This window comes from Lathyrus oleraceus, chromosome 2, assembly GCF_024323335.1.
Source record: "Lathyrus oleraceus cultivar Zhongwan6 chromosome 2, CAAS_Psat_ZW6_1.0, whole genome shotgun sequence".
NCBI lineage: Eukaryota > Viridiplantae > Streptophyta > Magnoliopsida > Fabales > Fabaceae > Lathyrus > Lathyrus oleraceus.
The window spans coordinates 312,822,244-312,894,332 of record NC_066580.1 but is presented as its reverse complement, the minus strand read 5'-3'; the positions used below and the strand labels follow the sequence as shown (position 1 = coordinate 312,894,332).

The 72,089-nt window shown below is 38.5% G+C and overlaps 4 protein-coding genes across 4 annotated transcripts; 2 read left to right on the top strand and 2 right to left on the bottom strand.

Moving 5' to 3' along the window:
• The first annotated feature begins 20,388 nt into the window (after nucleotides 1–20,388).
• Nucleotides 20,389–22,139, top strand: LOC127119275 (L-tryptophan--pyruvate aminotransferase 1). Its single transcript, XM_051049477.1, has 5 exons — nucleotides 20,389–20,541; nucleotides 20,654–20,960; nucleotides 21,042–21,325; nucleotides 21,425–21,726; nucleotides 21,838–22,139. Exons 1-5 carry the CDS (start codon nucleotides 20,459–20,461, stop codon nucleotides 22,020–22,022), a joined length of 1,161 nt encoding a protein of 386 aa, XP_050905434.1. The 5' UTR covers nucleotides 20,389–20,458; the 3' UTR covers nucleotides 22,023–22,139.
• A 497-nt stretch (nucleotides 22,140–22,636) lies between these two features.
• On the bottom strand, nucleotides 22,637–27,135 carry LOC127119274 (AP-1 complex subunit mu-2). Its single transcript, XM_051049476.1, has 11 exons — nucleotides 26,805–27,135; nucleotides 26,571–26,717; nucleotides 26,426–26,488; nucleotides 26,157–26,333; nucleotides 25,956–26,059; nucleotides 24,976–25,083; nucleotides 24,751–24,847; nucleotides 24,538–24,635; nucleotides 24,234–24,375; nucleotides 24,004–24,126; nucleotides 22,637–23,043 (listed from the first exon to the last, which is right to left on the bottom strand). Exons 1-11 carry the CDS (start codon nucleotides 26,931–26,933, stop codon nucleotides 22,945–22,947), a joined length of 1,287 nt encoding a protein of 428 aa, XP_050905433.1. The 5' UTR covers nucleotides 26,934–27,135; the 3' UTR covers nucleotides 22,637–22,944.
• An 11,932-nt stretch (nucleotides 27,136–39,067) lies between these two features.
• Nucleotides 39,068–40,552, bottom strand: LOC127123017 (uncharacterized). The gene has a single exon (XM_051053284.1). It carries the CDS (start codon nucleotides 40,550–40,552, stop codon nucleotides 39,068–39,070), a length of 1,485 nt encoding a protein of 494 aa, XP_050909241.1.
• A 2,236-nt stretch (nucleotides 40,553–42,788) lies between these two features.
• On the top strand, nucleotides 42,789–44,392 carry LOC127119273 (uncharacterized). The gene is made up of 2 exons (XM_051049475.1): nucleotides 42,789–43,555; nucleotides 43,885–44,392. The coding sequence occupies exons 1-2, from the start codon at nucleotides 43,511–43,513 to the stop codon at nucleotides 44,251–44,253; spliced, it is 414 nt and encodes a 137-aa protein (XP_050905432.1). The 5' UTR covers nucleotides 42,789–43,510; the 3' UTR covers nucleotides 44,254–44,392.
• The last annotated feature ends 27,697 nt before the right edge of the window (nucleotides 44,393–72,089 follow it).

The following is a 72,089-nucleotide window of genomic DNA, read 5'->3' as shown; positions in this document are numbered from 1 at the left end:
GTAGTGATGTTCCAGAAGAGCATCAACATCTGAGGTTTGTCTCTCGCATAAATCACCTTTCCATAGCGGCGACGAACACCAAACATGATTGCCAAATGGTGAAATGAGATGTGGAAAAATGATTCACACAACACCTCTATTTATAACAAAAAAATTACATAATACACTGAGGTGTGTCATACCCAAAAATTCGCCCTACCCTTCACATTGATCGTATAGGTCACCAACCCTAGCATTTGCATATCATCTTCACCCATTCATTTCATTGAATAAGCATGGTTCGACATATACAGTCATTATTTTATCGTCATGTCAATAATTGTTCTGATTAATTCTAACGTCATATTGATTTCAACTTCAAATTAACTTTTGAAGTTTAAGTTGATTTCGTGGTTAGAGGTGATCTTTGAAAATAAATTTGGTTTTAGAAATCATTTCGTTCTTTTTCGAATTAATTTTGGAAATTTAAGTTGAGTTGGACGATTCAAATTGGTTTTTGAAAAGTCGAATTAATTTTGGAAATTTAATCATTTTTGCATTAAGCCCATTCATTTCATAACTATTAACCATTTATTTCTTTTTAATCCACTTTCTAATTTTTTTCCAATAACCCATTTTCTAAATTCAGTTTTTTTATATATCCAATTTAATCCATTAACCAATCCATATCCATTGGCATTTTAATTCAACCCAATTCCCATTTTATCTTTTAGCTAATCCAAATCCAATTTTTAAATACATTTCAATACATTTTATTCCATAATAAATAATCAAATTAACTAAAACTAGTTAATCCACTATCCAAATAAGACAAAAAAAGTATCGCTACGAAACGAAAAGCACCAAGAGCCAAAATCAGTTGCAACTCATACAAACGCAATGAAACACGTAACAAAAATAAGCTGCATCAAAACGCCAAGACTCAACCCTCATAATCCAAAGCCGCTGCAATAAGTCATATTGCAATCAACAAGTTGTTGCAACCAAAAACGCAGTACGTGAACATGAAACGCAAGCCAACTTCTAAACGCTAGCAGCCAATAAACCAAACACTGCAAAATTAAACCGCGGCAGGCACAAAACATCCAAGCCAACTTCTAAAGGCTGCAACCACAAGCCAATTAAAGACGTAAAGCCGCATCCATTCACACACTATCAAATAGCTAAAAGCAAAACACGGCAACACAGCTCAATACAAATCAAAACTCCAAACACAACAAGTAGAATTCAGCGTCCAAACGACCGCGTTCAAAGCCAAAACGATGAACCAAAAACAAAGCGAAACGCAGCCAACACGACGCAAACCCAATGTACGACACAAGCAAAATCAAAACGCAGATGTAATTCATGCTTCAAAATCTATATAAACACGTGGTTACCGTAATTTTTTGGGGGTTCCCCCGATCTGGATTCCGAAAAATCCTATTTTCTTCTTCTCGCGCCACAATCACTGTCGTCTGCACAATCCTCTCGGTTGTATCAAATCGCCGTCACACTTCCTGCAACTCTCGTTGCACCGCAACAATATCGACGAATTGAACTGTGAATCTTTGACCATCACCACCTGACAAAAGAGAGGATAGAAGAGATTCCGAAGGAGCTGCACGTGTGAGTCTGCGTTCATCCTTCTCGTTAGTTCCACACAGCCACCTTCACGATTAGGTAATCTGTCGATTCACTGTGTTTCATCGTTGTCGAGTCGGTTTTAGATCTTAGATTCCTCTATAAGAGGATCGGATTCTGAGTTTTCATTGAAGTTTGTGAGAGATCGCGATTCATTTCGTTTGGTTAGTTAGGGATTAAGAGAGGTTAGTTGAGGATTCAAGATCGAGAGTTTGGGATGGTGAGAGCTACGTGAGTTTGAGACTTAGAGGCTCCGCTGCCGGTGATGAGTTCTGGCGTGGCGAAGGCGTTTAGGTGCACTGCGTGTTTTCTGATTGGAATTTGGTCATAAGAAGATGAAGGTAGGGGATGTACATCCCGTTGCTGTAGTAGTGTTTTGACTGGGCCCTAGGCCCAATCCTTCATTCAATTTTCACACTCCCTACTTGTCCATACACCCTCCCTGTGTGGGCCTGACAGTTCTAGGCCCATACTAAATTGGATTAATTGAATCTTGTTTTAGAATTTAATTAGAGAATTGTTTTAGAAATATTTGTAGATTAATTAGAATTTTAATGTGATTTAGAATGATTTTAGAATTGTTTGTTAATATTTTTAGAATGTTAATTTTGTTAATTTTTGAATTTTTAGAATGTTAACTGTTTGAATTTTTTATTTCCATTTATTAGTATTAATAATTGTGTTGATTAGAATTTCATTCGATGTTAATATTAGAATTGTTTTGATTTTAGAATTTGATTTTTATTTTGATATTTGTTTGATAATATTAGAATTGTTTTGATTTTAGAATTTGATTTTAATATTGACATTGAATATTCTTCTACTTTAATCCTAACATCTAACAATTAACATCTAATTCTTTAATTTTCGCATCTAACTTTACAACTTCGCATCTAACTTCTAACTTTTACAATTCCACTTCTAACATTTATTTTTGTCATTTACTTACTTTGCTTTATTTTGCTTTATGCTATATCATTGTACATTCTTCATCTCATTCTAAAATGACTAAAAATGGTTAAGACTAAAAAACAAACAAAAAGATAATTCCCAAGCATGTAATGGACTTTGGACATTGGACTTAGAGATTGTTGTTAGTACCCTTGCAAAAGGCCATGGACAAATATCCAACCCGAACATGGAAGGAGCACACAAGGCTCAAGACAAATTATAATCTTTTATGCGCTTTCTAGTTTAGGACACTATACACACACGACTTTCTCTTGGGCTACTTGACAATGAGACCTTTTATTTCCTGCACTCCCTTGTACTTTACATGTACCACCCTCCTCTTTCATATGTATGTCTTTACTTGCTTTGTCTTTTATTGCTTTATAACTACTCCTTAGGCATTATGAGCAATCACTCTTTCACAACCAATAATCAAACCCTTGATCCAACGTCAAGCGGTCTTTTGTCAAATCAAAAACAATAAGTAAACCCTTGATCCAACGTCAAGCGTTCTTTTTCAAATCAAACTCAATAAGCAAACCCCTGATCCAACGTCAAGCGGTCATTTTCCAAATCAAATTCAAAAACACAATAAATACGATTAGGATTGTACGTCACGAGCCTTAAGCGATAAAGAAGGGATGAGACTGGAGATTTCCTACACTCGTTCTGAATGCTTCGAACACAAGACGTTTGGCTTGGTAGTCTGAGGTATTCACCTTTATCCATAGTCTTTAGTGCAATCCGAAATCCATAACACTTTCTCAAAACCTAAAAACAATCCAACGCATTCAAACCCTTTTGTTTGAGCCTTAGGGCGACACAATCAAAAACCCTTCTTCAAGGTAATAAAATCACAAAACAAACATTTTAAACCTACGAACTACGGGGCTCTGATTTCTCTTTTCAACAAGTGGGCATACGTAGGCACAAGGACCCAATCCTTGACGAGCACACTAATTTAAAATCTACCTCCACTCTACAAACCTTTGGTAAGCAAACATTCGATAAACAACATCCACTTAAGCGCAAACAACCTAGATAGTTCCCATGGAATACCATGGATGTGAGGGGTGCTAATACCTTCCCCTTGCATAACCGACTTCCGAACTTGTTCGTGGTTGCGACGACCATTCTTTGGGGTTTTCTCGATATTTTCCCTTTCCTTTGGAATAAATAAAAACCGATGGCGACTCTGTATTTTTCGTGTAGCGACATCTGGCGACTCTGCTGGGGACACATCCCTAAGCAAGTCAAGCCTAATCTAGGTTGCTTCCTCGCATGTGTGGATGTTTATCCTTTTGATTGTTTGCCTTATTTATTGCATTTCCCTTTAAATTTTGTAATTTGTTACATAGTCTCGTGGTTCTATACTATTGGTGGATACTATTTTGATTGCAAGAAGCCTTGTGGGAAAGACTCTCTACCCGAGTCTAGAGTGGAAACTTGAGATAAGAGAGGTTGAGTAGTATGGGCCACCGAGAAGCTTTTCTCGTAAGGGTTGATACGAGAACCTCGCTTAGAGTAGATTCTTTTGGAGACGTTGATGACCGTCAAGCTTTTGGCGTAAGCGATCAATGTTTTCATTGGGATCCATGACTCTAAGGACCTTTATAGAACATTGAACCTTTGACCAATTAAGATTGATGGTCGTATAGTACGGGTCCCCGAGAAGCTTTTCTCGCGTGGGTCGATACGAAGATCTCACTCAAAGTAGATTTTCTTGATGGAGTTGTCGACCGACAAGCTTTTGCCGTAAGCGGCAAACAGTCAAGGAGGTACGTGACTTTGAGACCCTTGTCTAGAACCCGATGTCGATGGTCACGTAGTACAGGTCCCCGAGAAGCTTTTCTCGTGTGGGTCGGTACAAAGATCTCACCCAGAAAAGGCTCATTTGAGGAAGTTGACGACCGATAAGCTTTTGTCAAAAGTGTCAAACAGCCAAATGAGTCAATGACTCTGGGGTTCCTATCTAACCCTAGACTACGACCAGTGAGATCCCTGTTATGGAGAGCAATCAGTGTTATCCTCCATCTGTATCTTGAACCTGTAATACTACTCTTGCTTGTGTATGCAACTTGTGAAGCCATGCTTATGAATCGTACATCCATGCATTCATGCATCATAAAAAATATTCAAATATAATACTCATGCATCATTCACATAGCATCTTGCATTTCATTAGACCAATCTCACCATCATTTTGCCTTATGTCAGACAAACCACTACCACCCAAGCTGGTTGCCCGACATCTGTATTGAACTAGAGGCATGTCACAGATTACCATGGAAGAACTACAAAGAATACAAGAGGCAATGAAAGTTGAAATCAACCATCTGAAGACTCAGATGAGCCTGATCATGGAGATCCTGCAGTTGATGTTGAGGGAGGAAGGCCATCCCGTGCCAACTGTAGTACCAGAAGTGGTCACTCCGGTGAACATGCCTGACTCCCTTCCACCTAGGAAGCAGCCTCGTGGATTTCATCCACATCCTATACCTCCAAGGGCTCCGTATCAGCGGCCATTTCCTGTCCCTCGACCAAGGCAAAGGAACCCTGTGCCGAACCAGTATCCAAATCAGCAGCGGAACTTCACTCAACAAAGAAGACATAGACCAAGAAGGCCTGCAAAGCAGTTTGATCCAGTGCCCATGTCGTATGGTCGAATCCTACCCATGTTGCTTAATAGCTCATTGGTGCAGCTGAGGGAAGCTAACGCCCCTCCAACACCTCTTCCTCCAGATTATGATGTGAATGCTAGGTGCGAGTACCATTCTGGGACACCTGGAAACTCAATCGAAGACTGTAAGAGCCTTAAGTACAAGTATAAGACTTGATTGATTCAAGGGCTATTATGCTCACGCCGCAAGGCCTGAACATAGTGAACACTCTCATGCCTCCACAAGAGGGCACATCTGCAATGCCATGATCAGTACAAATGGAAGCTAAGGTAGGTTTGAAGAGTCTGCGCCTATGAGAAGAGTTTGAGAAGGGTCTCCTTGAAGATGGTCATGTTATATGCTGCCAACCTATTAATTCCAGTATGAGGATCTAAATAAGGTCAATTATGCCCGTAGTCATTAGTTTGGTTCAATCATGTTCATATGTGATTTTCTTGATTGTCATTTGTAACATTCATTTGTAATAAACTCGTTTGTTTTTTAATAATAATGACATTGAAATGAATATGCATGTTTTGAATAAATTCATTTGTGTCCACTCATACTTTATCTTGTCAATATTCAAATGTTGGTTTTAAGAGGAGGAGGATGAAATAAAAAATGTGAAATCACTGCTCGTATGCTTTTGGATAAAACCTTGTTGATGATGTAAGGTATTGCTTCAAATCCCAAACACTGGAGATATAAGGAAGATAATCCCTAGTCAACCCCTTCGAGCCAAGGAGTAGGAGTTTCTTTCTAAATATAAAACCCTCAATCGTAAACCGGGGAAGGGTAGTCATCGGTCAGTTTGGCCAAGCGTTCGAACTTCAAAAGAGGAGTGTCCTATCTGGGGATCAACCATATCTTATCCCTCACAAGAGGTAGGAAACCACCAAATTCCAAACGGTTGCCCCTCACCCACAGAGGCACGAGGCAGTCACAACTTCCAAATCAAACAGTCAGATGTCACACGATTTGTTTCAATAAAAAGAAACAAAGAAAGAACAAGAGAACAAAAACAAAAAGAAAGAAAGCCTGCTAAGTCGAAAACTCGAAAACGAGTGACTTAGGTAAAAATTAGGGTATCATTGTGGATTGTAAATCTGAACCAATCCAGCAAAAATAGGGAGATGAAAAAAAACAAATCTGCAAAAGAGGAATCAAAAGAAAACCCTCGGCTAGAATAAATTGTGTGGCTACAAACCAAACAAAAGAAGAATGGCTGCCACACCGAAAACCTCGTGTGTTCATTAACCTTTTCATTCCCAAATCCCTTTTGGAAGAAGAGCGCTTGTCGAACTAGCTGAACGTGGGACTGGAGAACATCACGAAGAGCGGGTGGGTTAGGATAGGCTCGAGCCTTATATCATTTATTTCTAAAACCGTGAATTAGGCCACGTTACAACCATCAAAAGACCTAATTGAAGCAAGGTTCATTTCAAAAGCGTATTATAGTCAGAACGATGGTGTTAAAACTGACTCCTCATTAATTTGCTCATATGTGTTGATATTGATATGACATTCGTTATCAGTGATGTATTCATTATATGTCATAATTTCAGTGAGCATGCTTGGATTTCAAAACTGCATAAAAATGACATTGCATTATAATTTCCAAAATGAACTTGTCTTACTCGTGAGTAAGCATCTGACATCAAGGGATCTGTCACAATGAACGTGAATTAAGGAACTTGATGATTCAAAGGTGTAAAACGCCTGAGACCTTCGTTGAGCAGGGGCAAGCCACTTCTTTTGATCACATCCGTCAGAATGTTTGAAGGTCCTATTGAGCAAAAGGGAAAACCGCTTTGAGATCCCGTCGATCAGAGGCAGTCACATCGAGAAATCTCTACAAGATTCAGTCAATCTGAAGTAGTCAAGTCGAGATTCAATAAATCTCTCTGAAGATCAGTTACTCAGGGTCATTCCCTCAAAGATCAGCCAACCAGAGGCAAAGTTACTTCAAGGCTCGTACTGGGGCAGGCCACCCCAAGAGCACGAGAAGTCAATCTCCCTGAAATGGTTAATTAGAGGAATGCAGTTCCAAGACACTGGGGCAGATCCAGTTGATATAATCCACTACGAAGTTGCTTCGTAACTAGTGATTGTGGCAATCCGTGGAGATACCCAACAGACTGGGGCAAGACGGTCCAAATAGTGGAAGGTTCTCTCCTTGCTTGCGAAAGCTTTTCAGATCCAACATGGGGCATCCGAAGGTCTACGTCAGATCTATCCTCCAGCAACATCAAGAAGTCAAATGTTGGGAAGTCATGCAAGATGCAATCCACTCTCCATAAATCATAAGCCTCTCAACCCGAGAAAATTTTCCCTCAGCGTTCATTGCACCGTACCCAATATTGGGGCATCTGTAGATCCTCATATCATTGCATTAACCTGTCATGCATAATTCATATCATTTCATTCCTACATATCATTCAGCATAGCACGAATCTCTCTAACAAGGGAGAATCAAGCCCACAACTCTCTTGGCACTATTCAACTGCCCATTTTCGTTGGCATCTTTCCATAATCCACCCCGTTGGCATTATAAAATAGAAAATAAATGACCTTTTGACCCTTGTAAAGATCCTAGTTGGCAACCCCGACAGGATTTTTCAAAGTCATTCCTTTTTCGCTTACCTGTCGTAAGCTTGTTGCCTCCTTCATGGAGATGATTTCATTGAGATAACTCTCCTTTCGTGAGTTTATTCCGTTGCTAGGTGCGCGAAATCACATCTCCCCCTCGTTGCCTTTCGCACGAGAAGGGTTGTCTCTGTCAAGACTTTGCCTTTTGATTTGTTTTGAAATACCCAATGTAGATTTGGTGAGTCCCGGGAAGGGTAGCCATATTTCAAAAACTTCATCCCCTGAGGTTTTCGTGCCTACAGCAAAGTGCACAATTGACATAGCCTGCCAAAGCCCAGAACTTGTTTGGCAAACATCTTACATAGCCCAATTCTCGTTGACAAAACCCTATCTCTCAAATTTGAAAGACCAATCAAGCAATCGTCAATGTCTATCACTTTTTTCAATACTCGTTGGTATTGATATCCCTTTTCTCCAACCGCAGAGTTGTAAATGATCACCCTTTACTCAATATCAGACTTAATAATGTCATTACCTCTAACCCCAAAGTTGAGAGACCATTCTATACCCGACCTCAGAGTTGACGTCAATTTCTATTTCCGACTTCAGAGTTGTTGTCACTTTTCTTATTAACCAACCTCAGAGTTGTATGTTCACCTTTCCTTATCCCGACCTCAGAGTTGTTGTCTATTCCTTTCATATCCGACCTCAGAGTTATTGTCCCTTTTCCAACCTCAGTATTGTCTCCCTTTTTGCAGCCTCAGTGTTGTCGCCCGTTTCCAACCTCAGAGTTGTTGTTCCTTTTCTAGCCTCAGAGTTGTTGTCGCTTTTCTTATTCACCAGCCTCAAAGTTATTGTCTGTCGTTTTACTTCCAACCTCAGAGTTGACGTCCATTACCTTTTTCCAACCCTAACGTTGATGCTTGTCATTCTTACCCCGACCTCAGAGTTGTCGTTCCTTTTCCAGCCTCAGAGTTGTTGTCAGAATTTTTGTTTACCGTTTATCTTCCCACCTCAGTATCGAGTATCTGCTTGTTTCTAACCGCGAAGTTGGCGTTTACCATTTTTGTTCCCAGCCTCAGAGTTAAGCAACTACATTTTCCAACTTCAGGGTCAATGTATCTCTTTCTAGCCTCAAAGCTTAGACCTTACTTTTTCCAACCTTAGAGTTGACGATTACCCTCCTTTTCCAGCCTCAGAGTTGAGCATCTACCTTTTTCAACTTTATAGTGGATGTACCGTGTTACCCCTAGCCTCAGAGTTGAATGACTATCTTTCCCCAGCCTCAGAGTTGAATAGCTATCTTTTTCAGCCTCAGAGCGTAGTATCTGCCTTTTTTCAACCCTAGGGTTGATGATCTATCTTCAGCCTCAGAGTTGAACAACCACCTTTTTCCAACTTTGGAGTTGATGAACCTTTTTGCCCCAGCCTCAGAGCGGAATGGCTACCTTTTCCCCAACTTGCGAGTTGTGGTATCATTTACCTATCCTCCAACCTTAGAGTTGATATCTGCAAACCCAACCTCCGGGTTGACACATACTACCTTTATCCCCGGCCTTAGAGTCGATGTCCATCATTATACCCAACCTCAGAGTTGATGCCTACCCTTTATCCAGTCTTAGAACTAATGTTGATCGCAATTTATTTCCAACCGCAGAGTTGAGAATGTTCAGTTTTACCCCAGTCGCAGTATTGAGGTCGGGATGTTTTAATCCCCAACAATCAGTGTTGCTTTTGCTTCTATTCCCAACCTCGGAGTTGTTGACCTACTATTTACCTCCCAATTCGCCTATCGTCGTCCTCAGTAAGGTCATCTGCCATCCCAAATCCCAGGATTCGCCTGGCGAACCATTTTATAATTCCAAAAAAGTAATCACCATATATCCCCCAGCGGAAAATTCTTTCTCGGTGCCTTCAAAAAACTTGTTAGTAGAGATAAAATGAAAAAATAATCAATCATTTTGCATTAGCATACTGCATACGTCATGCATATCTAACCGCTCATATATCCGTTTACCAAATACCATTCCAATTCCCAGCAGTTACCCTGCATAAAGACTAGCTTGTTCATCCCACATATCCCAGTGAAGAAGTTCCTTGTGACCTATCTTCCCATTACATTCCATTTGTTCCGCGAGGGCAAATTTTCCAGTATTTGAGTATTTAATCCTCTCCTACCTTGATTGTCTAGAAGCCGTTGCTATCCATACATTTAGGTTTGAGAAGATTAAATAGGGGCAGCTATCATGCCCCAAAATTCGCCCTACCCTTCATATTGATCGTATAGGTCACTAACCCTGGCATTTGCATATCATCTTCACCCATTCATTTCATTGAATAAGCATGGTTCGACATATACAGTCATTATTTCATCATCATGTCAATAATTGTTCTGATTAATTCTAACGTCATATTGATTTCAACTTCAAATTAACTTTTGAAGTTTAAGTTGATTTCGTGGTTAGAGATGATCTTTGAAAATAAATTTGGTTTTAGAAATCATTTCGTTCTTTTACGAATTAATTTTGGAAATTCAAGTTGAGTTGGACAATTCAAATTGATTCTTGAAAAGTCGAATTGGTTTTGGAAATTTAATCATTTTTGCATTGAGCCCATTCATTTCATAACAATTAACCATTTACTTATTTTTAATCCACTTTCTGATTTTTTTTCGATAACCCATTTTCTAAATCCAGTTTTTTTATATATCCAATTTAATCCATTAACCAATCCATATCCATTGGCATTTTAATTCAACCCAATTCCCATTTTATCTTTTAGCTAATCCAAATCCAATTTTTAAATACATTTCAATACATTCTATTCCATAATAAACAACCAAATTAACTAAAACTAGTTAATCCACTATCCAAATAAGACAAAAAAAGTACTGCTAGGAAACGAAAAGCGCCAAAACGCCAAGACTCGGCCCTCACAATCCAAAGCCGCTGCAATAAGTCGTACTGCAATCAACAAGCTGCTGCAACCAAAAACGTAGTACGTGAACATGAAACGCAAGCCAACTTCTAAACGCTAGCAGCCAATAAACCAAACACTGCAAAATTAAACCGCAGCAGGCACAAAATATCCAAGCCAACTTCTAAAGGCTTCAGCCACAAGCCAAATTAAAAACGCAAATCCGCATCCATTCACGCACTATCAAATAGCTGAAAGCAACACCCGGCAACACAACTCAATACAAATCAAAACTCCAAACGCAACAAGCAGAATTCGGCGTCCAAACGACCGCGTTCAAAGCCAAAACGAAGAACCAAAAACAAAGAGAAACGTAGCCAACGTGACGCAAACCCAATGAACGACGCAAGCAAAATCGAAACGCTGATGTAAATCATGCTTCAAAGTCTATATAAACACGTGGTTACCGTAATTTTTTGGGGTTCCCCCGATCTAGATTCCAAAAAATCCTATTTTCTTCTTCTCCCGCCACAATCCCCACCGTCTGCATAATCCTTTCGGTTTTATCGAATCGCTGTCACACTTCCTGTAACTCTCGCCGCACCACAACAATACCGGCGAATTGAACTGTGAATCTTCGACCATCACCGCCGGACAGAAGAGAGGATAGAAGAGATTCCAAAGGAGCTGCACACGTGAGTTCGCGCTCATCCTTCTCGTCAGTTCCACACGGTCACCTTCGCGATTAGGTAATCCGTCGATTCACTGTGTTTCATCGTTATCGAGTCAGTTTTAGATCTTAGATTCCTCTGTGAGAGGATCGGATTCTGAGTTTTTATTGAAGCTCGTGAGAGATCGCGATTCATTTCGTTTGGTTAGGTAGGGATTAAGAGAGGTTAGTTTGATTCAGGATCGAAATTTTGGGGACGGTGAGAGCGACGTGAGTTTGAGACTTAGGAGCTCCGCTGCCGCCGACGATGAGTTTCGGCGCGGCGGAGGCGTTTAGGTGCACTGCGTGTTTTCTGATTGGAATTTGGTCATAGGAAGATGAAGGTAAGGGATGTACATCCTGTTGCTGCAGTAGTGTTTTGACTGGGCCCTAGGCCCAATCTTTCATTCAATTTCCACACTCCATACTTGTCCATACCCCCTCCTTGTGTGGGCCTGACAGTTCTAGGCCCATACTGAATTGGATTAATTGAATCTTGTTTTAGAATTTAATTAGAAAAATGTTTTAGAAATAATTGTAGATTAATTAGAATTTTAATGTGATTTAGAATGATTTTAGAATTGTTTGTTAATATTTTTAGAATGTTAATTTTGTTAATTGTTGAATTTTTAGAATGTTAATTGTTTGAATTTTTTATTTCCATTTTATTAGTATTTATAATTGTGTTAATTAGAATTTCATTTCATGTTAATATTAGAATTGTTTTGATTTTAGAATTTGATTTTTATTTTGATATTTGTTTGATAATATTAGAATTGTTTTGATATTAGAATTTGATTTTAATATTGACATTGAATATTCTTCTACTTTAATCCTAACATCTAACAATTAGCATCTAATTCTTTAATTTTCGCATCTAACTTTACAATTTCTCATCTAACTTATAAATTTTACAATTCCACTTCTAACATTTATTTTTGTCATTTACTTACTTTGCTTTATTTTGCTTTATGCTATATCATTGTACATTCTTCATATCATTCTAAAATGACTAAAAATGGTTAAGACTTGAAAAAATACAAAAAGATAATTCCCAAGCATGTAATGGACTTTGGACATTGGACTTAGAGATTATTGTTAGTACCCTTGCAAAAGGCCATGGACAAATATTCAACCCGAACATGGAAGGAGCACACAAGGCTCAAGACAAATTATAATCTTTTATGCGCTTTCTAGTTTAGGACACTATACACGCACACGACTTTCTCTTGGGCTACTTGACAATGAGACCTTTTATTTCCTGCACTCCCTTGTACTTTACATGTACCACCCTCCTCTTTCATATGTATGTCTTTACTTGCTTTGTCTTTTATTGCTTTATAGCTACTCCTTAGGTATTATGAGCAATCACTCTTTCACAACCAATAATCAAACCTTTGATCCAACGTCAAGCGGTCTTTTGTCAAATCAAAAACAATAAGTAAACCCTTGATCCAACGTCAAGCATTCTTTTTCAAATCAAACTCAATAAGCAAACCCCTGATCCAACGTCAAGCGGTCTTTTTCCAAATCAAATTCAAAAACACAATAAATACGATTAGGATTGTACGTCACGAGCCTTAAGCGATAAAGAAGGGATGAGACTGGAGATTTCCTACACTCGTTCTGAATGCTTCGAACACAAGACGTTTGGCTTGGTAGTCTGAGGTATTCACCTTTATCCATAGTCTTTAGTGCAATCCGAAATCAATAACACTTTCTCAAAACCTAAAAACAATCTAACGCATTCAAAACTTTTTGTTTGAGCCTTAGGGCAACACAATCAAAAACCCTTCTTCAAGGTAATAAAATTAACAAAACAAACATTTTAAACTCACGAACTACGGGGCTTTGATTTCTCACTTCAACAAGTGTGCATACGTAGGCACAAGGACCCAATCCTTGGCAAGCACACTAATTTAAAATCTACCTCCACTCCGCAAAACTTTGGCAAGGAAACATTCGATAAACAACATCCACTTAAGCGCAAACATCCTAGATACTTTCCATGGAGTATCATCAATGTGAGGGGTGCTAATACATTCCTCTTGCATAACCGACTTCTGAACCTGTTCGTGGTTGCGACGACCATTCTTTGGGGTTTTCCGATATTTTCCCTTTCCTTTGGAATAAATAAAAACTGATGGCGACTCTGTATTTTTGGCGTAGCGACAAGGTGCCAATCCAATTGGCGCAGCATCAACATCTGAGGTTTGTCTCTCGCATAAATCAACTTTCCATAGCGGCGACGAACACCAAACATGATTGTCAAATGATGAAATGAGATATGGAAAAATGATTCACACAACACCTCTATTTATACTAAAAAAAATTGCATAATACACTGAGATGCTAATCCAATTGGCGTCTCCTTTGAATAAATACTCATGGACATCAATTGGATTGGTTGCACCATGTGTCCTAGCCAATCCAATTGGCGCCTGCACTCTATTTTTAAGAGGAGTCACCAATTATATTGGCGTCTCCTCCTAAAAGTGGGGTACTTTAGATTTTTTTTTTTAAAACAGGGTTATTTTGGGAATTTTCTTTAAAAATTGGGTTATTTTGATAAAAAATTCCATACAAAATTATCAGATTAAAGTGTTTTCTAGAAATTTACCCACATATCTAAATTTAATTTTTTTATAAAATTATTTATCTAAAAGCCTGTACAAATGATTTCGGCAAACTCTTTTTGCGGTTTATTAGTAAAATTATACACTGAAATAAATTTAAAAAGAATTCTAAAAAAAAAACATAGTTTTACTCACGAGCGGATATATTTTCCAATTTTTTTTAGAAGTTATCCTATAAACAATTTGAAAAACTTAATAATTTTATAACCAAGTTAACCATAGAAAACTTAGATTTATCCACTAATAAACCGCAGGTAAGTTTTTGAAATCTTTTTTAATGTTTTCTAGTATATAATTTTACCTGCCAAAAAATTAATTTACTCACTAATAAGTCACGGGTAAATTTTTTAAAATCTTTTTTACAAATTTTTGTGTAATCAATTTGGGAAAGTTAGTTATCCGGTAACCAATTTCATCTAAAAAAAGTTAAATTTATCCATAAATAAGCATGCGGATAAATTTGATAAGTCTTTAGTTAAATAAGAGTCCTAGTTTTTAGGATAGTTTGTTGAATTGATTTAGTCAAGTTTGTTTCCTTATTTATAGCTAGAAATGGGTTGTAGTTTGTTATTGCACGTTCATTTTGTTCCCTATTTATTTTACTGTATTTCACAAGGAATACACAAGTCATTCTCAGTACTATTAGTTGTTTTCTATTGAATTCTTGTTGCATCTAATAATCTGGCATCAGAGTGTGACTTGAGAGAGATGGGTTCAGAATCAAACTTTGTTTCAGCGTCCATTCCAAAGTTCGACGGTGACTACGATTATTGGAGCATGGTCATGGAGAATCTTCTTTGATCTAAGGAGTACTGGGTTGTTATCGAATCGGGCTACAACCAGTCTACGAGTATGGATGGGATGACGTCAACGCAAAAACAAAACCTAGAGGAGATGAAACTGAAGGATTTGAAAGCTAAGAATTACTTGTTTCAGTCACTTGACAAGTCAATTCTGAAGACGATTACGCAGAAGGAGACATCCAAACAGCTATGGGATTCCATGAAGATGAAGTGTCAAGGTAATGTTCGAGTGTAGAGAGCCCAACTTAATCGTCTACACCGGGAATTTGAGGTTCTGGCAATGAAGCAGGGCGAATCGATAAATGATTACTTTGGTCGAGTAATGACGGTTGCAAATGGCATGAGGAATTATGGGGAAGATGTGAGTGATGTCAAGATCGTTGAGAAGATTTTGAGAACACTTACTAATAAATGGAACTACATTGTTTGTTCTATTGAGGAAGCCAAGGACATAAATCAACTCTCTATGGATGCCTTACAAAGTTCTCTGCTCGTTCATGAGCAAAAATTCAAAGGAGACGGAGGAGAAGAACATGCTTTGAAAGTGACTCATGAAGAGGGCTATGGTGGAAGAAGACGATGAAAAGTTGCTTTTAGAGGAGGTCGAGAACAAGGTAGAGGCAGGGGTCGCCTAAATTGGAGAAAAGATACAGTTGAGTGTTATAAGTGTCATAAGCTTGGACACTTTAAGTATGAGTGTCAAGCAAATTATGCAAATTTGGATGAATCAGAAGAGATGGTGCTAATGGCGTACACCGATACGCTTGGAGGTGATCGAGATGACGTATGGTTTATTGACTCTGGATGTAGCAATCACATGTGTGGTGATTCATCTAGAGTCAATAAACTATATGTCGTCTCTATCACCTCCAAGCGTATTGGTATACGCCATTAGCACTATCTCTTCCGATTCATCCAAATTTGCATAATTTGCTTGGCACTCATACTGAAAGTGTCCAAGCTTATGACACTTATAACACTCAACCATATATTTGCTCCAGTTTAGGCGACCCCTGCCTCTACCTTGTCCTCGGCCTCCTCTGAAAGCAGATTTTCCTCGTCCTCTTCCACCATAGCCCTCTTCATGAGTCACTTTCAAAGCATGTTCTTCTGTGATCCATCGCTCTTCTGTGATTTAGAAAAGGGGTTCAACAAGGTGGTAAGATTGGGGAGTTGTGCAAGCATGAATATTGTTGGAAAGAGAAGTGTTCGATTGACTGTAAAAGGAGTGAATCACCTTGTATGGGATGTGTATTATATACTGGGATTGAAGAATAATATTCTCAATGTTGGGCAGCTGTAAGAAAGGGGTTTGGCTGTACTGGTGCAGTCAAATATGTGTTGAATTTATCACCACACAAAGGGATTGATTTTCAAAACCACCATGGCTGCCAATCGAATGTTTGTGTTGCTATCGAACACTCAATTAGTCAAAAAGGAAAGAGATGAAGAGTGTCTCCAAGTAATCACTCAAGACGTGGCTCATTTATGGCATCGAAGATTCGGTCATCTCAGCTACAAAGGATTGAAGACTTTGCAAATAAAGAGCATGGTGAGAGGCTTGCCAAGTTTTCCCGAGGGTGAGATTACGTGCAGCGATTGTTTGAAAGGGAAACAACATAGAGATGTAATCCCAAAGAAAAGTACATGGAGAGCATCATCAAAGTTGAAGCTCGTTCACACTGATATTTGCGGCCCAATATCTCCAGTTTCAGAGGGTAGCAAGAGGTATTTTATTTGCTTCATTGATGACTATAGTAGGAAGGCATGGGTGTATTTTATTGCTCTTAAGTTAGATGCATTCACTTACTTTAAGTTATTTAAAGCTCTTGTCGAAAAAGAAACTGGTTTGCCCATTAAATGTCTTAAAACAGGTCGTGGGGGGTGAATTCACATCAAATGAGTTCAAAGAATATTGTGAAATGAATGGGATCAATAGGCAATTAACTGCTGCATATACACCGCAGCAGAATAGAGTTACTGAGCGTAAAAATAGAACCGTTATGAATATGGTGAGGAGCTTATTGGTTAAGAAGAATGTTCCAAGAAAACTTTGGGCAGAAGTAGTGAATTGGGCATTTTATGTTCTTAATAGATGCCCGATATCATCGGTGAAAGAAATGACGCCAAAAGAAGCTTGGTGTGGGGTGAAACCTTCAGTCGAGCACTTGAGAGTCTTTGGTTGTATATCACATGCTCATGTACCGGATGCTCAGAGAACAAAGCTTGAGGATAAGAGCCATTGTTGTGTTCTTTTAGGGGTAAGCGAAGAATCAAAGGCATATCGACTATATAATCCTATCTCTAAGAGGATTATAATTAGTCTGGATGTCATCTTCGAAGAAGAAGAACTGGGAAAGGAGCTTTGAAGATGACAAAAGGTTTGATCTGGAATGGGAAGATGGAAACAGTGAAGAGGTGGAGGATTCCGACAATGGTAGTGAAGAAGAAAACGTAGCTTCTCCAGTGAGGGACGAATCCAGTGATGGCAATGAACAAGATGAAGCGGCTCCTCCGATGACACCCCGAGTTAGAAGAGCACCAGCATATTTGAATGATTTTGTCTCTGGTGATGGTTTTTCAGATGAAGGGGAAGAGGTACAAACTCACTTAGCCTTGTTTACTAGTGTCGTTCATTCTGATCCAATTTCGTTTGACGAAGCAGTAAAGGAGGGGAAATGGAGAAAAACCATGGATGCCGAAATAAGATCAATTGGAAAGAATGAAACATGGGATCTTATTGAGCTGCCTAAAGGAGCTAAAAGAATAGGAGTCAAATGGGTGTACAAAACAAAATTGAATGAGCTCGGAGAAGTGGACAAACACAAGGCTCGCTTGGTCGCAAAAGGGTATGCTCAGGAATACGGAGTTGATTATGAAGAAGTATATGCTCCCGTAGCTTGCATGGACACGATTCGAATGATTTTAGCACTTGCAGCACAAAAAAGATGGTGTGTGTTTCAGCTGGACGTGAAATCGACTTTCCTTCATGGGAAATTAACTGAGAATGTGTACGTGGACCAACCAAGAGGTTATGAAATAAAGAATGAGGAACATAAGTTATACAATCTCAACAAAGCTTTGTACGGACTCAATCAGGCACCACGAGCATGGTTCAGCCGGATTGAATCATATTTCAGAAAGGAAGGTTTTGGGAAGGAGGACAGCGAGCAAACTTTATTTACCAAAGTCAACAAATAAGGTACACATTTAATCATTAGCTTGTATGTTGATGATTTAATTTATACCGGAGATGATGAGAATATGATGGTTGGATTCAAAGAGTCCATGATGAAGGAATTTGATATGACAGACTTGGGTAAGATGAAGTATTTTCTTGGTATTGAGGTAGTTCAGATTGATGGTGGTATATTCATCAGTCAGGCAAAGTACGTGATGAAAGTGTTGAGGCGTTTTGGAATGGAGCATAGCAATTCCGTTGAAAATCCAATGGTTCCAGGATTCAAAATCTCCAAAGATGAAAATGGTATGGAGATAGATGGTTCATTCTTCAAGCATCTGATTGGGAGCATGATGTACTTGACCGCTACGAGACCAGATATAATGTATGCAGTAAGCTTATTAAGCAGGTATATGTCAAGGCCTACAGAACCTCATCATTCGGCAGCCAAGAGAATTCTACGATATTTGCAAGGTACAACAACGTTTGGCATTCTTTACAGAAGGGGAGGAAGTCATGAGTTGATTGGTTTTACTGACAGCGATTATGCCAGATCAGTGGAAGATAGAATAAGCACCTCAGGCTATGTTTTTATGCTAAGTGGAGCAGTTGTGACTTGGTCTTCTCGAAAGCAACCTATCGTAACACTAAGCACAACTGAAGCTGAATTCATTACAGCTGCAAGAAGTAGTTGTCAAGCAATATGGATGCAAAGGGTGCTAAAGAAGATTGGCTACATGGGTAGTGAGAGTACTGTCATCTTTTGTGACAATAGCTCAACAATTAAGTTGGTGAGGAATCCGGTGATGCACGGCAGGAGCAAGCACTTTAGTGTGCACTACCATTTTTTACGAGAGCTAGTGAATGATGGAGTTGTGTAACTTCAGTTTTGTGGTACAAGACAGCAAATAGCCGACATTTTCACCGAACCGCTCAAATTGGAGCTATTTCGGGAGCTAAGAAGGAGGCTTGGAATGTGTGAACTACCACATGTTAACTAGCTGCAAATGCAGTCTAGTTCAACTGAGGGAATGATAAGTCTTTAGTTAAATAAGAGTCCTAGTTTTTAGGATAGTTTGTTTCCTTATTTCTAACTAAAAGTGGGTTGTAGTTTGTTACGTTCATTTTGTTCCATATTTATTTTACTGCATTTCACAGAGAATAAACAAGTCATTCACAGTATTATTAGTTATTTTTTATTGAATTCTTGTTGCATCTAACAAAATTTCTAAAAAAAATTTGAAGTAATCTGAAAATTTTGGTATAAGTATTATAGGACTAAAAATATTTTGTAGGGGTAAAATTATAGATGAGATATGAGATAAAATCTTCAATTTTTCGTAATAAATACATATCATAGTAAATGAGAAATATAAGAGAAAGACAAACATATATGCCTAAAACAAATTTACAAATTAAAAAAATAGGAGAGAAAGAAAGACAACAAATATTAACTTAATTGATATACATTTGACGCACATCAAACACAATTGTATATTGAAATTTCGTAATGATCACCTCATTAGTATATAATATGCAATTACTCATATAAGTATTCATTAAACACTATTAGAGTAGAGAATACACTCTACGAAAATGTGAGTTATACAAGTTGCATGGCAAATTTCGGACATATTATACTATTTCACTATTGTAAGTGTCTGTTTGTGTTTGTATTTGTATTGTAGTCACATTTGTCACGTCCCAACTTATTTTAAACGTAACTTCTTGAAGCTATGAATGCAAGCTTCATAATTAATACAAAACTCTCTTTTTTAATTATAAATGACTTTGAACAAATATTTTGTATCACAATATAAATATAAGTCGTTTTATAATACCAATAAATGATTAATATTATGTTTCCTATTATATCCTTAAATATTTATTATTCTCTCTCCTTTTAATTATATCAATTTGTCTTTTTAATACCATTAATAAAGGACAATTTTGTAAAATCTTTCATAATTTCTCATTTTTATATCATAATTATTACATTTCTTAATACGTGTGAAAAGTAAAAAAACTGACTTATAATAAAAAACGGAGGAAGTATATGTTCCTTGGTGCCAAGGAATCCATATGCCGGCATATTGTTCTAATTATTCATACATTTTCTATCATTTCCTTATTATACATTACTTCATCCATTTTCTTATAAGTTTTTCATTTAACTTGGACATGCCACTTAAAAACAAAGTAAATAGACAATATTGTAAATAAGACATAACCTTATTTATTAAACAATTTCCAATGCATCACGATGATCCTTATCTGTTATAGGTAGCTTACATAATCATAATTGAGCAGTTAGTATTATATAACTCAAGAACATTGAGGTTAGGGGAAACACCAAGAGTGAAGCTTCCATTTTCAATCAATAACTAAGCATGGTGGTGGCTAAGGCTTCTTCTTCTCCTTCTCATCCTCTCACAAATAATGTCTTCCCTTGTTCCATCATTGATGCTCAGAAGTAATTATCTATATAATCTCATTATTATTTTATATATTTGAATTCACTTTAGTTTTTAGATTTCTTATCTGATAGATGAATGATTTTATATATAAGATTGTTCAATTAACAGGGGTGATCCATTGGCATTTGAGTCATACTGGAAGCAGATGAATGACGAGTGTACGGTAGTGATTAAAGGATGGGAGTTGATGAGTTACTATAGCGATTTGAGTAACATGTGTTGGTTCATGTTGCCAGAACTCAAAGATGTCATTGAAAGAATTCACCATTTGGTTGGAAATGCTGTGACCAAAGATAGATACATAGTCGTTGGAAATGGTTCATCTCAGCTCTTTCAAGCTTCTTTGTTTGCTCTGTCTCCTTTAGATGTCCCTGATCACCCTGTCAATGTTGTTGCTGCCGCTCCCTATTACTCGGTAACATTTCGTTGATCGGGAGAAATCCAAGTCGTGTCTGATAGAAGGTTAATTAACAATGTGTTTGATTTTATTTTATAGGAATACAAGAATGTGATTAATATATTGAATTCAAGGATGTTTCAATGGGGTGATGATGCTGCTGTGTATGATAAAAACGAACCTTACATCGAGGTGGTGACCTCCCCGAACAACCCTGACGGGACTCTTCGTGAACCGGTGGTGAACTCTGTAGCTGAAGGGAAGTTGATTCATGATTTGGCGTATTATTGGCCGCAATTTACTCCGATTACTCACGAGGCTGATGATGATGTTATGCTCTTCACATTCTCCAAATGCACCGGTCATGCTGGTTCTCGCATCGGGTGAGTTCGTGAACCAAATGTAGTAAACTCCTATATAGAAGGCATTTGTGTTTTTTAGTTATTACTATATGCTAAAGCTTGATATTTGTTTTTGTTAAGATGGGCTATTGTGAAGGACATTGAAGTTGCTAAAAAGATGGCAACATTTGTGCAGTCGAGTTCGATGGGGGTGTCAAAAGAATCCCAAACACGAGCTGCCAAGATCATTGGAGTGGTTTGTGATGGTTACCAAAATTTCAAGTCCAGTGAATCTGAACTCTTCTTTGAATATAGCAAACGTCTCGTGAAGGAAAGGTGGGAGAAATTTAGGGAAGCTGTTGAGCAAAGCATGGTTTTCACTGTAACCAAGTATCCAAAGGCTTACTGTAACTTCACCAATGAGATATCTGAAACATACCCTAGTAATTTATTTCCCATTTCTTGAAGCCTTTTTCAACCCTGTCATCTCTTTAGTTGTCATTTTGTAACTTTAGGTTTGGTTTGATTAGACATATTTTGTTTGATTCCTACAGGTTTTGCTTGGCTGAAATGCGAGGGAAACGAAGATGGTCATAACTATCTAAGAAAATTGAATATTTGTTCAAGAGAAGGGGAACGATTTGGTGCTGATTCAAAGTTTGTTAGGGTTAGTATGCTTGGCATGGATGATGATTTCAATGAATTGGTAAAGAGGCTATCAAATGTTAAAATAGAATAAGATCGATTGATGGAAGTAAAATAAGGGTGTTTCAACAGTGCCTTGAAAAAACTTTAGTGTTTTGGTACTGTTTGTTGATTACAAATTCAATAAAATTGAAGTTATGAATTATACTTATTTAGAATGTTTGTTATCTTTCATTTAAAGATTTAAATATGGAAATTATCATTAGTATATTTGTTTGAAATTTTTCACAGGTTCTCTGTTACTTGAGTAAACAGTTTGAGTTAGATATAATTTTAATTGTCAGAGCTTCTTAGCAACCTTAAAACAATGCTAAGTAGCAATGTTTTCAGGCCTGCACCTCACCACCAAATTTAATACAGTAATGTTTACAAATTTTTTACTGTATTATTATTTTTTTACTCAACTGTATTATTTTTTCAAGACTTTCTCATCTGAAACATAATATTTGCAGCACGAATGTCTAAATATATATTAAATGAAATTTACTACACTACATTTGAAGGCAACATCATATTACTCACTGTACTTCTAGAAACACTTGATATTGTACAGTGTAAATTACTAAAGGTCGAAAAGACAGTAATACAAAAGCTAAAGATTCTCTTTCAAATGAAAATCAAATCATATTAAAATATAAAGACAATGGAAAAGATGAAATCAGATAGTGAATGAAAGCAAAATGAGGTTTAAAAACATACATTTTCTGCACATAAACGTATTTGAGCGAAAGGACTTGCACACGAGGTACAGGCTCGTTTGCGAATTCCTGATTTTTGGTGTGAACTTTATAGACAGTGAGCAACTTACAATCTGTTGCCAAAATGATTATCTTGAAGAGATAGACATTTGGCCAAATAAATTTTAACTTCTCTGAAGAGCCCCAGACCTCATCCAAATGTTTAAAGTCGCTGATCATTGCGGATGTGACACAATCACCAAAAACAGATAGAGGACCTTAAATAAGCCTTAGTTCATACTCTCCTGCCATTGTTATGTATCGCACCCATGGAAGAGCCTGATACCCACTCTTCTCAATAATCTTCAAATATCTAACCTAAAAGACAAAAACATTACATTTTGATTACCTTCTCCATCAAATCAATCAAAGCTTCTACTAAATGAACAATACTATCAAATATGTGGTAAAACTTAATAATTTCATCAAATTTGATGTTGTTGCTGTTGTTTTATTGATACCCGTAATTGCTTATTAATTTCTGAACCTTCTCTGATGTCAAGTTCTTTTTTTTACCATCAATTGATTCAATTCTTTGCTAAAGAGATTGATAAACATTTCTTGAAAACTTCTGCATAACAATGGAATTGTGAAAACAAATTGAACTAAAACAGATTTGTTTAGTTCACTACACCCTCAATCCATTGAAATAATCAAAATGTTGGCAGAGACAAGTTCTAACAGTATATCTAAGCACTCAGGGAACCTACATAAAAGGTGGCTATGAAGGGGGAGAACCAAGCAACTTAAATACTCCACCGAGCATCCCATATTACTAGATGCAGGACTTGGGCACCCCATAATAGCCAAGAGCCTACCATAGAACCTCGTCTATGAGCCGATGTCATGGCGGCTGGCACTCTAATACAATTTACTCGGGCTTTCCAATCAGCCCTTCCTCCGCATAGCCCTTTCTGAGCCGTCGACAGCCAGACTCTGATACCAGTTGATAAGTTTCTAACACTTGGGAAACCCTCCCTTAATAGGGAGCTATTAAGGGAGAAGAAACAAGGCACCTATTTACTCCACCAAGCATCCCATACTATTTGATGTGAGACTTGGGCACCGAATAATACCCCAAGTCCCTATCAGATACACCAATATGAAAATGGTGAGATAGACAACATGAAGGAATGATATATTATTACAATGAAGGAAATATTCCCCTAAATTTTGATCAGACATGGTCATTGAAGGAAGCAAACATTGTATCAAATACTGAAATAATAGCCTAACAAATAACAATACTCATAAGAAAATCATGTTTATGTAGCATACCTGTATTCCAGAAACAGTAAAATATGGTATCTCAAATTTCACACGTATAGGAGCTTTTCTCTCAGGAGTTGCTTCCTCATCTGTTATACTGGGAAGGCGAAATTCCGCTCTTAACATATACTCCTGAAAATATGAAAAAGAGAAGATTTGAATCCAATAAATCACATCAAATTAAATTTAGGTATCTAGATGGACATTATTCAAAGGATTCAAAGACACTTCCATGTTACCTTGCCTCCAGGGAAGGATCTAATTTTCCAGATCAACGCATCTTTTTCAGGTGCATATGATGCAGATCCCATTGACGTTCGAATGTTAGGATTGGTTGCATCAACAGGCACGGGCAACTCAATCTCAACATTTGTGGCAGTGCTATAAAATAAATCCTATTAGTTGGTGAAACAAGGATATTTAGGGAAGACTAAAATCTGGGGCAAAAACCACACAGCATGAATTAAAGGGAAAAGATCCCTCATCTTCTGTCAAGGAAAACATAAAGAAAAATGACAGGTATCAGAAAAGAAGTCTCAGTACCTACGTTCCTTAAACTGACTCCTAGCCTTTACCATAATCTCAATCCGACTCTTTGAATGCTTTTCAACAGTTGCTTCCACCCAAAGTAAAGGCTTAACCTGAAAAGAGATGGTACGATCAACAGAGACTTCAAAATGATCTCGCTCTCTGAGTGTGTTGTGTGTGTGCACCACCTCTCAATAAAAAATTATTTTATATCAACAGAAGATGAACCTGTGTACTGAGTCTGTATGTCATCAAATCAAATGACCCATCAGGAGGTATGAAAGAAATTGTTCGATCATTTTCAAATCGAGCCAACCGAACACACCTTCATAAAATGCCAGACATAATTTGAAAACTAGCATCAAGAAGAGGAAAAATGCTTGAAAATATATATATGAAATATTTAATTCTGAGAGAACAATTTGTAAAGACAATAAAGTCAACCATACATACTGATGAAACTTGATGTCTTCCAAGTCTATCGCCTTTCCCTTGGTTGTTCTACCTTGTGCCTCTAACAACACTCTATCGTTTAAACCAAGTTTACACTCAGGCATACCACTGCATTATAATAAGCCAAAAACACAACATGTCAGTTTCCAGATAGATACTCCAGTATGGCTGCTGGTTAATAGATACTTCACTATTAATGCTCTCAACTGTGAATGTACTACATGTATCCAGTGGTTGGACCTGTCAGCAAAATATCTAATGGGTAGAAAATTGACATATATGTCCATTGTTCAGTATGAGCTCCAAAAGAAAGCTTCAAATGTACAAAATGAATAAAGCAACATCCATGGGAAATCAGTACAAACAGAAAGAAAAAAAACATGAAGTCCAAATTGCTAATTTCATTTGCATTCCTCAAATTTCCACTAGAGATGATACCCAAGAAAAATATAGTATACAAAACTATTCAATATAAGGAATCAGTATAGGCTTGGTTCCCTAATCCCTAATGTCTATCACTTCAGTCCTCACCAATAACCATGTATACATACATACCCTATAGTGTCCACATATGAATAGACACAAGAATAGAAACATCGAAAAGTAAAAAACACAAAGTAGAAAACTGCCAACAATACTTCATCCAAAGAGAAATATTAGCAAAATTAGATCAAATTACACATTAAGAAAAGTAGTTGAACAATTATCACATTAAATCTAGGCAGTCTTAATTAAAAATTAAGTCTACGGTCTTAATTACTCTACAAACAAATTGATTCAATGAAATTATAAGAAGTTAAATTAAATGAGAGTATTTTAGAGATCATGTCATTAAATAGGAGAGAGAAGTAGTGTAATTTGCTTATACATCATTCAGAGGGAGTATTAGAATTTAGATGTTGCAATCAATACCAAAACCTAAAAGATCACAAAACAATACCTAGAAATACAATAGATCTCAAGCAAAGCAAGAAGCAAACCTCAAAAATGTTCTCATCTTCAGTGCCCCAACAACGTCAGATCTAATTAATTGTCCGTTGCTATTGACGAGTATATTAACACTCTCCACCACATCCAAGAAAACCTGAATACAAAAATAAAAAAGTACAACTCAGTGGCCGAGCCAAGACCATCATATTACAATTCAAAAACATACAATTATTCACTTCTCTAATAACCACCTCGTTTTTCTTGTAACTAATCCCTTCACTTCGCCAGGACACTGCATTAGTCACAGCCATAGGAGGTCTCTGAGTAACTTCCATTCTATAAGCATCAGTCTTAATAAACTCACTAAGAATCTTTGCCTCGGTATATTGAGGGTAACCAAAGTCCATAATTTCATCAAGTAGCTCATACTGCCAACAACACAACAAATCCAAATATCAAAACCAAACCGCGAAACTCAACAAACTCATTCATATAAAATCACTTCGAGCAACATTTTTACCACAACAACAAAGTTATCCCTTAGCGATTCTTCTTCTAATTCCTCAAAATAATGCTTAAACACCTGCCACAGACACCGATATTACTGATTGCACGTTACTTAGAAAAACTAATTCAATGAAGGATCGAATCAGAAAAGTGCTTACATCAACTAGTCGATGCAGGAAGAAAATAAGACTAGCGGCATTACAGTTTTGTCTCGCCGCAATCGCAAGGTAAACATTGCTATGTTGTATGAACATATACGTAACACCGTTATCGTAAACAACCGGATCTTGACACTGTTCATCAGCCTAACAAAAAAAATCGATTCGTTCATAAAGACATCGTGTGGAGTGTGAATTTGAATTTGGATCTGAGAGAATGAAGTGAAGTGAAACCTGCTTGTCGATGAATTTGGTGAAGAAGCGCTCAGCTTCAATGGCGGAGACGTCGCCGCGGTAGTCACGCCAGACGAGGATGCGGCCTTTGATGTCGAGGAGGAACAGAGCAGAAGCTGCCCCTGACATTGATGATGCGTTCAAACGCTGGATCGGATCCAATTTGAATCAGCGTCGCGGTGGTGATGAAAGAAGAAGACGACGGAGAATAGGGACTCTAGCGACGCCGTTAGCACCACCAGAAAACAAGTTATTGAAGCATTTTCAGATTTTAAAAAATTGTTTATTTATCAATCCGTCAAAAAAAATTATTATTGTGAATTTCAACTTTCTCCTTTAAAAAAATCAACTTTCTTTTTATTTGTATAAGGAATTGCAACTCAATCCTTTGAAAACCCTTTAAAATTGTTATTTTTTAAATTATAAATAAAAATAAAATTCATTCTTCCCTCCATCTCAAATTAGATTGTTCTTTTGAGTTTTTAATATTTTTTAAGATAGTAATTATATTTTGATTTCAATTGCAAAATGACTTTCATTTACAAAGTTACTCTTATTAGTATGTAGGGGAGTAATTAGATTAATTAAAATGTAATAAAGAATGGTTTATAAATGGAAAATATTAATAAACACTATATGCTAAAAAGATATAATTTGAAATAAATAAAAATAAGCAAATTTTATCTCAACCCAAAAAAAATAATATTGTTGGGTTGAACATCATCACCTAGGTTCAAACTCTAGACCTGATAGTTATGTGTGAGTTTCTACCACTTTATCAATGTGAAGGTGTAAACCTAGCTAGCGTCTTGGAAGGTTAAGTTGTTAAAAAAGCTCGATAGATTGGCATTTTCTTCTTGCAATCTCATTTCCATTCCTCCATAATATATGTAGACTGTTTTGCTTTCTTAAAGCGTTTGTGATCAAACCACTCGCAACTTCATATGAAAATGTATTAATAATATATGTATCACATTGGTGTGATGGTAGAAAATTGAACAACAAAAAATGTGGGGTGGATTAGACACTTGCTTGACTAGAGATGTCAACATCTCTCTTCTAAGTACGGGTGGACATGCTTTAAGATTCTTACAAGTTTTAAATTAATGTTCTTTCTCATAAATATGTATTTGGCGACCACTGTTGGAGAATTGCCATCATGGCGCAGCGGAATTTAAAAAATTCTCCATTTAGTGATCCTTACGAATGGGCATGATCAGTGATAGAATCGTTACCTCTTGTGGCGATTCAAACCTTTGGTGCAGATCTCTGATAATGATCAAAACCTTTGATACAGATCCACGGGGCGATCACGAACGTTGAACGATGACAACGTCTCTACTCAGTCCACACGAACGGATTCCTTCAATCGCAGTGCTAGCTGTTATGAATGAAGGCTTTGAGTGAGAGAAAGAGGGAAACAAAATTCCAAGTCTCTACTTGAATTTCTGTCTGAGTGGAGTGACAATGCTTCTACCCAAGGGGTTCTATTTATAGAACCACTTGTGTGGGCTTCAAGCCAAAAAGCCCACTTAAGTGTATTTTGCCCATATCTCATAATATGCCAAAATCACTTAAGTATTTGGTACCTTACCATATTTCGTTTCCACTTAAGTGCACCGTACCTTACGATGTTCCTTAATTATTCTATCTCTCATCAATCCGTCCTTTGTGTGTGACCCTATAGGTTTTCGCGGCGTTGGCAATTATATTAAATCACGCATTTAACATAATAAACAGTGAGCGGTATCTAGCAACACATCACTGCTACCCAAGTCACGAAAATGTCATGTGATCTGACAAAACCTCCTGTGATAATAATTATGTGTATAATTACCCCTTTGCCCTTATGTCTATATTGAACACAAGGTATAGACCGTGTCACCCTTGTCCAGTTCAATATTGGGCCCATAGACATTTATCTTGTTACGCAGGATTGGCAAATTCCATCTAGGACACTCATGTCCCTCAGCATGCTTTGTGGAGTACTCATCAACTGTCTTTATGGTCATCCAGTTACGGATAACGTTGGATCAGTAATAAGGCATTCAACTCTACATCTAGGATCCATAGTGGTTTCAGGTCGAAGAGTGGTATACACTATTATCACCATGAGAATAACTTATGACACTTTGCATAACTTTCTATATAGTATTCTCATAGCGGGTCAATCCGGTATAAATATTACTCCTAATATTCATACCTATGTTTAAGACTTGATAACTCTTTATCCATGACCCATGAGATGTGATCATCAGTCTACAAACATAATAGTCTTAATGCTTTAATGTTATCCCACTTCACATTAAAGCTCGACTACGGATACTTTAAGAACAGTGTCCTTATGTTTAATGTGTTCTCATGATTAAGTCACACTTAATACATTAAACGGACTATCTATTCCAGGGACTTTATTAATCAACCATAATAAAGAAAATGTCTTTTATTATTAATAAATAATTCGATACAAGTACCAAAAGTATTGGCCTCTAGGGCTTACACCAACAACCACATCCCCTCTCATGTCAAAATTGTTGGGTCACATACTTGAAGTTCTAATAGTAAAATCAAGAATATCCTTAACATGGTTTTGCTTATAGCGGATTAAGAAATTTCATCTTTCTGATTTAACCATTGACATTATTTTGGTCTTATGTGTGCTCTTGTTCAATATGTACATATCTATGATCTTTGATTAATGGTGAATTATATTTTCCCCTCATTTGACTCTTAAATCTTAAATAGGAGAAAAATTCATATTTGGAATTAGATTTGGAAGCTCGAGCTCCCTAGAAAAAGTTTAGTTTCGTTTTTATTAGCTTGCTACAACTCGATTTCTACTTTATCTATGTTGCATCGTAGAACTTAGAAAGATGCGACTTTTTGTTCTTGTTACATTGTTGAAGCTGAGACTTTTCTTCAATGTGTCATAGACTGCATTCACTTTAGAAGTCTTTAGTGCCTACTAAAATTCTCATATTCTGATTTCTTTGTTGACTCGGGTAACTATAATTGGCTATAAGTAAGGCTCTATGAGTAATTTCATTAATCATTTTGTTGCATATGTTTAGTGTGCTTGGAAAAACTGCATTTTTACGTGTCTTTCTTGGGAAGCCATCCATGTTTATTGTTTATCTTTGGTATTTCATAGTATGTCCCTACTATTCTGGTCATGCTTCCATAAGTCACCCATTAGTCCTCTTTCAAGAAAGGTGGATTAAATATAATTTCTCCAACCATTTCGGAATTATCATTAATGTTGGTGGAAGTTGTCTCGCCTCTCGTTCTCGTGTTGGTTGCAGTAGCCTTATCTGCAGCCCCTCTAGTGATATGCTATTGAGTTTCTCTAGCTTCATTATAGGTTCGTTTGGCATCCTTTATGATGAGCTTATAGATATTTGTTGCGACCTTACTCAAGATAAAGACATCATTTTTTAAGAAAGTATAGTGTTGCATGTTTTTGTGTTAACATCATCAAGGATCTCAATCATAGGTTCTACAAATATGTGGTGATGAATCGAGACATAAAAAACATCCTTCTCCAAAATGTCCTAGAAAATGTTTTTTATACCCTTTGCAAAGATAATTGTGTTGATTTTATGACTAAGCTTAGTGATTCCTCCAATCTTTGCTTTTGGATCCATGGTTCACCATCGTCCTACCTCAAAGACTTTATCGTCATTGACTCCTCTAAGAATCTTTTTAAGGATGTAGTTTCTTTGTTTTCTTTTCTATTTTCTTATTTTTGACTTGTAACCCAAAAGAATACGAGCAAAAAACTTATTTCACTTTAATAAAAATAAGACTGGTAATATATGTTATAATAAATTCAAAGAATTGAGAACTAGCATAGAGCTTTGACATCTACAAGGGAATGAGTAATAAGGTTTGCATGACTCATAGCAAAATTAATTGTAGTTTTATTTTGATTGTAAAAAGACTTTACACTTTAAAAGAATACCTTTACATCTAGTGCAAAGTTCCCACTGAGTAATAGCTGAAAAATATTCTAGTATCTAAGCTTGAGAATATGTTATACAAAAATATTATGAATTATATAAAAATATTATGTTACACGGAGGAGACGTGTGCTTTATTGCCAAACTTCCTTACATTGTCCAGTTGAGCGTACAAGTGAATAAGATAGGTAGCTCCTTAAGAGAACTCGTGAATGTTATTTACCTATGTGAAGTATCTCGAGTACATGAAATTAGTTTATGTGGCACTTTAATCAACAAACATAGTGGGGTTACCCAAAGTCCTAATTACATAATGTCGGAGATGTTGTATGTTTTTGATATCACCGTGATAACGATAGAGGATGTAAAGTGATAGGTTTACAAATCCTCTAACCATATAGAAAGTGGATTCAGAATAATCCTTCTAGAAAGGTTCCAAATGACAGGAATCCATGACAAAGAACACGAGGTTACTAAAATTCTATAAAACTATGTAACTTACAAATACATTGTAAAATTTAACATATCTAATAAAAAAATTGATGATTATAAACAAATTACAATCCTTTGCATTTGGTTTAGATGAAAAATGATAGATTGATATTTTGAGTTTTGAAATTTTAGAATTTCAAACTAATGGAATGGGAAAAGATATATAGTGGAAAAAAAATAACGTGTATATATATATATATATATATATATATATATATATATATATATATATATATATATATATATATATATATATATATATATATATATATATATATATATATATATATATATATATATATATAAACACTTCTAATAATTGACAAAATTAATAATTGAAAAGCCTATGAAATATGTATGAGGTCAATTAAATTTTTTTTTTTTTTTGCTTGGATAGATAAGGCTAGATGCGGTTCTTAAGAAATTAATAATTGAAAAGCCTATGACATATGCAGAATTGTATCCATCTTTGATTCTCAAGAACCTTATTCAACCCAGAAATCCTCCACAAATTCCTGAACCACTTCCATGGTGGTACAAACCTGAACTCCGTTGTGCCTTTCAACAGGGAGCCCCTGGCCACGACATTGAAAATTGCTACCTGCTGAAATATGAAGTACAAAATCTCGTGGAGAGTGGAATGGTGTCCTTTGAGGAATGTGTGCCTAATGTGAAAGCTAACTTGTTGCCTGCTCATGGCAATGCTTCAGCCAATATGGTGGACGGTTGTCCAGGGAATTTCCGAGTGTTTGATTTACGACGTATATGTAGGTCGTTGGTGGAAATGCATAGGACCTTGTGTAAAATCAGTGACTGTGAGAACGACCATGATGGTTGCACAATCTGCAGCATGAACCCCTGTGGATGTATGATTGTCAAGAGAGATATCCAGAGGTTGATGGATGAGAATGTAATCCAGATTCAACAGTCGAGGGATATAGATGATATCAATGTGATTGTTCCGATGTTCAAGACCCCGAAGCGGGTAGTAATCCAGTTTGATAGTAGCAGCAACAACAACGTCAATAGATCGGTATCACCGTTGGTAATACAGTTAGCGGGCCCCGTCCCGTATGCATCCAATAAAGTTGTGCCTTATCAGTATAATGCCACAATGGTGGAAAATGGTCAAGAGGTTCCGTTGTATGTAGCAAATTTTGTGGTGAATATAACTAATATAGCAAAGGTGACCCATAGTGGTCGTGTGTTTGGTCCGGTCTTTCCAATGGAGGTAGAGGATGTTACGGCCAGTAAGAAGGTGGGTGTGCCTCTGAGAATCCAGTCAGTGCTCCATTGTGTCACTCTGGTGAATCCAGCAAGCTGAAGCCTAATGATTATGATGAGGTATTGAGATTAATTAAGAAGAGCGAGTTTAATGTGGTGGAGCAGCTGCTCTAAACTTCGTCAAAGATTTAAGTGTTGTCTCTGTTAATGAATTCTGAAGCACATAGAGAAGCGTTTCAAAAAGTACTAGAGCAATCCTATGTTGAGCACGATGTTACTGTGGATCAGTTTGACCACATTGTTGCTAACATCACTTCTTGCAATAATCTGAGCTTTTGTGATGAAGAGGTTTATGAGGAAGGTAGAAATCACAATCTAGCACTACATATTTCTATGAACTGCAAGGAGGACGCACTATCCAATGTGTTGGTTGACACTGGTTCTTCTTTGAACGTACTCCCGAAGTTAACTCTTTCCAAACTCTCCTATCAGGGCGTTCTTATGAGGTATAGTGGCATGATTGTTAAGGCATTTGATGGTTCTCGCAAAACCGTCATTGGTGAAGTGGACCTTCCAGTCAAGATAGGTCTGAGTGATTTCTAGATTACTTTTCAAGTGATGGATATTCACTCAGCGTATAGCTGTTTATTGGGAAGGCCATGGATTCACAAGGCAAGAGCTGTGACATCTACTCTACACCATAAGTTGAAATTTGTGAAGAACGACAAGCTCGTCGTTGTTGGTGGAGAAAAGGCATTTTTCGTGAGTCATCTGTCATCCTTTTCTATGTTGAAGCTGAGGAGGAGGTTGGAACTCTGTTCTAAGCCTTGTCTATTGCTGAAGTGAAGAAAGTTGGGGCACCCATGTCTTCTTTCAAAGATTCCCAAAAAGCTATTGAGGCTGGGTGCATTAATCAGTGGGGTCGCATGGTAGAGATTGCCGAGAATAAGAATAGGGTCGGATTGGGTTTTCAACAAGGGTCGTTCAATGTCAAAGCTGAAGATGTGCAATCGAGTTTCCACAGTGGAGGGTTCATTCATGGTAATGATCAACACTCAGTTGTCGTGATCAAGGATGATGAAGACGAAGATTGCGCCAACTTTGTGACGCATGGCCAGGCTTGCAACAATTGGGTTGCTGTTGATATTCCTGTTATTGTTCACCGCTCTAAGTAATTTGTTTTTCATTTTTAAGAAAAAAATACTTCTCATATGCCTAAGGGAGAAGTGAACATTGTTTGGCATTTCAATTATCATCAATAAATACAATTCTATTCATCCACATCTATGATGTTTTATTTTTACTTTTTGCTTTTCTGAAAATGGTAATCACAAAAAACATAAATAAATAATAATTGTCCATCTGCATAATATTTGGTCACAATTCACTTCTCTACAATCAAAATATCAAATCATTATGCAGGTTGGTTCCCAAACCCATTGAATACAATGATCCTACTCCCTCTCCAAACTTTGATTTTCGTGTGTTTGAGACTGAGGAAGAGACTGATGATGATGAAGTATCTGATGAATTATCTCGTCTACTTGAGCATGAGAAAAAAGCCATTCAGCTGTTTGAAGAGCATATTGAGCTAGTCAACTTGGGTTTCGAAGATGATGTGAAGGAAGTCAAGATTGGGTCTCAACTGTATCCAGAGGCTAAGACGGGGTTGGTTGATCTTCTTCGAGAATATTCAGATGTGTTTTCTTGGTCCTATCAAGATATGTCTGGGTTAGATTATGAGATTATGTTGCATAGATTGTCGTTGAAGCCAGAATGCGCTCCAGTCAAGCATAAGTTGAGGAGAACTCATCCTGATATGGCAGTGAAGATCAAAGAGGAAATGTAGAAACAAATTGATGTTGGTTTTCTTGTTATCGCTGAGTATCCGCAGTGGGTGGCCAATATTGTGTTTGTTCCTAAGAAGGATGGAAAAGTCCGCATGTGTGTTGATTATAGAGATTTGAATAAATCTAGTCCGAAAGATGATTTCCCTCTGCCAAACATTGACATGTTGGTAGACAATACAACTAAATTCAAAGTCTTTTCGTTTATGGACAAATTTTTTGGTTATAATCAGATCAAAATGGCACTTGAAGATATGGAGAAGACCATATTTATTACGCCCTGGGGTACGTTCTGTTATAGAGTGATGCCTTTCGGTTTGAAGAATGATGGTGCAACATACCGGAGAGATATGACCACTTTTTTTCATGATATGTTGCATAAAGAGATTGAAGTTTATGTTGATGATATAATTGCCAAATCAAGTGATGAAGAAGAACATGTTGAGCATTTGTTGAAGTTATTCTAGCGTTTGAGGAAGTACAAACTCCGCTTGAATCCCAATAAGTGCACTTTTGGTGTTCGTTCTGGTAAGTTGTTGGGCTTTATTGTCAGTGAGAAAGGTATTGAAGTTGATCCTGCCAAGGTCAAAGCAATAAAAGAGATGCCCGCGCCCAAAACTGAGAAACAAGTCAGAGGTTTCCTCGGTCGTTTGAATTATATCTCAAGATTTATATCGCATATGACTGCCACGTGTGCGCCTATATTCAAGCTTCTTCAGAAATATCAATCTTGTGATTAGACCGTAGATTTCCAGAAAGCTTTTGGCAGTATCAAAGAGTATCTGCTTGAGCCTCCGATTCTGTCTCCGCCTGTTGAAGGAAGACCATTGATCATGTATCTGACTGTACTCGATGAAAGTATGGGTTGTGCTCTCAGTCAGCAAGATGAAACTGGAAATAAAGAATATGCAATTTACTACCTCAGTAAGAAATTCACCGACGGCGAGACTCGGTATTCTATGCTTGAAAAAACTTGTTGCGCATTGGCTTGGGTTGCTCAACGTCTGCGTCAGTACATGTTGAATCATACTACTTGGTTGATATCTAAAATGGATCTGATCAAGTACATTTTTGAGAAGCCTGCTTTAATTGGGAGAGTTGCTCGTTGATAGATGTTGTTATCTGAGTATGATATCGAATACTAATCTTAAAAAGCTATTAAAGGTAGTGTCTTGGTTGACCATTTGGCTCACCAACCGATTGAAGACTATCAGTCAGTGCAGTATGATTTTCTTGATGAAGAGATCTTGTACCTGAAGATGAAAGATTGTGATGAACCATTGCTTGAAGAAGGGCCAAAGCCTGGATCTCGTTGGGGCATGGTATTTGATGGAGCTGTTAACCAATATGGTAATGGCATTGGGGCAATGATTATTACTCCTCAAGGCACTAATTTTCCATTCACAGCTAGATTAACTTTCAAATGTACGAACAACATGGATGAGTATGAAGCTTGCATTATTGGGCTTGAAAAGGCCATCGATCTCAGAATCAAGTATCTTGACATCTATGGAGATTCAACTTTAGTTGTGAATCACCCCGTTTGATACCATATAGAGATTATGCGAGGAGGATTTCAACTTTCTTTACAAAGGTTGAGTTTCATCATATCCCTCGAGATGAAACCCGGACGGCAGATGCTTTTGCAACATTGGCTTCTATGATTATGATGAAGTTTTGGAATGAAGTTCCCAATTTGACTGTGATGCATCTTGATAGGCCAACCCATGTGTTTGCCGTTGAAGAGGTCAAAGATGAAAAGCCATGGTATTTTGATATCAAATGTTTCCTGCAAAGTCAGATTTACCCGCCTGGGGCATCTTTGAAAGATAAGAAGACTTTGAGAAGATTAGTTGGCAACTTCTACCTAAATGGTGATGTGCTTTATAAGAGAAACTTCAATATGGTTCTGCTTAGACGCGTGGATAGACACGAAGCAGACTTATTGATGCCTGAAGTCTATGAAGGTTCATTTGGTACTCATTCCAATGGACATGTTATGGCAAAGAAGATGTTGAGAGCAGGTTACTATTGGCTGACAATGGAATCTGAATGTTGCAAGTTTATGAAGAAATACCACAAGTGTCAGATTTATGCAGATAAGATTCATGTTCCTCTGACACTGTTAAATGTTATTTCCTCTCCATGGCCCTTCTCCATGCATGTGGGGAATTGATATGATTGGCATGATTGAGCCTAAAGATTCAAACGAACATCATTTCATTTTGGTGGCTATTGACTACTTCATAAAGTGGGTTGAAGCGGCATCATATACAAATGTGACCAAGCAAGTTGTTATGAGGTTTATCAAGAATCAGATTATATGTCGTTATGGTGTACCAAGTAAGATCATTACTGATAATGGATCAAACTTGAACAATAATATGGTGGAAGCTCTTTGTAAATACTTCAAGATTGCACATCATAATTCTTCTCCCTACAGAACTAAGATGAATGGGACTATTGAAGCTGCAAACAAGAACATTAAGAAGATTATTCAGAAGATGGTTATGACGTACAAGGATTGGCATGAGATGCTCCCATTTGCTTTGCATGGGTACCGTACATCCATCCGCACTTCAACAGGGGCAACCTCTGTCTCACTTGTTTATGGTATGGAAGTTGTGCTCCCCGTAGAGGTTGAGATCCCATCATTGCGCGTTTTGATGGGAGCCAAGTTGACAGAAGCTTAATGGTGCCATATCAGATATGATCAGCTGAATTTAATTGAAGAGAAGAGGTTGACTGCCATGTGTCGTGGTCAGTTATACCAGCAGAGAATGAAGAAAGCATTTGATAAGAAGTTCAAGCTTCGTGTGTTCAGAGAAGGTGACCTTGTGCTCAAGAAGATTCTATCTTTTAAACCTGATGCTAGGGGAAAATGGACTCCAAATTATGAAGGCACATATGTTGTTAAGAGAGCCTTTTTAGGCGGTGCTTTGATTCTTACAACTATGGATAGTGAAGAGTTCACTCGTCCTGTGAATGCCGATGCAGTCAAGAAATACTTTGCTTAAAAAGAAAAGAACAACTCTCTAAGTTGAAAACCCGAAAGGGCGGCTTAGGCAAAAATGAGCGTCTCGGTGGATTGAAAACCCGAAAGGGTGATCCAGGCAAAAATTAGAGACATAAAACAGAAAATTTATCCTGGTAGATTGAGTACCCCACCCTGGGGCAATCTAGGCAAAAATTAGGGATTATGGCAAGTACTACATTTGGTTGATCTCCAGTCTTGAGAGAAATTTTGAGCAAATATGTCAACTCTGATTCATCATCCTCAACCGAAGCCAAGAGCATAGTGGATGTTGAAGTTGGTAGGGATAGTAGTGATCATTGTATTCAATCAACTCTGATTCATCATCCTTAACCGAATCCAAGAGCACAGTGGATGTTGAAGTTGGTAGGGAGAGTAGTTATCATTGTATTCAATGTAGCCCTTTTCCATGTAAATTACCATTTTTCAATTTTTGTAAAGATCTGTGGAGTCTTGTCATTTACAGACTACCATCCTATTAAATAAAGTTAAGCTTTTAATCCAACGAGTCTCGAAGTAAGCGAACAAGCAACTGACTGTACGACATGGGAATAACATCAAAACTTCTCTCAGGCTTCTTCAACCTCTGATGATAGTGATTTTGTCGTTGTGGAGCATAAGATTGTCGATACTGCATCGATGGAGTACCCGTAAGAATAACATACATCAGTTGCTGATAGAGAGCTCTTGGAGGTCCAAGTTGTGGATGAAATCCACGAGGCTGCTCCTGATGTGTAGTAGGGCCAGGCATGTTCACTAGAGTGACCACTTCTGGCACAACAGTTGGCATGGAGTTGCCTTCCTTCCTCATCATTGACTGCGGGATCTCCATGATCAAACTCACCTGATTCTTCAGCTGGTTGATCTCAACCTTCATCGCTTCTGGATTTCTTCGGAGTTCTTCCATGGTGACCTGCAAAAATTTTCTAGTTCAAGACAGTTGTCGGGTAATCAACTTTGATGGAAGTGGTTCTGTGAAGGTTCAAGCAATGATGGGTTCATTGGTCTTAGATTTATTAAATGCAATATGATGTATGAATGATGCATATATGCAAAAAGTTTTTATTTATTTTATTTTATGATTTCCAGGGAATCTTCGAGATTCGTCTATCATTTTTACGAGCAACCATAGGGTATAAGAGTAGAGATAGAAGAAGATAATTCCCAAATAAAGGGAAACAACACATTTTTATTCAATAAGGAAGAAACAACAAGTACATAATATGGATCAACAATATGCTCAGTGAGCTACAACATGATCGGCCTGAAGCCTCTGAAATACAACTCTACAAATAGAGACAAAGTGAAATACAACCCAATGAGTGTCATGTGGAAACATAACATCATAAGCATCTTCCAGCAGCTTGGGCAGATCTTCCAAGGCATGAACAACAAACTGAGCCAAACGAAATGCCTATCATTCTAGTATTGCGCATCCTTAACGAGATTACGCAATAATGTATGATTAGGTCCATCTAGAAGATCCTGCAAGAAATCTTTCTTCTGGTCTAGAAGGACTTGAATATGACGAATCTTCCTCTCCCACTGAGTGACCTCTTGATCGAGCAACTTGGTGCTTTCGAAGTTCTTGTGAGCTTGACTCTTCAGCTCTCGGATTTCTTCGAATCTCTTATCCAAGTCGAATTGATGCTGAGACAAAGAAACTTCTAGCTTCTTAACCCAGTTTTGCTCCTCTTTTAGCTCCTTCTAGTAAGTCTCTAGCTGGCTTTGCAACCTCTTGAGCTGATCCTGGCAGTTGATCTCTGTCTTGCACACTTTGTACTGTGTTGCGGCAAGTTGCTTCCTCTTCACAGAAAGGCTTTTGATAGAACCCTTCAAAGCATCGCCTACTTTCCTTCTTTTGTGTTGTTCTTCCTGGATCTCTTTGGTGGACTTGGCTGCTCGGTCCCTTTTCTGGTTGAGCTTAAACTTCGGATTCTCTTTCTCCAAGGTGAGCTTACCGAGGTTAGATCGGAGATCCACATTCTCTTTCTCTAACGCTTTGATAATCCCCTTGAGTTTGTCAAATTCTGAAATAGGAGCAACAACAGGCTCAACAAGCTTGATGACCATGGAAGGTTCAAGCGAAAATGGCAATAAAAACTCTTTGACTTTCTCCTTAACCCACTGAGCGTAGGCTTCTTTCGCAATACAGTTCTTCTTTCCTAATTCAGCCCTTCCATGATGATGGATATCTCCCCAGGCTCGGATAATCCTCTTCTGGAACTCTAAGTTTTCAACCCCTTCATACAAAACAAACTCCTCTAAAAGCTCGGAATCTGGCTTGTCTACCATCGGGTAGCCCAACTGGAGCAATGTTATCCTTGGGTTATAAATAATTCCATCCTTTGTACCTAGAAGGGGCACATTGGGGAAATTACCACAATCCATGATGATCTCAACACCGCCATAAACTCTAGAATACCAGGAGATGTCTTCAGCTGTGAGGGACATAATCCTTTGAGACCATTTTAGATTTCCCTCGTTGTAAACAAAAGGACCCTTGCTGGGTAGATGCGAAATAAACCATCTATACAGCAGAGGGGTATAACACATGATAATCCCATTCTTCTTCTTATTCATCACGTGGATGGAATAGTATGTGTCAGCAAGAAGAGTAGGAACAGGATTCTTGGCCATGAAGAGATAGATAGAAGCCAAGTCAGTAAAGTCTTCCATATTCGGGAACATCACGATCCCATATATGATTAAAGCAAAGATAGTGTTAAAGGCATCCCAACTCTCAGCTTCGGCAGATGTAATAGCCTTGTCGACCAGAAATTTCAAGGCAAACCCATGGGTCCTACCCTTAGGTTTAAGATTGAGCTCCACCTCCTTCTTCCCTATGTGAAGGATTTCAACTAGATGTTGAGACTTAGGAAGTTCCTTTGTAGGGACAAAGGGAGTCTGATCCTTAATTTCAATCCCCATAATATGTGAATATTCCTCCAAAGTAGGAGCCAACTGGTAATCCTGAAATGTGAAGCATCTCAGAGGAGGGTCGTAGAACTGCACTAGAGTGTGAAGAGCTGTAATGTTGACCTTAATGTTAAGCATGCCTAAGAGATTCCCATAGACATCCTTGAACTTGTCTTTGTTGTCAAAAACCAGGCGAACTCCCAATCCTCTCAATGTCTTCAAAGAAGGTTCCACAAACTTGTAGCTATAAACACCTCTTCTAGTAGGATCCATTCTCTAATGATCACTCAAACAAAGACTTGTCTCTTGAATTCACTGGAAATGTACATGCAAAAATTAATTTCAAAATGATGTAATGATATACAAGCATCATAGATTCAACAGTTCAGTATAATCTGGATATTCTGGATAATCTGGCCACATCATATAATATAAGATCAAAGGTGCGGCATGACCTAGACAGTCTGGATAACTCAGTATAGGATCAATAAACTAATGTGACATGAAAAATCTGGATAATAATCTGTCCATGCAACTCAATATAGGATCAAAGGTCCAACATATATAAGAGATCAATGGTATGAAAGGTCTTGGTTTCCTGCATAAAAACCCAATAGCCCTCTCACATGTGTGTACTAGTCCTCAAAGATGGTCCCTAAAAGGTCTCCCAGAGTCATCGAGTCAAATGAAAATACCCTGCCATAGTGAATTCTCACAAGACAAAAGTACTTTCAAGTGAGTCTAGTTTGAGTGTGGCTCTCGTGACAACCCAACGTGCAAAACGCAGGCCGAAACGACTATCCACGAATCTATCTTGTGTGTATTCTCAAGCTCGGGTGTAGAGCTTCTCTCACATAATATCATCCCATCCCAACATGTAATATGACAGATAATATCCAGAATACAATAGCATATGAATATTTAAACCAGTAAAGCAATGTGATAAATAACATAAATAAAGCGAGTAAAGCAATAAAGGTAAACACCTATTCTCATAAGGAGAATAAACAAAATTGGGCTCGACTTGCTTAGGAAAGGTTCCCCAGCTGAGTCACCAGCTGAAGCTACACGAATTATACCCAAGTGCATCGCACGCTCAAAGATACAACAGAGTCGTCATCGAACTTTATTTATTCCCGAAGGAAAGGGAAAACATCGATAAAACCCAGGGGAAAGAGAAATGGGTAAGGAATTCGGTTATGCAAGGGGAATGTATTATCACCCTTAACATCCATAGTACTCCACGGGAACCGCTTTGAATGTTCTTTGCAAGAACATGTGTTATTATCTGAAGATTACTCGCGAAAGGGGAAATAAGGGGTTAATAGATAATTGTGAAAAATGTGAGAAATAGATAATTATGAGGAAAATGAAGGTTATAAATAATTGTGAAAAGGGTGAGAAATAGATAAATGTGCTCGCGAAGGATTTGAGCCCTCATGCCTACGTATCCTCATTCGTGCAATGAGGAAATCAGAGCTCTGTAGTTCATGGAACTAAGACGGATGCGTTAGTTGTTTTTAATGGACAGCATTAACGTTCGTGTTCTACTATCGACTGGCTTATATGCTCGATCATGGGAGCTTTAAGTGCCTATTTGTTTGCGGTAGAATGGATGAACTCGGATCACACTCTAGCAGTTAAACACTGCTTGCTCGCACACGGAGGCTTAAGTGTCGTTCACGGTAGAACGGAAGTAACACATCCTTTCTAAAAAGGTTTTAAATTGAAAATGAAGCTCAAAGGCAAAACTGAGTTTGATGAGGTGAGTTTGCTTTTATTCTGAAATGAGAGTCATGATTTGAATCATATTAAAGCCTATGAATCAAGATGAATACAACGAGTAATTGGATCATTCGTCCCGCACCCATAGATATTCAAAATGGGGGTAGGAATTCTCTAGTCCCATTCCTTCTCCATTGCTTAAGGCTCGTAGCGTACAATCCTAATCGTATGGTTAATTGTTTTTGAGTTTATTCACAAAATGGTTTTAGTTTTACTGGGAGAACCAAAGGATAGAAATGGACCCCTGAAAGGTGGAAGTCTGATCTTCGGTCCGATCTTCATGCATGTGTAGAAGGACTTATCAATTATTCGATTTAAATTACACTAAAGTCTATGAATAAAGGCGAATACAGTGAGCAACTGGGTCATTCGTCCCACATCCAAAGATATTCAGAATGGGGGTAGGAATTCTCCAGTCCCATTCTTTCTCTATTACTTAAGGCTCATGACGTGCAATTTGCATCATAATCGATGAGTGTTGAATTTGAATTTTCTTGCAGCTTCCCATGACGAATTTGAGGTGTGAATAGGGTGGTTCGCTTGGCTTAATTGGAAAGGCCCACGGACTTGACCTGGTTGGCCAAAAACGGGGGTAAGAGCGAAACGTTGGGCCTAAGCCCAACCAAATTCAAGCCAAGGCCAGGAGGGGATATGCAGCAAGTAATCTTAGGGCCATAGGCCCAAGCTCCAAAACTGTTTACGCAAAGACCCGGTCTGAACCACCAAGACTCGCTCTTCATGTTCGTCCAAACGCAAGCTTAGGTCAAAACGCGACGAAAACGATGACTCCTCCACGACGCCGAAAAAACTCGCTACGCGCCGATCCAATCTTACACCCACAACCAAGATATCAACGGAAAACCAAGAACTCAAACTCACCCTCTCATGTATAGTCAAGAATAACAACTGAATACGCTTTCGTCCTCATCCTGGAGTTGCGCCCAACACTGAAATGGATTTTGCTATGCTTTTCTCTTACGCGTGGAATGGAAGAAATTGAAGAGAGAAGAATAACCTACCAGATTCATCGATTCATCGCGTTGCGCTCGTCGATTTGTCACGCCGCGTTATGTTGTAGAACGGAGATGAAGAGTTACGTTCCGTCGCCGAATGAATGTGAAGAATGAAGCGTTGGAATATTGTGATGGAGATGAGGATTCGCGATCGATGTCGTAGAGTTGAAGGATGAAGCTTCGAGTTTGTGCATTGTGAATCGGTTGAGATGATTATGATGCTCCGATTTGCGCCTCCGAAACACGAACAGGTAAGAATCGATCCTTTTCTTCTTTTGTTACGATTCTCTGCGTTGTTTCTTTCTTTCATTTGAAGGTTTGTATTGTGTGGTTCTTCTGACTGGGTTGAAGGTTGAGGGTGGAGAGAAGACGAGAACCAGGTTGAAGGTGATGAACGGGGAGTGAAGAGGATTGAGGGTGAAGTCCGAAACCGATGAATAATCTCCTCCCTAAAAAAATCCTCTGGAATATGATGAAGGTAGGTACTTATAGCATTTTCCAAAATCCTCTTCTCTACTTCCTTCAATCGAATTTGTTTTTTCTATTTTGGTTTTGAGTTGGTTATGATTTAGTTGGTTAGGAAAAGTTAGTTAGGGATTTAGATGAATTTGATGAAAAGAAATGTTAGCAGTCAGTTTGATTTATAGTCTGTTAAATGATGGTAGTGAATGAGAAAATCCAAATTCTACTAACGCAGTCAGTTTTCATTGAAAAATTCTGTTATTGTTAGTTCTATTAAACATTTTTACAGGTTAAAATTACTTAATTCTGTTTTCAATTTTCATTCTTTGGCTGATGGTTTTGCAGGTTGTTCGGTATATGTTGTCGGCGGGTTGCTTTGGTTTGCATTGCCGTTTTGGATTTGTATGTAGCTTTTGGCTTTGGCTCGCGTCGCCATCGGCTCCAGCTGGTGCGTGTTGCTGCAACGGTGTTGTTGTTGCTGTCGGCTTGTGCAGCGTGTGGTTGCAGCTTGATGTCGTTTATGCTTGGTTATTCCGTTTTGTTTTGAATTGGAAATTTGCCTTGCGTTTGGATTGCGTATGTGGCTTATACCAGCTGGTTTTATGTTGCAGCTTGTGGTTTGTTCTGCAGCTTATGCAGCTTTCTTTCAAATTCGTGTTTTGTCCTGTTGCAATTCTTTTGTATTACTTGAAACCACACTTGGGCTTGGGCTAGGTAATTTGGAATGGGTCAATAAAAAAGAAATGGATAAAAAGGTTTTGTGTAGTTTGTAAATTGTAATGGTTGTAAACATTGGTTAGTATTGGATTAGATTTTGGTTAATGTAATTAATTTGGAAAATTATTATGATTAATTTGGAATTAATGGGGTATGGAATTAAATTGGATATTGGGAAATGGGTGATGAAAATTGGATGTGGGTAATAATTGGTTATTCATCTTCGATCGGTTAAATGGGCTTAAGGAGGTGAATTGGTCCACTAACATAATCAAATCAAAAATAAACTTCTAACAATTGAAATGGAAAGTTAAATTTAATTCGAAATTAAAAACGATAAATTCTAAAATCAATCGGCTAGAGAAAAATAATGAAATGGTTATGAAATCAAACTAATCCTCAAGAGTCAATTTGAATCTCAAAAATCAAATTTTGAATTAAAATCAAATTTGAAATTAAAAAGAAAATCCATTCAAGACTTCAAGAATTAATTCAAAAAAAAAATGAAATGATTATGGATCACATGATTAAAGATTTAGAGATTGATGTTTGACTTTGGTCAACTGGTTGACCAAAAGGTCGATAGTCGACCAAAAAGTCAACCCAGATAAACATGCGTATTTTCTCATGGACAAACGAACAACATCCTGAACCAAATGAATTATGTCAATGCCATGAATCAAACCAGGTGAATGTCCACCAAACAACAGATCATGCACAAGATCCTTGACTAACAAGGTCATGAATCAGGATTTTAACCCATATGATGTGCAATGCCATAAACTTCAATCCAACTCCGATTTTATCAACCCCAAACCCTGAATCCATGACACTTGTTATTACTTGTTAATCATGAATGAATGATGAGTATGCATGAGTATATATGGGTCTCAAACCATGGGTTAGGTAAAAAAAATGGGGGGTAAATTTTGGGGTATGACAACTGTCCCTATTTAATCTTCTTAGACCTGGAGGTATGAATAGCAACGGCTTTCAAAAATACACGGTAAAAGAGGATTAAGTACTAGAATAACCAAGAAATTTGCCCACAGGGAATGAATGAAATGAGTGAGATGTAAGGTAAGGGTATTAATGCAAAGATGTTCAATGGATGGCGAATAAGCTATGTATATGGTTATTCGTTAGGGATCAGCTGAGATGTCTGTGGGGAATATGGGTCAGTTGTACAGAAGGATGTTTGGTAAGGATATGCATGAAGTATGCAATATGCTATGCTATGTTATGTCTGATCGATCTCTTTTTTTTCCTGTCTTTCTCTATATTTTTCATTCTTTTCTTTTTTCATTCTTACCTTCACTAACAAGTTCTTGGCGTATAACCAAAGATTGAAATATCCACGCAAGATTCCACGAAGGTAAAAGAATTGTGTGTTTGCAAAGGCAAGTACCCGAACAAAAAGAATAGGAACAAGATCTTCTACCACAGGCAGAAAGACGTCTTGCAAAAAGAACGGACAACTCAATTGAGAAACGACCTCCTCGTACAACATGTAGCAACGACTCCTTAGCAAGAGGGATGGAAATTTCCAAATATAGTTAAGGAAAAAGGCGGACAGACTTCTCAACGGAGAAACGACCTTCTCGTGCAACAGGTAGCAACGGCTCCTTAGCAAGAGGGATAAAAATTTGCAAATACAGTTAAGGCAAAATACAGACAGACTTCTCGACGGAGAAACGACCTCCTCGTGCAACAGGTAGCAACGACTCCTTAGCAAGAGGAATAGAAATTTCCAAATACCATTAAGGAAAAAGGTGGGCAGTGTAAGACCCTAATTTTGACCCTAAGATCCCTCATGCTACCTCATCATATGCATTGGCTTGGGATCACACCTTGGCATCCTCTTTAACCTTCATTCATTGAGTTTGCATTAGGAGAGGTCACCAAGCATATTTTATTGTATCATAATTTGTTTTTCATTATTTACTAACCAAAATATCAAAAATATGTCAATGTATAGTTTGTTACTTTTGTAGGTAGTGTGTGTGTTCACCCATGCTATATCAAGCTCATATCTAGGGTTTAAGACCTTCAATGCAAAGGAGCTCAATCAAGAAATGGTTTAATTTGACTCTAGACCTCATATATGGGTCCCTATGGTCTTCACATGTCATTTTGATCAAGAATTCATCAAGAGTTTGAAGTTTGCTTACCTTAGAAACCCTAATTCATCTGGGTGTCTTGTGTGACTTCTTCAACAAGTTTCATCAATATTTGATCAAATATTTCAAGGAGTACTTCATATTACATCATCTTACACATATATGATCCTCCATGAGTCCCAAAAGTCAAGAGTATATCAAGCTAGCAAGATGGTTCATGGTGGTTGACCAGGGAAAGTCAACTTGTCAAAACTGGGGTTCCCTAGACCCTATCTCCGACAATGTTTGTCATATGAAAATGATTCCAAAATAAACGTTACTCGAAATGACATTACAAACAAATTTCATGTTTAAGTCAAGAGCTAGTTTTGCTTGGAAAGTCATTTTTTATGGTGAAAGATTATAGGTCATTTTGTCTGAACCCTAGTTAGGAGGTCAACTTCCCAAGACCATAACTTGCTCAATTTTTATGAGATGAAATCCATTCAAATTCCATGATCAAATTAAAGATGCCTAAATAAACTTTTATGTTTGTAGTAAGTTCAAATTAAACTTGAAAATGCATGCGCCAAGAGGAAACATTATAGGTCACTTTGGACCATTACCATTGAACAAGTGATTTTCCTCAACTTCTAAAATGCATAACTCCTTAATGCCAAATAAAAATGATGTCAAATTTGTGACCAAATTAGAGAGGTTTTAAATATCTACAACTTTGATGAAGGAACTTTTTTCATTTGAAGTCTATAGCAAAAGTTATTCAAGGTGGAAGAAGTGAACATTTGACTTGGTACTTAGAAAATTTTCAAACATGTTTGATTTTCCAAACTTCCACCTCAAAATTCATCATGATCCAAACTTCAAATGAAAAAGTTTTCAACATGAAAGTTGTTCCCCTTGATCTAACCTTTCCAAAAGATCATCTCATTTGGCCAAAGAATGAAGGACTTGCGCATGGGTGCAATGTGAGATACCATTTGGATGATTTTCACTTCCACATTTCAAACATAAGTGCATGGTCATATGAAATGATTTTAGCATGATTCTCACTCATTTTTGGACCTGAATACATCGCTTGATGGGCCTATCACACGCCCATGCAAGCATGCAAGGCGAATTGCTAAAATTGGCAATTTTTGGAAGTGTGTGGAAATGAATCTCATGGAATATAAATAAGACCCTCATTGCTCAGAATTAAGGACCTCATGCCCAAGCTTTGAACCTACAATCCATACCCTCACCATTAAAGGATAACCTTGAAGGTTTTCATTTGAAAATCGAGCTTCAAATCTCATTCTATTTTGAGATTGAAACTCCAAGAGTCTAGGCCATTTTCTGATCTTAATCACTTCCTACAAGCTTCTGAAACAAAGCCAAGCATAATTGGAATCAAGATCAAGCAAGGTTGAAGCTCCCTCTAAGGTAAATTTTCAGAATTTTTATCTCTTCGATTCTCCTTCAATTCTTCACTATTCTTTGTGATTTTTGGTTGGCTGAAGTCCTACCAATGTAGGCAAGAAGATTGAGTTACTTTGAGGTCAAATTGAAGCAACTCAGTTCATGATCCTCAAAATTCAAATCCCTGTATCTTTTTATATACTTGGAATTGGAGAAAATTGAGGCTAGATTCGAGTTCCTGAGCATTTTTTCTTTAAATTCATGTCCTTGTTTTTCATTTTGGTGATGGTTGATGGTGGACCAGTCCGGTGAGGTCCACCGGAGAAGAAGACCGGAGCCCTAGCTCTGGTGGTGTGTTATCACGCCTCTCAACCTTTAGATCCATTCAAATTGTTTTAATCTTAGCCCTTGGTTATCATTACCATTGTTGCAATGCGTTTGACTTGGTCTATCGTGGATAGCGCGCACGTGGCCATCAGATCTGCCACCTTAATTAATGATGGAGATCTGATGGCCCTTGTTTTTTTTAATTCTATTTTATTTTCTGAGTTTTTATTTAATCTCTTTATTTTGTTTAATTCATATTAATTTCATTTTTAGTTCAAAAAATATGGGACTTTCACCAAAATTCTTTAAATATTTTCCTCTTTTATTTTCTGAATTAAAATTATTTTTTGGATTAATTTTGATATTTTTCATGAATTAATTGTTTTTGTCCATATTTTTAATTATTTAAAAATACTTCTGATTTTTCAAAAATCATGAATTTTTTTGTCTAAGGTCCTTCAACCTTGTTTGACCTAGGATAAATCTCTTGGCCATTTATTTGGTGTTTTGAAGAGATTTTAGGTTTTGACCAAATTAAATTGAATTTAAATGCACTTTTAATTTGATTTTTAATTGATTAATTGTGTAAAAATTATGTTGAGCCATTTTTATTGGCTTGTGATGTTTGACTATGTGTTTGGGCCTTGGTCAAGGTTGATTTGACTTTTGTTGAGTTAAAATAATTGGATTTAGGGGATTGATGAAATGTACACTTCATCTCCCAAAATGAATGAATGATTTTAATTTGATAAAATTCTTCCCATGACCAATTTGTGTTTCTCTCATCTCCATTCCCTCTTCATCTTAAATCCCATTCTTTCCCATATCTTGCATTGACCAATGAAATCTACAAATCCTAAGGCTAATTGGTTCATCAATAACCTTGTGTTAGATGAACCAATACAAGTATGGATGAGATAGGTCCACCCTTTGATCTTTTTCTTTTAAGTGTGTGGTATGTTTTAGGAGTTTGGTTCATTATACCGAATCTATAACATGCATTAGCACCTAAATTTTTATTGCCCGGCCTCAAATAGTTTTGACTTCTACATAAGTCCAATTATGATTGCTTAACATAGAGCTAAATTTGACCCTAAAGGCATATCATTCTAGTAAGTGAGATTGTAGGTATCCCATCTTTCATGGTATTGTGTGGAAACTTGGCCTTTTTTCCTTCCTTTGGAAGATGTCTTAGTTCAAGGACCTATGCTTGTGAATAGATGGTTGAGTGTTCTCCAAATAATGACTTAATCAATAAAAAAGCAAAACTCCACTAACATCTAATTAACTTTGAATAACACTAACTATTATTAACTTTGCTTTACTTTCAAGTCATTTACTTTATGCAATTTAATTTCAAGTCATTTACCATTCATTTCCATTTACATATCATTTAACTTGTTTATGTTTATGTCATTTTCACTTTGCTCATTTGAGCCATATATTGTGATTGTATATATTTGTTTGTATATTTTGTTTGTGTTTGTGGTCTTAGGACCTTAAAATACTTAATAAACAACAAAAACCCTAAAAAATGTTTGTGTGGACTATTGAGTTTGATCTAAACTTTTGGACTTAGGATTAGGCAACATTCCATATGCAAAAGGACTTGGCCAATGCCAACATTTATGAGACCAAGTTATTGTGATTTGGGTTTTCACCTGATACAAGTATTTGGATCCACTTGAGTTCATCTTCTACATGGTCTTGATGCAACTGTTATTTTGATCTTGTGTCTAATGCTTTATTCTGAGTTAATCAAGGAGTATTTCATCTGACACATGAGAAGACAAAGAAGATTGTTAGCTATGGACTTGCTTGCTTGGATGTGGCCATATTTATTTGATGCCCTGCTCTTCATATTGCTAATTGCTTGCTGATTATTGCTTGATTTAAAGTCCAAAAGGAAAGTGGGTTTTCTATATGGCATTCTAGTCTGTTGGATTACATCCCATTGGTTAGATCTTTTCAACTCTTAACTTTTAATTTTATGCTTAGGATAGCCTCTCCATCTTCTCCCACTTCTTAAATTTCAAAATCTCTCCCTCTTTTCAAAAACTTTCTTTGCTTGTGATTTCAAAACTTAGACTTTATTGCAAATTAGAAACTTTGACCTTATTCCATTGCATTTTTAAATCCTTTTCTTAATCAAACTTGTAAATAAATCTAACCATATTTGACTTAAAATTTCAAAAAGACAAAAAGAACTAACACTCATTCAAACGTTTGGGCCCTTTGTGCCTCTTTTAAACTTAAATTTTGATTAAAAGCAATTCACCAACTCATTTGAAATTTTTACCACGAACTATGAGGTTTTGATCCCTCATTTTTATGTTGGTACGTAGGCACAAGTCCAAAGGTCTTGTCAAACATAAAAAGGTAATTAATGAATTCTTTTCTTATCCCCACACTCTATTTTTCTCAAACATCTTTTATACCAAAAACACATGCACACATAAAAAAGGGCTCCCTAGAAGTACCTAGGACACTTTGGGTGCTAACACCTTCCCTCTGTGTAACCAACCCCCTTACCTGTAATCTCTGGCATTTTATTAGTTTTGTTTTGAAAACTTCTTATCTTTGGGTTTTGTTCGTACTTTTCCCTTTTTCTTTGGAAACAATAAAAGCGCGGTGGCGACTCTGGTTTTATTGATGTTAAGCTTATCCATAGCTTGATGGTCATGAATTTACCACTAGAAAAATAAAGTTGCGACTCTGATGGGGAGTAGTCCTTAGTGGGTTAAGCCTACTTTTTATGTGTATATATTTGTATATTTGATGTTTGAATACTTGTTTGTGTGATATAATCTGCTTGTTATGCTTGGTGATCTCTGAGTGGTGAGATAAGTTCTAACCCGAACTTGAGTGCAATTAAGATAGGAGGATGGTATAGTCATGTTCAACATGTGTGGAGTAGTCCTTAACAAGTTGGCTTGAAACCCATCTACTAAGTGGAGACCCTTTTGGAGCTATTGATGTCACACAAGTTATTTGTGGTTAGGCATTATTTTCTCTAATTTGGGGTTCGAGAAGCTGAGGACCGTAGAACATTTAACCTAACTTGGCCTATTTAGGACGTAGTGCAGAGACTGTTCAAGTGTAGACTTGATAACAGTTGTTACGCGATACTACACTCAGACGAGTTTCTCTTGAGAATATTATGGGTTGATGAGGGATCAATCACCATTTGTATTGAGTTCTCGTTACTGATCCGATACGAAACAGAGGCTTTTGACACACTGTGCAAGCATTTATGATACGTTTCAAGTTAGTTTTACTTCCTCCATTTTATTTAAGCAATTTTAATCATTGTTATGTTTTACTTATATTTTAGTGATTTTATGCGTGGGATAGCTGTGTTTTTGTCCGACAGGTCCAGGTAGAAGAACCAGGGAACTCAGAACGAGACAACGCGAGATTCCGGCAAGCAGAGGAGCAGAAAACCCCGGTACAAGAAGCCTGACACGACCACCCGTGTCAGCTGACACGAGCCGTGTCAAGCAAGGGAGAACGTGTTGAAGAAAACAATAGCCTGACACGGCCACCCTTGTCAGCTGACACGGGCCGTGTCAGGCACCTCAAGCAACCGTGCCACCCCCTACCAGGGGTGTGTCAGCCAGAATAGTAGGCTGACACGACCACCCGTGTCAGCTGACACCGACCGTGTCAGCCCAAGCCCAAAAATTCAGTTTTTCTCGGGGTTTTGTTCGTCGGGCTTTTTAGAGATATTTTTGGACCTGTCCAACTGCTGCTTGGAATTTTCACTATAAAAGAGGGTCTTCTGCCAAAGGAAAAAGCACCTTAGAATACAGTAAAACACAGTATTGTGAAACAATCAAGTATTACAGAGATCAAGGCATTCAGAGAGCTGAAGGTTTTCATGAGCGGGAGCGATTGAAGATCAAAGTCACCCAATTACTTGTAATGTGTAATTTTTATCTTAAATTTGTTTTAAACAATATGAGTAGCTAAACCCCCAAATGCTAGGGGGCGTCCCTGATTTAGAATTATAACGAATTTGAGTTTACATTTGCATTTATAATATTGTTTTTACGGTAACCTTTTGATGTGTTTATTGCTTTCTCTTTTGGACCAATCGAGATTGATTTATGGTTATTAATTAGGCTGGACCGCCATTAATAAGGTTTTCATAAGGTTACTCTACAGTAGATATCACCTAGGACTAGGGATACCCTGTGTGAACCAGAGTATTCTTGATATTATACAACTTAACTTCACCCTAATTGGCTATGGACATGGAAATTAGGCTAGATTGATTATAGGTTTTCTCACCAAGGACTTGGGAGAAAATACCCTTAAGAACTGGTAGTAATTGATATTTGTTGATGCAATAGTGACTCAGAGTTGTTACAGGGATAAATCATACACCTTCCCTGACATTGCTCCTTTTTCTCTATAAACCCTTATTTTCATCCTTCTTTACCTTTACTTTTAGTATTATTATATTTTTACACCTAAAAACCAAATTAGTACTTTTTGTTTAATTGAATGATAATTTAAACTCAATATTAACTTGCAGTCCTTGAAATCGACATTCGGGAAATTTCCCCATTATTACTATAAAAGGAAAAATAGTACACTTGCTATTTTCCCGATCAAGTTTTTGGCGCCGTTGCCGGGGACTGCCAAAATATAGGGTTTAATTTTAATTTCAATTAAAATTTTGTTGCTCTGCAATAAAATTATTTTTCTGTCATTTATAATTTACTAATTTGTGTATGCGAGGAGAACCCTTAACTGAATTTCTTTTTGACGCAGAGATCGAGAGAACCTTTCACCGAAGATGCAGAGAACAAAAAGTGGATTCTACAGAAGAAAGTACCTCTGATCACTCAGAAGTCAAGAAACCAATGGCTGAAGTTCCTCCAATTCCACCTCCTCCACCTCCGGAAAGACTCCTGGGTGACTACGGAGGTGCAAATGCACCGGGTGGTCGTCTGACCATTGTCAACCAACCGGTGAATGTGACAAATTTTCAACTACATATTAGCACAATCAATCAATTGAAAAGAAAACCTTTCACCGAAAAGGTTAATGAAGATGCCAACAAACACCTGCAAAGATTTCTGACCATGAGCACCACCCTGAAAATTGATGGTCATACTGATGAAGCAAAAAAATTAAGAATGTTCCCGTTCACTTTAGCTGAAGGCGCGGAAGAATGGTTCTATTCTCTTCCTGCCGGCAGTATCACATCCTGGGAGGAGAAGGAAACTGCATTCTTAAATGAGTACTTTCCAGCATCAGTATTCTTGAGAAAAAGGTATGAAATTCTTAATTTCAAATAGAAGGATGGTGAATCATTCGGAGACACTTACAAAAGATTCAAAAGGATCTTAGTAGCGTGTCCAACTCATAATATGGATCAGACCGAACAAATGCAGATGTTCGTTAATGGGATGAAAATAAAAATAAAACAGTTGATTGATACAGCAGTTGATGGCTCAACAAATTTCTCAACAGCCACTGGTATCAAGAGGATTATTGAAGCAATAGCTGCCAATGAGCATCTAGAGCTCTACGACATGTGTACTAGTCATCCAGATGGGGTGATTGATCTAAAATTAGAGACAAATAAAATTCGTCCAGAAGACACAGTTGCTGCCGAAGTAGATAAAAAGCTGAAAGCTATGAATATAGGTACTCAAAAGATAGCGCAGGTTCAGCCAACTCAGGCTAGCACTTGTGAAATCTGTAATGGACCTCATCACACGGTCTATTGCTTTGCTACTCCCCAACAAATTGAAGAGATCAAATTCTTGAAGCAGAATAATCCCTATTCTAACACTTACAACCCAGGTTGGAAGAATCATCCAAACTTCTCCTGGAAAGACCAGAGAGGGAATGTTCCGTAACAAGGTACATGGCAATATCAGACTCAGTATCAACAACAGCAACAACAGCAGGCACCTAAAAAGGCTGAATGGGAAATTGGCATTGAAAAGTTAGCAGCCCACAACATACAGTTTCAAGAAGAAACAAGGACTAATAAAAAAACACCACAACCTCCATTAAAAATCTTGAAGTAGAAATGGGACAGATAACACCACAGTTAGCTTCAAACTCTAAAGCCCCGGGTACCCTACCTAGTGGTACGGTGACAAATCCGCGGGAACATAACACTGTTAACGCTGTCACAACCCGAAGTGGAAAGTCAACAGAGGAAAATGATATAGAAAAAGATGGATTGATAGAGGTGGATTTAGAAATCAAGGAAACAAAAAACCAAGATGAAGAAGTAATACCACCTCCTGTCAAGGAGAAAGAGAAGGTTCCTAAACCAGTAATCAAACCCCCTTATCCTCCAAGACAGAAAAAGAAAAATCAACATGAAAAGAATTTTGAGAAGTTCCTGGAAATGTTCAAAAAACTCGAAATCAACATCCCTTTTTCTGAAGAATTAGAACAAATGCCAATATATGCCAAGTTCATGAAAGACATAATTTCCAAGAAGTGTTCCACTGATACGGAACCGATCATCCTAACTGAAACATGCAGTGCCATTCTCCAAGGCATGAAAATCCCAGTGAAAAAGAAAGACATGGGATCGGTTACTATTCCATGCACTATTGGTGATAGAAAATTCAAGAAGGCTCTGATTGACTTAGGAGCGAGTGTAAGCTTGATGCCACTGTCCATCTATAAGAAATTAGCCATCGGCTCTATTCAAGATACTCGAATGACACTTCAGTTTGCAGATCACTCTGTGAGGTGACCCTATGGTATTGTGGAAGATGTTCTTGTAAAAATTGACAAGTTTGTCTTTCCAATCGACTTCGTCATTTTAGAAATGCCGGAGGATGAAGAGATCCCTCTCATATTGGGCGGACCTTTCTTGAAAACAGGACGGTGTATGATAGACATTGAGGAAGGAACTATGACCCTTAAGGTCTATGATGAAGAGTTAAAAATAGATGTGAGGAACACAATGCAATACAAAGATGATATCGGCACAAGCAACACTATAGAGATAATCGACCAAGTAATTGCTCAAGAAAATGAAAGGCATAGACCCCAGTCACCACTAAAACGGGTCTTAAGCTTATCCATTTTTAAAAGTGATGAAGATGAAGGAGAGGCTGAGGTGCTCGCTATGATGGAAAAACAACCTGAGTGGATCAGATTTAGACCACACCAGTGGGAAGATCTAAGACCACCACCATCAGATGTCATTGAAGAACCAAAAACAGGGGTGAATCTGAAGCAGTTACCAACAAATATGAAGTATGTATTTCTAGACACTGAAAAAAATGCCCATCTATTATTAATGCTAGTCTACAGAGTGACCAAGAAGCAGAACTCATTCAAGTGCTAAAAAAATACAAGGGTGTAATCGGATGGGCAATTGAGGACTTGAAAGGTATAAGCCCGACCGTTTGCATGCACAAGATCTTAATGGAAGATGATCACAAACCGGTAGTGCAACCACAACGAAGACTTAACCCAACCATGAAAGAAGTGGTACGCAAAGAAGTTGTAAAACTCTTGGATGTGGGCCTAATCTACCCTATTTCCGATAGCTCTTGGGTAAGTCCAGTCCACGTGTGTCGCATTACGCGAAAAACCGGCGGGAAAAAAGAAACAACAGAGCCGTCACCGTGCGTTATTTATCCCAAAAGAGGGAAAGGAAACGCTCGAAGTAAACCTGGAAAAGACATGGTCTCGCGACCAAAGAGAGATGGGATCGGAAGTCGGTTATGCGAAGGGAAGGTATTAGCACCCCTACGCATCCGTCGTACTCGACGGGATCCACGCTCAAAAGAAAGGATAAGGTTGCTAAAAACTGCTCACAAACTGCACACAAAGGCTGGAAAGAACACACAGAAAGACAAGAGAAACAGGACTCGGCAGGATATCGCATCCTGGGCCTACGTAGTCTGTCAGGCACAAACATCAGAGTCGACGTAGTTCGGGACAGGGGGAAACGTGCTCGCTAGGATATCGCATCCTATGCATACATATCTTCTCTGACCGGAGAAGAATCAGAGCACTCGTAGCTCGGCTAACGCACGCCAAACAAAACCACACAGGAAACCGACTGCCAATCGCTGGACTTATGTCAGACTCCACACAAACAGGCAAACATGGAAACCAAACGCCAATCGCTGGACTTACATCAGACTCTGAACCAACAAACACACACACAGGAAACCGACTGCCAATCGCTGGACTTACGTCAGACTCCAAACACACACAAATGGTTGAAAACAAAAGGGCGCCCGGAGAGATCATCTCATCTCCTGCCTACGTACCTCATCTGGTATGAGGATCAGGGCGACGTAGTTCCCCTACGCGGGGAAAGAACTTCTAACCTAACCAGAGACTGGGAAATGGCAAACTAGAAGGGAGACTAACTCGAGCCTAATAGTTATCATGCAAATTCACCATGGTCCTAGGTTGAAGTTTCTATCTAACTTGCACAGGGAGCAAGCTATCCTAACAACAACTGAGTAAACACAAGCACAAATAGCACACATTATATGCAATCAATTGGGCTCACACAAGGTTAGGCTGTGAAACACAAGCCAACTGGAATCGGGTGTAGTTAGCTCTTAACCCTAACATTGAGAGTTAGGGTGAAGCAGATAAAATGGGAAGTGAGAGTAAGATCTCACAGCTCTTATCCCTGGCCTGGGAGAGCTTCAGACAAATGAAAGTGTGGGAGTTCAAAAAGCTGGAACTCTTCTCCACATATGACTGACACAACAAAGATCTTGGGTTAATATCCTCAATGCATTAACACAAGGTGTGAGCAAAGTGGATGACACACTGAATAGCAGGAGATGGATTGCACATCTCTTTTATCTGCCAATTGCCTCATAGAGGTCTTTTCCTGCTTGGCACAAAAGTAAACATTCACAAGCATTGCCTCTTAAGGAGGGCTTCAGACAGGTGCCTGCCCAAGTAACAGGACAGGTCTTCCAAACTACATGAAGTCAGAGAGTTATACCTCAAATGGTTAAGCAACCAAGCAAAGCAAAAGCAAGTTCAAAAGAACTTAAGCAACTTATGTACCTGAAAAAAATCTAACTCAATCAGTATACAAGTCAAACAATCAAACAGACAATCACACAATCAATCAGACAGATAAGCAAGCAATGTAACAGTGTGCAAGGCACAAGCCAATGAACACAACACAAACAACTTGGCATCAACCTATAAAACAACTCAAAGTTAGTCAATATTAGTCAATTAATCAACTCAAGAGAATGAATCAATCCCATCATAGCAATGTGCTTCTTAACCTGAAATCAAAACTCAACTGTGAGTCATCAACCACTAGGTCAAGGCCTAGGGTCAAAGAGGGAGAAAAAATTCAAAACAGAACATGAAATTCAACATGAATCAACCTCAATCAATTAAGAACACAATCCAAAAGGTCCTACATCAATATCATTTACCAAATTCATTTCATGAGCCAAAGATGGCAAGGTATGCAAGTTGTGAACACATTGTGACAACAGAATGAACAAATGCACATTAATTCAAAAATGATTCAAATAATCTTGAGAAAATTCATGGATGAACAGAACATACAACATGATCAACACACAAAAAATTAGGACAATTGGACATGATTAGGCATGGTAATCAAATTGTATAAGGCAAGGCAATCAAAACAAGCTCAATTATGACACTAAATGTTACACCAACTTAGCACAAGCCTAAAACAGAAATGAAACATGATAAAAACCTCAAACCAAAGCCAAAACAAACTTCAACATGTCTAGAAGAAATGTGCAAGATTTCACATCCATAGGACAAAGCATAAGCATTTCACAAACAAATGAAAATCAATGCAATTCAAAAGCTCACACATGACCATCCAGAAAGAAAAATCTCAATCAAATCAGAAATGAATCCAAAAATTCCAAAAACATTCATGAGCAATCTCAACATCCATATCAAGCATCATACAAATATTCAAAGCATTTGGAATTCATTTGGCATGGCAAACCAATTAATCAAGTTGGATAAACAAAGGTGTGACACACATTGTCACACCTACATTCACATGATCATAAATCAACAATGACAATTGATAAAAATGCAAACTCAACACCAAAATATCAAGCCACAAGTCTAGTTTAAGCATGCAAAATTTCATGAGCATTGGATGAACAACCATCATTTCACAAATGGAGAAGCAAGGCAAGGTACAAATAGCATACATGTTCATAAACCCTAGTGCAAAATATTTTCCAGCCATGCACAATTTATGAAAAAATAATAAAAAAAAACTAGAGAGAAAATGTGATCTAATGCAAAAATCCTCATATTTTTTGGATCATTTGTCAATTACTTATGAATTTTGGAAGTGAAAGAAAAAATAAAAAAAACAAGAAACAAGCATATGAACATATGTGGAAGGAAAATGGAATATATGAGATGCATTTGAAATGATGTTGCCAACCGGTATCGAACACCAGCCAAATTTGAAAGTGGCGCGCTTACTGAGTGAAACGCACCGTTTCACTAATCCTAAGTGGTGGTCAATGCTGACGCGTGCTCGGTCAAGCGAATAAGGACGAATCAAAGTGCCATGCAGGATAAGACGTGGACCAGTACATGTGAAGTTTACGCACAAACACATGCAGCGCATAGAAAACACGCTGGGAAAGATCAAAACGCATTCTGGAAGTTTTTCCTATCATCTTCATCGTGTTCATCGTGCACAGTGCATCATCAAGAACATTTTTCTCAGATTTTAAAAACAAGCATATCAACATGTTCATCTTCCATCACTCATCACGAATCCAGCATGGATATAGCATGAATCAACATATATTCATAGAATCGAGCAAATGAATGATCACACATCAAACTTTAAATCACTATAACTAATTCAATTCTCCATGGAATTTTGTGATTCGAAGCTCAGTTTCACCAGCGTTCAAAGATCTATAACAACATCCTAATCATTTCAAGAATTGAGACATTCGATTTCTAACCTCTTGGAGAAGCAGCTTTGGAATTCAGCAGATCCAGGCCTTGCGATGCTCAAACAGATCCTCCAAATCACTTGTATGGATGAATGGATGAAGACTTAAGGCTTAATCGTGCTTGATCTCATCCAAATCTGAATCCACCATTGTAGCTTCCATCTTCAACAATGCTCCAAAACTGCACGAGTTCCTTTGATTCTTGGTTCAATAATGCTCAATAATCCTTCTAGATGATGATTTGATCAAGAAAAATGCAATGTGTTTGAAGAAAATTGATGAAAGTTTGAGAGAAAAATTTCAAGAAAATGGATCTAGATCTGAAAAACTGATTATCATTCTGCAAAAACAGTTATGCTTTGTCCTTTATACTCCCTCCTAATCATGCTGCTAATCATGTTTAAGCCATTTGGTAATTGGAATTAGGGAAATGAGAGTGTAAGTGAAAATTTGATAATCTCACCCTATGCATGGAATGATGATGAACAGTGCACGTGTTAGGGTTCAAGTTCACTTAAAAAACCATTTTGGAGCTAATGCAAGTGTTAGAATGATCAAACAATGCTTCATTTTCAAACTTGAAAATTTCCCTCCAAAATTCAAGTGAAATTACAAATGATTATATGATGAGAATGCATGGCATGTGATGTATGGTTTGGATAGTATATGTCAAGCCATGAACAATGCAAAAAGAACCACTCCATTTGGCCTTTTGGTTTGAAAGTTATGCATGTTTGAAGTTCCATGTTCACTTGGCCATGATTGATCCATATCTCTTCAACCACACATGAGAAATCCATGATCTTGGACTTTTTGGAAATGGGAGAGAAAGACCTTCAACTTTCATGTTGGACAAAATTTCATTTGAAGCTTTCTTGATGATATAATCTTGAGTAGAAAACCTTTCCATTTTTGGCAAATTCAAATTACAGGTCACCTGCTATTTTTGGAAAGTTTTGATCTGACCTCAAATTCTTCAATGTTGATGTTTGAAATGTCAAATGAGACTTGTTCCCACATGAATGAGGCATCTCTAACCATCTCCCACCTCCAAATCCATGGTTGAACTGACAGTTGACTTCTGTTGACTTTTTAGGGTTTCAGATGAATTTCACATTGACTGATGAGCTTTGAGCCTTCAATGCCTTGCCAAACCACTTCAAAATGATCCTTGAGTCACATGAACTCATTGTACCAACCCTAAGGCTTTGATCCCATAGAACATGCACTTGCTTGCTTGCACAACTGAATCTCCTGACCAGTCTGACTTGAGGACATGATGGACTATGCAATGAACAATGCAATGTTAATGACCTAAAATGAAAATGTATGTTCAAATGGGAGGTGCAAATTTGAGGTGCTACAGCTGCCCCTATTCAATCAGTTGGGAACCTGAACGGATGAGAGCAATGGCTGTCAGACCTTCAAGGTACACAGGGATTGAATACCAAAGAACCGTAGAAATTTGCACTCTGCGGGGATCCAAGAAAGGAAAATTCACCAACGGAAGCTTCCACTGGGATCTGATATTTGTCACCGAATCAGTCAAGATGTTTACCAATGACTCCACTGGGGATTTTGATTTGATTTTTTTTTAGAAAAAAGAACCACATCCAAGCATCGAAAGACGATGAATGGGAACGAAGAAATCACAACTAGACGCCAACGGACGACTAGGAAAAACTCAACGTTTACCGAAACCAACGGAGAGGTGACCAGACATCAACGGATGAATGGGAAGATAGGGATACAACCATACGTCAACGGACGAATGGGAAAAACTCAACGTTTATCGACACCAACGGAGAGGTGACCAGACATCAACGGATGAATGGGAAAGACTCGACCAGACGTCAACGGACGAACGGGAGAAGCTCGACGTTTATCGACACCAACGGAGAGGTGACCAAACATCAACGGATGAATGGAAAGAAACGGATACAACCAGACATCAACGGACGAAATGGGAAAAACTCAACGTTTATCGAAACCAACGGAGAGGTGACCAGACATCAACGGATGAATGGAAAGAAAGGGATACAACCAGACGTCAACAGACGATTGGGAAAAACTCAACGTTTATCGAAACCAACGGAGAGGTGACTAGACATCAACAGATGAATGGGAAAGACTCGACCAGACGTCAACGGACGAACGGGAGAAGCTCGACGTTTATCGACACCAACGGAGAAAAGTGACCAGACATCAACGGATGAACTGGGAAAGACTCGACCAGACATAAACGGACGAATGGGAGAAGCTCGACATTTATCGACACCAACGGAGAAAGGTGACCCTACTGGGGAAAAGCTAATCACAACCAAACGTCAACGTACGGTTGGGAAAAACTCAACGTTTATCGAAACCAACAGAGAGGTGAACAAACATCAATGGATGACCTGTGGGGAAAATACAACTAGATGTCAATGGACAACTAGGAAAAACTCGACGTTTATCGAAACCAACGGAGAGTTGACCAGACATCGACGGATGAATGGGAGAAAGGTACAACCAAACGTCAACGGACGAATGGGAAAAACTCAACGTTTATCGAAACCAACGGAGAGGTGACGCACTGGGGATCAAGGTCATGACAGGGAGCAGACAGGGAGGACCACCAAGGATACCGGGTTGTAGGCATGAAATAGGTGACCGACCAAAGCGTGAATTGGTTTGTGTTCCAAAACACTCATCATCCTGAAGAGGGCTAGAAAAGCAATCTTGTTAAAGGATGGACATTCGATTCCACAAGGAATACGAATCTTACTCGATTGGGAAGGACAAGACTTCGACCAAGGAGTGCATGAGATATATTATCTATAGCCGTCAAAACGTAGATAACATACTCGCATGGCAGATTATCCATAACCGGGTTGCAGGTTGTTAAATGGATAAATCGACCGAAAACGTGAATTGGTTTGTGTTCCAAAACACTCATCATCCTGAAGAGAGCGAAAGCAAACTTGTTAAAGGATGGACATTCGATTCCACAAGGAATACGAATCTTACTCAACTGGGAAGGACAAGACTTCGACCAAGGAGCGCATGAGATGCATTTTCTATAGCCGTCAAAACGTAGATAATACACTCGCATGGCAGATTATCCATAACCGGGTTGTAGGTTGTTAAATGGATAGATCGACCGAAAACGTGAATTGGTCTGTGTTCCAAAACACTCATCATCCTGAAGAGAGCGAAAGCAAACTTGTTAAAGGATGGACATTCGATTCCACAAGGAATACGAATCTTACTCAACTGGAAAGGACAAAACTTCGACCAAAGAGCGCATGAGATGTATTATCTATAGCCGTCAAAACGTAGATAATATACTCGCAGGAAGATTATCCATAACTGGATTGTAGGTTGTCAAAGGATAAATCGACCGAAAACGTGAATTGGTGTGTGTTCCAAAACACTCATCATCCTGAAGAGAGCGAAAGCAAACTTGTTAAAGGATGGATATTCGATTCCACAAGGAATACGAATCTTACTCAACTGGGAAGGACAAAACTTCGACCAAAGAGCGCATGAGATGTATTATCTATAGCCGTCAAAACGTAGATAATATACTCGCATGGAAGATTATCCATAACCGGGTTGTAGGTTGTTAAATGGATAAATCAACCGAAAAGAAAGGCATCGGAATACCAGGACTAGGTATGTAAAGATGACCAATCACAAGGGGAAACAACAAACATTATCGGCAAACGGTGAATGAAAGAGGACCCACTGAGGATAAAATTGCTTACTCGGAGCAATTACCCACGAGGAAGGGGAAAACCCGCTGGGGATAAAGTTGCTTAATCAAAGCAAATATCCGAAAGGGAAAAGGAATATCAATATCAAAAACTGGATAATGATACCCACAAAGAGGGGATTACATCTACCGGTTCGTAGGCAGAAAACCACAGAAAAGCAACCGTCATCGACTAGGATGAGCACAAAGGTTGACTCCACAAAGGGGAGAACATGGAGTTTACATCTACCGGTTAGTAGGTAGAAGACCACAAAGATAGGACTTACAGCTACCAGTTGGTAGGTAGAGGCCAACACAATCTGCTGAGGGACAGAGTGAGAAAAAAGGATTTACAACTACCGAGTAGTAGGTAGAAGACCGCAAAATCCGCCAACAACCAGAATGAACCACAAAGGTTACCTCTGCTATGGGATGAAAGTGGGATTTATAACTACCGGTTAGTAGGTAGAAAACCACAAAGATAGGACTTACAACTACCGGTTCGTAGGTAGAAGCCACAAGTTCCGCTGAGGATAAGATGAATGAGTGCCGATTAGTGAGCAACTGTTCATTTATACCACAGGGAAGCCCAAGAGACAGCCAATAGGAAGCCAATTTAGGATCGATCCAAAAAGGCAGACTGAATCAAGACTCATCCTAATGAGGAAAGAACTCAATAGGGAAAACCCATCCCATTATGTGTGCAGGGAGGGAACGGAAACAACCGTCATCCACAAGGATATAACTCAGTGGGGAGCGCAGAAGGAAATGACAGACACTTTCTGCTTAAGGGGTCGACTCTATATGGAGAGATCAGACACACCCACATCTGCTAGGGGAGGATCTACTGGGGAGATCTGTATCACCAATAGCAAGAGACAACCATCAACAGATACATGGCAACAGATGCAACATGAGTATCTGAATGTTATGATTATGCATGTATGCATTATGCATGATGAATGTATGATGAATGCTGACGAACAGACATGTTCAACATACATAGGTCCAGGAATCAACCATCCGGTGCTACTCCTCCAAAGGGAAGGCCAAAATCACGAGAGAGCAAAGAAAACCTGCTGGAGACTGGGACATCGGGGAATAACATCATCCTGCAGGGGAGGAAGGCCACAAGAGGCTGCCGGAGGGATCATCAATCACAACCGGATGAAAGAGTTCAATATACAGGCAGACACGCCACAACAACAACTCATGCTGGAGATCAGAGATACCAAGAAGCAACCAGATCTCTGATGAAGATATATAGGCATTGATAAAGCTCATCATGCCAACAACTCCGCTGAGGAATCTATCCGAGGGAATGCTGGATTACTGGGATGTCAATCCACCAAATACCGAATCTTCCAAAGAAAATCACCCATGCCGGGGAGAGGAGAAGACTGGTCCGCTGGAGAGACGAAAGTTGAAGCCTTCAATAAACACTCTGCTTGAGAACTGGCCCACAAAAGTGTTCCAACAACAAACTTGCTGGGGATGCCCCACAATAGGGCTCAAACAGCACTCTACTGGGGATGCACCACAATCGGGCTAACAAGGACTTGGAGGAAGAATGCTGCACTGCCGGGGACATGAAGATGAACAACTTCAACCAACACTGCACTGAGCAACCTCGCTGAGGAGAAACCATAAGAGGTTCTACAGGAAAAAGATATAGTTATGCTCGAGATACGAACAAATGTCCTACCTGTTGGTAATCATACCACCCTTGGGAGAGCACTGCGGATCTCCTAAGTATCCTTCCATCATTGTGAATGTTCACTTTGTTTAAGAACAATTTTGTGAAAGATTTGTTTATTTTGAAAACAATGATACTTTATCAATTAAAACATGCAAAACATTTGTTGAGTTGAAACAAATAAGAGTGCAAATAATTGGATAAAAGCTCAAATTGATGTGATGGAATGGTAGTCTGCAAATGGCAAGACTCCATAGATCTGTACAAGTTTGAAATCGGTGATATATATTGGAGAGGGCTACATTGAACATAATGACCTTTTCTCTACCAATTCCGAATTTTGATGTATCCGAAGCTTCAGTCGACGACGAATCAAGAATTTTCTGGCGGATGACAAATGTAGAATACGGTCTTGTCAGGATGCAGTTACTTGCCAAATCCCTAATTTTTGCCTAGATTGCCCCAATGTGAGGTGCTCAATCTAGCGGGATGCAATTTTTTTTCAATGTCTCTAACTTTTGCCTGGATCGCCCTTCGGGTTTTCAATCCACCGAGACGCTCCTTTTTGCCTAAGTCGCCCTTTGGGGTATTCAACTTAGCGAGCTATTCTGCTTCTTTTTTTTTAGGCGAAGTATTTCTTGACTGCATCGGAATTCACAGGACGAGTGAACTTCTCCATCTATTGTTGTAAGTGTCAAAGCACCGCCTGAAAAGGCTCTCTTGACAACATATGGACATTCATAGCTTGGGGTTCACTTGCCCCTAGAATCGGGCGTGAAAGGCAAGACTTTCTTGAGCACAAGGTCACCTTCTCGGAACACACGAGGCTTGACCTTCTTGTCGAATGCTTTCTTCACTCTCTGCTGATATAACTGACCATGACACATGGCAGTTAATCTCTTCTTTTCGATCGGATTCACTTGGTCGTAACGACTCTGAATCCATTCAGCATCAGTCAACTTGGGACTTTGAGGGTGCTATTTTTCTTTTGTTTCTTTCTTTCCTTTTTCTTTCTTTTGATTTGGATTTCTTTTGATTTCTTTTGATTTTGCACCCTCCTCTCTTTCTTTTTTTCTTTTTTGTAATGCCCCAGTTGGCTGTTCTGCTGATTCTCGAGATGCAGCTGAGTGATCTTCTTTTCTTGCTCAAGAAGTCGGGAAATCTCGTCAGGAATCCTTTCAACATCATCTTCCTATACTTCGAATATAGGGAATTCAAAATTGGGAGATGGCGTTGGATCATTATGTTCAATGGGTTTAAGAATCAACCTGCATAATGATTTTGAGTATAAAAGCTTTTTGGAAATCAAACAAGACAATCGTTATGCAGATGAAAAGATTGCTTTTATTCTTGTTTTTAGGGTTTTTTGTGATCACCAATTTCATGCAAAAAGGGAAAACAAATGGAAAAACAAATGTTTTACATGCTTTTATTTGAATGAAAATATCATTGCACAAATGTTGCCAACAATGTCATCACTTCTCCTTTTGGCATGGGAGAAGGGTTTTTAAACAAAGTGATTATTACTCTGACTTATGAACAACTGTAGGAACGCCCACAGTGACCCAAATGCGACAGATCCCACCAGGGATGACATATGTCAGTATCCTTTGCATCAGCAACTTCTGCTTTGAACAACCCTTTTTCGTCGAATACCTCAGAAGAAAAGCCGACGCCAGCCGGGGCTTGTTATCTTCAAGCTTGATTACCATTGGGACCTAAGTCCTCAAAGCTCAGAATCCCTGATCTGATAAGGTCCTGCACCTTATTCTTCAACTGAAATCAGCTTTCCACATCATGACCAGGAGCACCCGAATGATACACACAATGCTGATCAGGCCTATACCACCACCGAGGGTTGACGGGTATAGCCGGCAGGTCTCTGGGAGTAATCAAGTTCCGCTCTATCAAAGAGGGATACAACTCTGTATACGACATAGGAATCGGGTCAAAAATGATCTTCTTCCTCTCATTACTCGTACTAGCTTGATTACCATTGTAAGGCTGGTAAGCCTGCTGTTGAGGACGATGTTGTTGAGGTTAATATTGCTGAGTTGGTCTTCTTTGCTGTTGTTGAGTTGCTGGAATAGTCACAGCAGCAGCCTGACAATACTGTCCTCTATTCACATTCCTCCGACGGTGCACAACATTTGTTTCACCCTCTCCCCTTCTGGGTGCCCCAGAGACTGACTTTTTAGAACTCGAAGAACTTGAAGAGCCAGGATCTTGTATCTTTCCTACTTTGATAAGACTCTCAATCCTCTCCCCACAAACAACAACATCAGAAAAGCTACTGAACGGGAAACTCCCCATGCGGTCCATGAACACACCCTGCAAGGTCCCGATGAACATGTCAGTCAGCTCCCTCTCCAGCCTAGGAGGTTGTACTCTTGCGGCTAGCTCACGCCACCTCTGAGCGTACTCTTTGAAGCTTTCACCAGACTTCTGACACAGGCTCTGCAGTTGGGTTCGGCTCGGAGCCATATCCATGTTGTGCTTGTATTGCCTCAGAAAGGCTTCACCCAGATCTTTCCAGCTTCTCACAGATTCTTTCTTCAGATCCATGTACCAGTCCAAGGAAGCCCCAGACAAGCTATCCTGGAAGAAATACATCCACATTTTCTCATCATCAGTGTATGCGGAGATCTTCCTGTAATAAGCCTGTACGTGAGTGCGAGGACAGGAGGTACCGTTGTATTTGTCAAAGGATGGCGCCTTGAACTTGTAAGGGATCCTCAATCCATCAACCAATCCCATATCGGTCACATCAAACCCAAAGAGTTCTGACACTCCATGGCACGGATTTTCTCAGCAAGGGCATCCACTTTTCTATCCCTCTCTTCAACTCTTGCAACCTCGTCATCATCACTGAGGAGAGTGAACATATCCTCCTGCCGGTCAACCAACGGAGCAGGATAGCGAATAGGAGCACAGGTTGCTCTGGCATTAACAGTCTCTGCAGCAAGAGGCTGTCCATTGATTCTGATACCCCTCAATTCATCACCCACAACATAGTTGTTGACGGGGATGTTAGCAGCAACTTGGTCATTAACAGGGACCCCCTCTGGTGAGTTGCGGTTGACCGGTGGAACCACAACTTCCTGTCTCTGGGCTAAGGCACACAACTCCTCTTGCCCTTGCACAACACCCTGCATCATGCTCATGAATTGGGCCATGTTAGCCCTCATCTCAGCCAACTCAGCTTGAACCTGGTCCATATTCCTCTGTTGATTCAGTCTGGTTGCGTAGCGGTGCGGTCGATGATCAGCAATCCTGTCTCGGTCAGGAACCAAAGTGAGAAGTCTTGTCCCCAAACATGTCTGTAATGCAAGGATGATATGTGCATGATATGCATGATATGGGTCCTATATTTTATCATGAATGATCCTGATAAAGGATATGCACATGCGAGTTAACTTTTCTTTCTTTTATGCATTATTTTTTTTTGAAAATAAACATGCTATGATGCAAATGATGCATATGTGACTGGTCGGCTGAGTATCACGCGGCACGGGATCAAAGCTTTGGCCTGAATTCGGAACCGCAAAGTCATCTGAGACCCAAAATCATCTGAGCAAGTACCCTCAAATTCAGCCCAGGGATCCGAAATAAACGGAACCCTCTGATCAATACCAGGGTCAAACCTCCGGCATCCAGAAATAAAGACCCATAAATTCAACTGAACCATAGTCACCAACAGGATCACAAGTCACCAACAAGTCACCGACAAGTCACCCACTGTACCTGTAATAATGAACATTCCCTCCCCACTCACGGGTGTCATCTAGGCCAGAGTAAGGTCGAGAGAAACACAACATAAAATAACCCTTTCATAGAATATCATCATATACACACCCGAAGTATGTAACGACAATACCCCATCAGAGTCTGAACTGCTCGTGATATCAATGTTCCGCTAAGTGGCGCAATACCACCCGCTTCCCATGAATCACTCTATTCCTAGGTATCCTAGATTTCACTCATAGCCTGGGTATTGGGCCTTTTACCTCATGTAACTCCCACCCCAACAGAGACAACACAGCACAGCCAGATGCACAGATGAATATGAATGAATGCAAACATAAATGCAATCAATAAATAAATGAATGCAATAAATGAAACAGCAAAAAGCAACCAAACCCTATCCTAGAGAGCGCTAGCAGAGACTCGCTTAGGGAAGATGGACCAGCAAGAGGTCAACTTCTCTATATCCCCAGCAGAGTCGCCAGCTATCGCATTACGCGAAAAACCGGCGGGAAAAAAGAAACAATAGAGCCGCCACCGTGCATTATTTATCCCAAAAGAGGGAAAGGAAACGCTCGAAGTAAACCTGGAAAAGACATGGTCTCGCGACCAAAGAGAGATGGGATCGGGAGTCGGTTATGCGAAGGGAAGGTATTAGCACCCCTACGCATCCGTCGTACTCGACGGGATCCACGCTCAAAAGAAAGGATAAGGTTGCTAAAAACTGCTCACAAACTGCACACAAAGGCTGGAAAGAACACACAGAAAGACAAGAGAAACAGGACTCGGCAGGATATCGCATCCTGGGCCTACGTAGTCTGTCAGGCACAGACATCAGAGTCGACGTAGTTCGGGACAGGGGGAAACGTGCTCGCTAGGATATCGCATCCTATGCATACGTATCTTCTCTGACCGGAGAAGAATCAGAGCACTCGTAGCTTGGCTAACGCACGCCAAACAAAACCACACAGGAAACCGACTGCCAATCGCTGGACTTATGTCAGACTCCACACAAACAGGCAAACATGGAAACCGAACGCCAATCGCTGGACTTACATCAGACTCCGAACCAACAAACACACACACAGGAAACCGACTGCCAATCGCTGGACTTACGTCAGACTCCAAACACACACAAAGGGTTGAAAACAAAAGGGCGCCCGGAGAGATCAGCTCATCTCCTGCCTACGTACCTCATCTGGTATGAGGATCAGGGCGACGTAGTTCCCCTACGAAGGGAAAGAACTTCTAACCTAACCAGAGACTGGGAAATGACAAACTAGAAGGGAGACTAACTCGAGCCTAATAGTTATCATGCAAATTCACCATGGTCCTAGGTTGAAGTTTCTATCTAACTTGCACAGGGAGAAAGCTATCCTAACAACAACTGAGTAAACACAAGCACAAATAGCACACACTATATGCAATCAATTGGGCTCACACAAGGTTAGGCTGTGAAACACAAGCCAACTGGAATCGGGTGTAGTTAGCTCTTAACCCTAACATTGAGAGTTAGGGTGAAGCAGATAAAATGGGAAGTGAGAGTAAGATCTCACAGCTCTTATCCCTGGCCTGGGAGAGCTTCAGACAAATGAAAGTGTGGGAGTTCAGAAAGCTGGAACTCTTCTCCACATATGACTGACACAACAAAGATCTTGGGTTAATATCCACAATGCATTAACACAAGGTGTAAGCAAAGTGGATAACACACTGAATAGCAGGAGATGGATTGCACATCTCTTTTATCTGCCAATTGCCTCATAGAGGTCTTTTCCTGCTTGGCACAAAAGTAAACATTCACAAGCATTGCCTCTTAAGGAGGGCTTCAGACAGGTGCCTGCCCAAGTAACAGGACAGGTCTTCTAAACTACATGAAGTCAGAGAGTTATACCTCAAATGGTTAAGCAACCAAGCAAAGCAAAAGCAAGTTCAAAAGAACTTAAGCAACTTATGTACCTGAAAAAAATCTAACTCAATCAGTATACAAGTCAAACAATCAAACAGACAATGACACAATCAATCAGACAGATAAGCAAGCAATGCAACAGTGTGCAAGGCACAAGCCAATGAACACAACACAAACAACTTGGCATCAACCTACAAAACAACTCAAAGTTAGTCAATATTAACCAATTAATCAACTCAAGAGAATGAATCAATCCCATCATAGCAATGTGCTTCTTAACCTGAAATCAAAGCTCAACTGTGAGTCATCAACCACTAGGTCAAGGCCTAGGGTCAAAGAGGGAGAAAAAATTCAAAACAGAACATGAAATTCAACATGAATCAACCTCAATTAATTAAGAACACAATCCAAAAGGTCCTACATCAATATCATTTACCAAATTCATTTCATGAGCCAAAGATGGCAAGGTATGCAAGTTGTGAACACATTGTAACAACAGAATGAACAAATGCACATTAATTCAAAAATGATTCAAATAATCTTGAGAAAATTCATGGATGAACAGAACATACAACATGATCAACACACAAATAATTAGGACAATTGGACATGATTAGGCATGGTAATCAAATTGTATAAGGCAAGGCAATCAAAACAAGCTCAAATATGACACCAAATGTTACACCTACTTAGCACAAGCCTAAAACAGAAATGAAACATGATAAAAACCTTAAACCAAAGCCAAAACAAACTTCAACATGTCTAGAATAAATGTTCAAAATTTCACATCCATAGGACAAAGCATAAGCATTTCACAAACAAATGAAAATCAATGCAATTCAAAAGCTCACACATGACCATCTAGAAAGAAAAATCTCAATCAAATCAGAAATCCATCCAAAAATTCCAAAAACATTCATGAGCAATCTCAACATCCATATCAAGCATCATACAAAGATTCAAAGCATTTGGAATTCATTTGGCATGGCAAACCAATTAATCAAGTTGGATAAACAAAGGTGTGACACACATTGTCACACCTACATTCACATGATCATAAATCAGCAATGACAATTGATAAAAATGCAAACTCAACACCAAAATATCAAGCCACGAGTCTAGTTTAAGCATGCAAAATTTCATGAGCATTGGATGAACAACCATCATTTCACAAATGGAGAAGCAAGGCAATGTACAAATAGCATACATGTTCATAAACCCTAGGGCAAAATATTTTCCAGCCATGCACAATTTATGGAAAAATAATCAAAAAAACTAGAGAGAAAATGTGATCTAATGCAAAAGTCCTCACATTTTTTGGATCATTTGTCAATTACTTATGAATTTTGGAAGTGAAAGAAAAAATAAAAAAAACAAGAAACAAGCATATGAACATATATGGAAGGAAAATGGAATATATGAGATGCATTTGAAATGATGTTGCCAACCGGTATCGAACACCAGCCAAATTTGAAAGTGGCGCGCTTACTGAGTGAAACGCACCGTTTCACTAATCCTAAGTGGCGGTCAATGCTGACGCGTGCTCGGTCAAGCGAATAAGGACGAATCAAAGTGCCATGCAGGATAAGACGTGGACCAGTACATGTGAAGTTTACGCACAAACACATGCAGCGCATAGAAAACACGCTGGGAAAGATCAAAACGCATTCTGGAAATTTTTCCTATCATCTTCATCGTGTTCATCGTGCACAGTGCATCATCAAGAACATTTTTCTCAGATTTTAAAAACAAGCATATCAACATGTTCATCTTCCATCACTCATCACGAATCCAGCATGGATATAGCATGAATCAACATATATTCATAGAATCGAGCAAATGAATGATCACACATCAAACTTTAAATCACTATAACTAATTCAATTCTCCATGGAATTTTGTGATTCGAAGCTCAGTTTCACCAGCGTTCAAAGATCTATAA

Excerpts from the sequence above, each read along its gene's own strand:
- LOC127123017 (XM_051053284.1), bottom strand. The coding sequence starts at position 40,552 with ATGGATCCTACTAGAAGAGGTGTTTATAGCTACAAGTTTGTGGAACCT.
- LOC127119275 (XM_051049477.1), top strand. The coding sequence starts at position 20,459 with ATGGTGGTGGCTAAGGCTTCTTCTTCTCCTTCTCATCCTCTCACAAAT. Across the intron at positions 20,542-20,653 it reads TCCATCATTGATGCTCAGAA|GGGTGATCCATTGGCATTTG; the intron begins GTAATTATCTAT and ends TTCAATTAACAG. Across the intron at positions 21,727-21,837 it reads GATATCTGAAACATACCCTA|GTTTTGCTTGGCTGAAATGC; the intron begins GTAATTTATTTC and ends TGATTCCTACAG.
- LOC127119273 (XM_051049475.1), top strand. The coding sequence starts at position 43,511 with ATGAATAATCTCCTCCCTAAAAAAATCCTCTGGAATATGATGAAG. Across the intron at positions 43,556-43,884 it reads TCCTCTGGAATATGATGAAG|GTTGTTCGGTATATGTTGTC; the intron begins GTAGGTACTTAT and ends ATGGTTTTGCAG.
- LOC127119274 (XM_051049476.1), bottom strand. The coding sequence starts at position 26,933 with ATGTCAGGGGCAGCTTCTGCTCTGTTCCTCCTCGACATCAAAGGCCGC. Across the intron at positions 26,060-26,156 it reads TTAGTTACAAGAAAAACGAG|GTTTTCTTGGATGTGGTGGA; the intron begins GTGGTTATTAGA and ends TTTTGTATTCAG. Across the intron at positions 25,084-25,955 it reads AAGATGAGAACATTTTTGAG|TGGTATGCCTGAGTGTAAAC; the intron begins GTTTGCTTCTTG and ends ATTATAATGCAG.